Source organism: Monodelphis domestica, chromosome 5, assembly GCF_027887165.1.
Source record: "Monodelphis domestica isolate mMonDom1 chromosome 5, mMonDom1.pri, whole genome shotgun sequence".
Lineage (NCBI taxonomy): Eukaryota > Metazoa > Chordata > Mammalia > Didelphimorphia > Didelphidae > Monodelphis > Monodelphis domestica.
In genome coordinates this window covers 65,021,412-65,093,500 of record NC_077231.1, presented here as the reverse complement: position 1 = coordinate 65,093,500, position 72,089 = coordinate 65,021,412, and positions in this window count along the sequence as shown.

Sequence of the window (72,089 nt, the reverse complement as noted above, 5' to 3'; positions counted from 1 at the left end):
GCTTCTTTGAGAGTTAGTCATGGATATGAATGCAAAAATAGGAATTGGTCCTCTCTGTATCAAAGGTCCTCAATGAAGATGACAATAAGTGACAATGATTATAATGATGATAGTCAAGGCAGGGACTTCACTTTGCATCATTAAACTTTCAGCAAATTAGACCAGAGACTATAGCTCCTGGACTTCTGGTGACTCACACTCAACTATTTTTTTTTTAATTTGCAAAATTGTATTTAATTAATTAACTTAGAATAATTTTCTATGGTTACTTGATTCATGTTCTTTCCCTCCCCTCCTCCCACCCGCCTCTTATAGCCAACTAGCAGTTCCGTTGGGTTTTACATGTGTCATTGATAAAGACCCATTTCCATATTATTAATATTTGCATTAGGATGATCGCTTAGAGTCTACATCCCCAATCATATCCCCATCGACCCATGTGACTCTCAACTTTTTGAACCTTTGAAGATCTGAACTTATGAGGTTATAGCCTTCTCCAATTTTTTTTCACATAAAAACAAAACAGAACAAGCAGAATGAGGTAAAGAACAGGAATGTAAGGTGCCACACATTTAGGAGTTGACAATATTCAAATGATGCCAAGAAGGAAAAATAAAGTAGGAGTTAGCCCTTTTTTAAAAATAGTTAGTACCTTTTGAATGCCAACAATTTTGGTACTCTTTATGTTCTAAATAGCTTTTCTCCTCCATGAAGTTAGTGAACAAAACCAATTTAGAGCCTGTTTCAAAATTCACATGGAGATTGCATCTTTTGATCCTACAGTGTAACTATGGTTCTAGAGCATTCCTATAATGCCACTGAGTATGATGCCAAAGTTTTACTCCATGCTTCCTGCTTTTAGACTACAGAGTAGTTCACTTCTTAATCAGTGCTTCAGGGTCTTGGAAGATGGAGGAGAAAAGATTCACTACTATCAGTATATCTCACCTGAAAGATCAATGGAAGTAGAAGGACTGCCTGTCCTTGTAAGAGAAATAATCATTCGTGGGAAATTCAAAACTCCTCTCAGGAACTCCAATCTTGGGAGAGAACGAGGAAGTCCTGCTACAAAATCTTTTGCCTCTTTGCTTCCAGGGAAAATGAGATAGTGAACTATTTGGAGAGCAACTACATACAGAGCAGTGGAAGAGTCAGAGGATTCCCAGACATATTCTTCCTCTTCACTCTGAACTTCATTCCCTCTACATTTTATTTCTTTCCCTGGTTATTACCCCTATATCTACTCTCTCCCTACTCTTCACTACTTGATGAAGTAACTCATTTCTATTCTCCAATTCCTTGCTCCCTTGTTCTATCTCAGTTCACATGTTACCAAATCCCAAACCCAGTTCCTCCCAACAACTCCTTTTCCATGTTACTGCACAAATTGCAAGATATATGAAATTTTGCTGACTGTCTATTAAATATGTTGCCTGATCTTAAATGAATCATCACTGTAGCCAGGTAAATAGCCTATTCCTCCTCAACTGATTTGTTTTAACAATGTCCATAGAAATAAATTAAAATATTCTTTCTGCCCATCAATATTCCATATGTATACCTCCTCTTCCCTTCCCACGAATGAAGATTTATATGTTCTAGCTTTCCAAAAAAAGAAAAAGAAAACTATTGAAGTCATTCTCTGAGAACTCTTTTCCCCTCTTCCTCAACAACTTTTCCTACTTCGTTCAGACATTTTCTTCTTCTTTCATCTGTTCTTGAATGAAGGGATAGCCCTTCTTTTTTTCCAAGTCTAACTTTTAATGTACTCTTAATCTCAAAGCCTGTCTTTTCAAATAGATTTTCAAAGTGCCACCCCTATTCACTGTCTTGTCTGCAAACCGAACTGAATATTGACTCCTCTTCCTGCTCCCTATGAAAATGATTTTGTCTCTCCCATCCTCCCAAAATAAAAACAAAACAAAAACTTTTCACATAATTCTAACATGCCTGCAAACTATCATCCCATTTCTATCTATTCATCCATCCATCCATCTATCATCTACCTACCTACCTATCTATCTATCTATCTATCTATCTATCTATCTATCTATCTATCTATCTATCTGTCTGTCTGTCTATGTATCCATCTTTTTATCTGTTTGTCTGTCTATCTATTGTAGCTATATGAAAATTTCTATTATATTGGCTATATGCATGTACCACTGGAACGCATCAAAAGCTGTACTAGTGGAAAAAATAACAAAACAAACAACAAAAAAAGCAAAAGCCAAGAAAACATTATGTCCTAGACGAGTTTTTACTAACTACTATACTAGACTGGAAAATTTGAATACCTTCATAAAAAAACATATTTCTAATTACAGGGTGGTGTTTTGAAATAAATATTTCACCAACATGCATATTTCTTTCTCACAGTAATCATTTCCAGGCTCCACAATTATTCCTCTATTGAATGAATGGATTCATTTTTCCCTCTTAAATGTCAAGTTGAAATTTTTACAATACTCATGATGTGCATTACAAACAAAGGCAGATGCCTGAGAAAGATGTCTAGGGAATACCTTCTAGAGCTTGAACTGGTATTTCTTTCCCATACATTGTTCCCAATTCCACTTTACACAATTATAACATTATGACCTTCCTGTCTGTACCATTCAGAAAGGATTTCATGACACTTACCACAGAAATGGAAAGAGGGCCAGAATTCTTGTTTACACAATTCCACAGTATTCTTTCCCTGTTGGATTTGAATAATTATTTCTGACTTCTTAGGTGTCATTCCCCCTTTCCCATATTTCTGCATTCTATTTTCCCTTGTCTCATCTTTATTTGTGCTTGCATTTGTTTCTCTCAATATCATAATCAATGATGCTTGCTCTTTTATTTAGAAATTCTCTAAAATATGAAGCTGTATTCTAATAGGAACTTCTGGATGAATCTTCACTCTAAGAGGTCTTGTTGACTTTTCCCTGGCTAACCTTCCTTAGATGAGTTACATGTAGATACACCTCATTCTGAATCCTGCTGCGAAGTGTCTGGTTCTAGAGTCAGGTTGACTTGAGTTTAAAAAATTTCATCTTGCTTAGGTCATGTTAACATTAAGTGGGATGTCACTAAGACTAGATTGCAGTGAAGATGATAATTAGCTTTTACAGATTTAATAAGAATGTGTGTATGTGTGTATTGTAAGGGGGGGAAGGGAGTTAACTATATAAAAGGCTTGGACTGTATTATATTTAAAATAGAATCACCAGGAATTTAATTTGTTCCAAAGAGATTTATTTACAATTTATTTACAAAATATAGAAAGAGTGAAATAAGAAAATCAGTGAGAGGATAGAATAAGATATCTAGCCTAAGCACTAAATAATTTACTCCCAGTCTCTGGCTCAATCTGGGCAAGGAGAGTTAGTCCTTAGTCAGAGAGACCTTGGCAAAGCCAAGGACCTGTGGACCAAGGACCTCTCTCAAAAGGATAGGTCTCTCCTGAGGCTAGTCTCTTCAGAAAATCCAGGAAAGGAGTCAGCCTATTCACTCACCACATGTGAGTCCAAAGGAAGAGATTTAAGAACAACCTCACCAGGAACAGGGTCTCAGATCCAGTCAGCAGATTCTTCTCCAGTCTCAACTCCAAAGAATGAAAAACTGACTCTCAGAGGAAGTTGTAATTCCATTTAAAGACACTTCCTTTTGCATCACTTCCTGTGCCTTCCTTGACTTTTTATGTGGACAAATCATAGTCTAAAACCTTGCTTAGGACTGCCTAGGAGGCAGTCACTTGATTCTGATTCACCACCCACTATTGCACATGTGGGTCACAGAGCTCCCACTTAATGATTGAGTGGGATGTTTATACTTTTGGTGATTAAATCTAAAAATGGGCAGGGGAGTTATTTTAATTTTCACAATCAGGGGAGAGTTAATTAATTTCATTTTCACTATCAGGGAGAGTTAAATTTAATCTTCACAGTGTATATGTAAACATATATACCTTTGAAATAATTAACATGCAATAAGCAAATAAATGCATTTATTCTGTGTCCTCTCCCATATCTGGTGCAGGATAAAGATATATATATATATATATTTTTTTTATGAATGTTTTTTATATACATACATAAACATAAATACACAGATGCAAATATACTCTATGCTTATGAATGTATACATATATATATATATATATATATATATATGTATTTACATACTTTTCTTTCCCTGCCTCTCTCTAACTCTCTCTGGCTCTCTGTACTTCTATATCCCTCTCCATCTTTCTCTCTAGTCAGAATTCATATATTCACCTACACATAGTTATACCTTACAAGTTATATATATATATATATATATATATATATATATATATATATATTTCACATTTATGTGTATAGTTGTATTTGTGGATATGTGTGCATATGTTTGTCTTATTAAATGTTATGTTCATATTTAATTATAGAACATATTCATTGATGTCTATAACATACTCTAGGGTATGGAGATTCTCTTTACTAATCAGGTTAATGCCTGGTCTGATAGAGCCTTTTTTTTAATAATGACCTTCCATCTTAGAATCAAGAGTCTGCATTGGTTCTTAGGCAGTAGAGAGGTAAGGGCTATGGAGGTAAAGTGACTTCGCCAAAGTTACACACATAAGTAGTATCTAGGGCCACATTTGAAACCAGGACCTCTTGGCTCTGGGCCTGGCTTTCTATCCGCTGAACCACCTAACTATCCTCGATGATAGTCTTAAAAACTTATGAAGCTGTATTAAACTCTAATTGAAACAAACAGCTCTTTGGGACTGCACACTGATTAGAAAACCACAAATTAACATTATCTTTGTTGTCTTCCATTTTTATTTTGTTAAATATTTCACAATTTTATTTTAGGCTTCTTTGTCACTCATTTATTTGGATTTTGAGACCTCTGACCTAGAGCAATAAGAATTGATTTTTCTATGGTTACGTAGCCAAGATGTGTCAGAGGTGGGGCTTAACCCAGATCTTTCCTTCCCCCAAGGCAAAAAGCTCTACCCACAATTCCACACTGAGTATCTGTAATAGGATATTTCCTAATTAACTATCTTAAATTAGGAAATATCCTATTATAAATCAGACAAAAAGATAAAGCCACGTTTTCAAATATATAATTAGAAAAACTGGATAAGAAAGTTTAGAATATTCTTTTGCCCTAGACAATATTTTTAAAAAACCCCGTTAGTTAACTTGATAGCAGAAGGAAATGCATATACAAGTAATACTTCCCAAATAAAAAAGTAAAACACATGAGAGGGCACTGCACTGTGTTAGATCTATGTGGCTGCAGCCCCACAGCCAGGACCAATGAGCTGATTCAATTTTATTTTATTTGACATCAAGATTATACAGGATTTGACAATTTTTTAATATTGGAAAATTGAATATTGTATAACAGTGAAATACATTATCCTTGTGCAATAGCTAGGAAATAGCCTCCAAATAGGCTATAATCATGAAAAACTTTCCATTGTTGATTTTATGTTGCAATGTTTTATGTTGTATGTTATGAAGCAAACTGGGGTAGTGGAGAGAGTGTTAAAGCTGGAGTCAGAAAGGTTTGAATTTGTATGTTTCCTCAGACATTAACTGTGTGACCCAGGACAAATCACTTAAAGTATAAACCTCAATTTCTTCATGTATAAAATAAAGATAAAATATGAAATAATGAAAGCGTCTACCTCGCAGAGGAGTGGGGAAGGTAAAATAAGATAATAATGAAAAAGTGCTTCACAAACCTTAAAGCTCTATATAGGTATAAATAGTATCAACACTATTTTATTAAAGCTTTAATTTTACTTGGGTGTGCTGGTCTCTCACTTTAAGAGAATTAACATTTTGTATATTAATCATTGTTGTAACTTGGAGTGATTTATAACCTTTACTTTCACTTCATAATCTTGATCAAAACCCAGAGAAATCTGAGGATTAATTATCCTAGAGCCCTCTGTGAATTAGAGAATGGAATTAGAAAACTTTAAATTTATGTCCCCCATCCTTTTTGGGGGGAATCTCAGGAACCTGGCAAAATTAATCTTTCACAAAGAGCAACAGGATCAAAGAATACTCTATACCTTTATACTATCTAAGAAAAATTCCAGTGATTTCTTTATTACCTTTCTCTTTCTTAGTAAGTTTTCATCCTAAAGAGCTAATATTATCAATAGCAATAACAACAAAATAGGTATTGCTTGTAGTAAGTCACAATACTGCTCAAATCTGACATGTTCTGCCCAGCCAACTAGTCTTCTTCCCAGGATTCTGACTTCACTGATCACTCCAACTAGGCTTCCAAATACGTTATTAAACTGAAATAAAGAAATACATTGAGATGGAAGCGGGGTGGGGGGGTCAACTCATTTTTGGCACAAGCATCAGGACAGATGCTTTTAACCAGTAACTACTATTTCTATTTTTGTATTTTTAGATCAGACTCTACTATATTTAGAGATGGCATTTAATGCTTGAATTCACAATATTTTCTCTGGCAGGACTTTTCTGTCCTTGATATGATAAGGAAACAGAAACACATTACTCTCCTCCTCCTCAGACAATTCCCTCTCCAGGCTTTATTTACAATGGAATGATATTGCATCCAAAATTGTTCTCTCTCTCTCTCTCTCTCTCTGTCTCTCTGTCTCTCTCTCTCTCTCTCTCTCTCTCTCTCTCTCTCTCTCTCTCTCTCTCTCTCTCTTCTCTCTGTCTCCCTTTTTTTTCTCTCTGCCTCTCTCTGTCTCTGTTCCTGTCTCTCTGTCTCTGTCTCTGTGTGTGTCTCTACATTTTGAGAATTTTTTAAAATTCCAGCTTAATTTAAGGGTTCATCACTTACTTCCTTTTATCTTTATTTTTCTCTGTTCATTGTTCTTTCCTTCTATCCTTTCCTGCTTTCTTTCGTTTCTTTCCCATTGGAAGAATAAAATATACATTATAAGTTCTGTTCTCATTGAAATCCTCATTGAATATGGATTTACTCATGTCATTTAAAAGATGGGTGTGTTATCTATCTGTCTGTCTATCTATCCATCCATCTATCTGTCTTTCTATCTATGTATCCATCTATCTATCTGACTATTTCTGTATGTCTGTTTAACTATAATGTATGTGTGTGTGCTCACATATATAATATATATATACATACATATTTCTGTGTGCATCCCCATATTTCAAATAATCTTACCTTTGAAGGGGTTTAATAGTTGTTATTTTCAATTTTCTGAATACAGCTCAAGTTGATCTCAAATTCAAAGGAAAAGGAGGATGGAAATATAATAACATAACTAGGGTACTAAAAATCTGAAGTTTAAAACATAATATTGAATTCAGCAATAATGTATTAAATACCCATTCTGCACTAGGCTCTGAGTATAGGGGAAAGATAATGATGTAAATATAGCTGCTGAATCTGTGTTTTGACACAAAAGGGTTTATGTATTATCTGACAGGTGATAGGGTTAAAGGTCACTGACTTCTTGAGCAATATGTGACATTGTCAAATTTATCTTTTTATTGAGGCAAATGTGATATTAATGTTTACATCAGATGAAATTGGTGGGAATAAGGCTAAAGGAAGGCATTATATCTACATCTCCCCAAGCATTTGTATAAAATTTCACAGTGTGGGAATGCAAAAAATTCTGCCAACCCTCATTGGGTATGGGTAAGGTATGGGTTATACTCTTTGGGGGGCATACAGTTAAGGAAAGGAGAGAAGGGATGAGGAAGGGGAACACAGTAGACATAGATTTTGTGCTTCCACCCCCAAAATTATTTTAATTATATATTTTTTCTTTAAACCAAATTGTAAGAGGCTTAGAATTGCTTTCCTCTTTGAGGTCAATGTAAGTTTCAAGGATCTTACAAATTGCTGAAAGTATTTGGTTTATATGAAATTAGTTTAATATTTTGATGACTTTTATGCTTATTTCTTGGAAGGCTTTTTGATTACTGCTTTCTGGCACTCTATCCTGGTATTTAATAGATACTTTAACTTCAAAAATAAGTCTTTTTGATGAAAACTATGGGTAGTATTTCTGTTCTTTAAATATACATATATATGTATATAAATAAATATTAATAGGTTGTAAAACTTGGATTCCATAGTTATTATTATAAAATTTTCTTAAGAGTCAGGTATGATTAAAGAGGTTTAGGGTTATGTTTATTATAAGGTCAATGAGAAGATAATATCCTTTTTCATTTTGATGAAGTTGTACTCTCTCTACCTTGCAGAGTAGTCATTGATAGTGGGTAAGACATCTCCAGGGAAGTAACCCAGGGATTTGCTCTCGACTTTGTGATATTCATTCTTTCAATTTATAGATTAAACACAGATAGACGTGTTCTTTACAGATATGAAAATACCACATTCTTGGAGAGATAAGTAACAACCTGAGTGGAAGAGTCAGGTCCCAAAAAAATTTTGGGAAGCTAAAACATTGAACTGAATAGAATATAACATCTTTTCACAGGGATAAATATAGAATCTTACACTTCAGTAAACACGCACGCAGAGTATAACATGCACACAGCAACTCAACTGATAAGGGGATTTTAGTGGATTCTGAGCTTAGATTTAATCATATTCTATGCTACTCATGAAAACTAATGAAGTCTTAGCCAAATTCAAGAAATACATATGACTAGTAAGAACATAGTTAATTTTTTTCTACTTTGTCCTGGTCAAACCATATTTTTGTGGATTGTTTTCAGTTCTTGGTGCCACATTTATGAACAAATATCAATAACGTGGAGAACATGCAGAAGAAAGAAATTAGAAAGGCATTGAGGTGATGAGAAACAAGTGAAAAAAAAAACCTAGAAATATTTAATTGGAAAAAAAGAAGATTTAAGGCAGATATAATAGATATTGAAGTTTTTTCAAAGGTTGTCATGTAGGAGAGGGAAAAGATTTGTTGTTTTTTCACACCAGAGGACCTACCTTGGTAACTCATTCTTCTTGGGGAGAAAACAAACAAACAAGCAAACAACAACAACAAAAACCAAGAAACATAAAGACAAAACAAAATAGTATACATTCAAAGCTTGGATCCTTTGGTTCCCACTATACCAGTTTCAAGATATTTGTGGTAGTGAATACATAAAATTTTATGAATAATTCCCCACTGATGTGTTTCCCTTGACTCTAAAGGCAATGTAGTATAACAAATATAAAGCTAGCCTAGGGGGCAGCTGGGCAGCTCAGTGGATTGAGAGCCAGGCCTAGATATGGGAGGTCCTAGGTTCAAATCTGGCCTCAGACACTTCCCAGCTGTGTGACCCTGGGCAAGTCACTTAACCCCCATTGCCTAACCCTTACCTCTCTTCTGCCTTGGAGCCAATACACAGTATTGACTCCAGGATGGAAAGTAAGGATTTAAAAAAAAAAGTAAAGCTAGCCTAAGAATCAAGAAGTCCTTTCTGAGTTAAAGTAATGTTTCTGACATTTTTTAGCCTGGTAAAGGGCAAGCCATTTAATCACTCTGATTCTTAGTTTCTTTATTTGCAGAAACAAGAAGTTAGATTATTTCTAAATCTATAAACATGTGAACTAGGAACAATTCATTAAAATTTAGAAGAGGCTAGATTAAACTTCATGGAAGAAAATAACTTTGTATAATTAAAATTATTTAAAAATTAATTTAGGCAGCTAATTAGGGAAGAGTTGGAGAGATGATTGACCTGGAGCCAGGAAGGTTCATCTTCCTGAGTTCAAATCTGGCCTCAGAGATTTACTAACTGGACAAGACAATATTTTTTTTTGCCTCAGTTTCCTCATCTATAAAATGAGCTAGGGAAGTAAATGGCAAACCACTTCAGTATTTGTGCCAAGAAAACCCCAAGAGGTAGCAGAGTCAGACATGACTGAACAACAAAAACAATGCAGAGAACATTTTTAGGAGTACATTGAAGGTTATTGGTTTCCCCACACTAGATATCTTCACAAAAGATGAATCACTGCTTTCAAAAATGGTATAATTACTTGCTTGACATGAAATAGAAAGAATACTTTTTCATATATAGGTTGGGCTTAATCACGTTGATCTGTTTTCTCTCTCTCAGGATCCATGTTTTAAAGTTTCTGTCAAGAAAATATGGAAAAAGTACATGGATTTAACTGACCAATTATTCTAATATAATAATTTCTTAATTACAGTTTTATATGGAGATAAACTATAATTCAAGCAACTCTTCCAAAATTTTAGGCCAGACACAAGCAGACACTTCCCTTTATAAACAAACCAAACTTTGTATTTGAGACTAAAGAAAAGAAAAGGGGAAAAAAAGGAAGCTTTTTCCTTGGAAGTCTAAAATGTGCTCAAATTATTCATGCACAAAGAATTGTGATACTATATATTTTAAATGTGAGCTACTAGAAATTAGCTGGATTGAAAATTGGAAGACAAAAATGAATGGAAAAAACTCATGTAAATTAATATTATTCAAACACAATCAGTGTTAAGCTTGCCTCATATCAGTTTTATCTTTGATCTTAAAGTCTAAAGAATGAAAACTAGGGAAATTAAGTTTATAAAGCAGGATAGAATATTTAAGTACTGTCTTTCAGGGATAATAAGATAAAAAACAGGAATAAAATATAAATTTAATGCCCAGAAAAATTTTTATTGCCCATTGCATTTTGTGAGCTTAAAATTTCAATTAATTTTCAGTGCAATTCTTCCTGATTAATGTAATCTGTTTACATATTTATAATTACAATAATGAGATTTCATTTTCTTACCAATATTCATCTCAGAAGGGTTTTTTTTGGGGGGGGGTTAGGGAAATAATAGGACAAATAAATGACCATTCAATCAACCAGGAAGATTGATCATATTATTATGTAATTACTAAAAACATTCTAGTAGAAGAAAACCCAATTAGGAATACATATATTTTAATAGAATGTAATAGATTATATTGTGAAACTTACTTTCATGTTATACTCCTGATATTTGCGAAAGGTTCTGATGTGGAAAGGGGCAACCACAGGGTGCTGTATGTATGAGTATGAAATTTCCTACAAAGTCCACATAGAAAAAGGAGATATGCCTTTATCTATACAGCTATATCTATCTATATCTATGTCTAAGCTCTATTGTTATTTCTCTGTCATCTATATACACAACCTGGTAATTACAATGATAATAAAATCCACCAGCTTTGGTCTATCTTAAACCTTTTTGTTGTTCAGTTTTTTTCAGTCATGTCTGACTCTTTGTGACCCCTGTGGGGTTTTCTTATAAAAAAATATAAAAAATATTGTTGTTGTTTGCCATTTCCTTCTCTAGTTTATTTTACATGTGAGGAAACTGAGGAAAACAGGATCAAATGACTTGCCCATGGTCACACAGCTAGGAAGTATCTGAGGCCATATTGGAATTCAAATCTTTTTTATTCCAGACTTGGCACTCTATCCACTGAGCCACCTTGCTACCTTCATGATGTCCTGCCTGCAGACAAAGAATGTTAGATCTTGAAAAAGGAAGAATAGAATAAAGGAAGTGTCCCTTATGACTAAAATCATAGTGACCAAGTCAGTAATTATTCTGTTCTGTCTAAGCATACTTAATGTCTTTCTTTTTATTAAAACCCTCTTAGAGTCAATACTAAATATTGGTTCCATGGCAGAAGGGTGCGAAAGGCTAGGCAATCTAGGTTAAAGTGACTTGTTTATAGTCATATAATTAGGAAGTATCTGAGTTCAGATGTGAACTGGAAGAATTGTTATATTTCTGCCATAAAAACTTGCATAAGGGACATATTGATTATCCTGCCCATGTTAGCAGAAAATTGGTCCTGGAATGTCTTCACACAAGTGAGGCAGGGTTTGAATTCATATCTTCTTCACTCTAAGTCAAGTATTTTATCCATTGCACCACTTAGCTGCCTCATTCAAAGGTGATTGTGTGAAGATTTTCAAAACTTAGCAGTGATCCCCAAAACATGACAAGCTAGCTAAATTTCATTTCTTTTTTCTCCTTTTTTTTTTAATTAATATATTTTATTTGATCATTTCCAAGCATTATTCGTTAAAGACATAGATCATTTTCTTTTCCTCCCCCCCACCCCCCATAGCCGACGCGTAAGTCCACTGGGCATTAGATGTTTTCTTGATTTGAACCCATTGCTTTGTTGATAGTATTTGCATTAGAGTGTTCATTTAAAGTCTATCCTCTGTCATGTCCCCTCAACCTCTGTATTCAGGCAGTTGCTTTTTCTCGGTGTTTCCACTCCCATAGTTTATCCTTTGCTTATGAATGGTGTTTTTTTTCTCCTGGATCCCTGAAAGTTGTTCAGGGACATTACACCGCCCCTAATGTAGAAGTCCATTACGTTCGATTATACCACAGTGTATTAGTCTCTGTGTACAATGTTCTCCTGGTTCTGCTCCTCTCGCTCTGCATCACTTCCTGGAGGTTGTTCCAGTCTCCATGGAACTTCTCCACTTTATTATTCCTTTGAGCACAATAGTATTCCATCACCAACATATACCACAGTTTGTTCAGCCATTCCCCAATTGATGGGCATCCCCTCGTTTTCCAGTTTTGGGCCACCACAAAGAGCGCAGCTATGAATATTTTTGTACAAGTCTTTGTGTCCATTATCTCTTTGGGGTACAGACCCAGCAGTGCTATGGCTGGGTCAAAGGGTAGATATTCTTTTGTCGCCCTTTGGGCATAGTTCCAAATTGCCCTCCAGAATGGTTGGATCAGTTCACAGCTCCACCAGCAATGAATTAATGTCCCTACTTTGCCACATCCCCTCCAGCATTCATTACTTTCCTTTGCTGTTATGTTAGCCAATCTGCTAGGTGTGAGGTGATACCTCAGAGTTGTTTTGATTTGCATCTCTCTGATTATAAGAGATGTAGAACACTTCTTCATGTGCTTGTTAATAGTTTTGATTTCTTTATCTGAGACCTGCCTATCCATTTCCCTTGCCCATTTATCAATTGGAGAATGGCTTGATTTTTTGTACAATTGATTTAGCTCATTATAAATATGAGTAATTAAACCTTTGTCAGAGGTTTCTATGAAGATTTTTTCCCAATTTGTTGTTTCCCTTCTGATTTTAGTTATATTGGTTTTGTTTGTACAAAAGCTTTTTAGTTTGATGTAGTCAAAATTATTTATTTTACATTTTGTGATTCTTTCTATATCTTGCTTGGTTTTAAAGCCTTTCCCCTCCCAAAGGTCTGACATGTATACTATTCTGTGTTTACCCAATTTACTTATGGTTTCCTTCTTTATGTTTAAGTCACTCACCCATTTTGAATTTATCTTGGTGTAGGGTGTGAGGTGTTGATCTATTCCTAGTCTCTCCCACACTGTCTTCCAATTTTCCCAGCAGTTTTTATCGAATAGTGGATTTTTGTCCCAAAAGCTGGGATCTTTGGGTTTATCGTATACTGTCTTGCTGAGGTCGTTTTCCCCCAGTCTATTCCACTGATCTTCCTTTCTGTTTCTTAGCCAGTACCAAATTGTTTTGATGACTGCTGCTTTGTAATATAGTTTGAGGTCTGGGACTGCAAGGCCCCCATCATATGTGTTTTTTTTTCATTATTTCCCTGGATATCCTTGATCTTTTGTTCTTCCAAATGAACTTTGTTATGGTTTTTTCTAAATCAGTGAAGAAGTATTTTGGTAGTTCAATGGGTATGGCACTAAATAGATAAATAAGTTTGGGTAGGATGGTCATTTTTATTATATTGGCTCGTCCTATCCATGAGCAGTTAATGTTTTTCCAATTGTTCAAGTCTAGTTTTAGTTGTGTGGCGAGTGTTTTGTAGTTGTGTTCATATAGTTCCTGTGTTTGTCTTGGGAGATAGATTCCTAGGTATTTTATTTTGTCTAAGGTGATTTTGAATGGGATTTCTCTTTCTAGTTCTTGCTGCTGAGCTGTGTTGGAGATATATAGAAAAGCTGATGATTTATGTGGGTTTATTTTGTATCCTGCAACTTTGCTAAAGTTGTTGATTATTTCAATTAGCTTTTTGGTTGAGTCTCTAGGATTCTTTAAGTAGACCATCATGTCATCCGCAAAGAGTGATAGCTTGGTCTCCTCCTTGCCTATTCTGATGCCTTCAATTTCTTTATCTTCTCTAATTGCTACTGCTAGTGTTTCTAGTACAATGTCAAATAGTAGAGGTGATAATGGGCATCCTTGTTTCACTCCTGATCTTATTGGGAATGCATCTAGTTTATCCCCATTGCAGATGATATTAGCTGTTGGTTTTAGATATATACTGTTTATTATTTTTAGGAATGACCCTTCTATTCCTATGCTTTCTAGTGTTTTTAATAGGAATGGGTGTTGTATTTTATCAAAGGCTTTTTTTGCATCTATTGAAATAATCATGTGGTTCTTGCTAGTTTGCTTGTTGATGTGGTCAATTATGTGGATGGTTTTCCTAATGTTGAACCAGCCCTGCATCCCTGGTATGAATCCTACTTGATCATGGTGAATGATCCTTCTGATCACTTGCTGGAGTCTTTTTGCTAGTATCCTATTTAAAATTTTTGCATCTATATTCATTAGGGAGATTGGTCTATAGTTTTCTTTCTCTGTTTTTGACCTGCCTGGTTTTGGAATCAGTACCATGTTTGTGTCGTAAAAGGAGTTTGGTAGAACTCCCTCTTTGCTTATTATGTCAAATAGTTTGTATAGTATTGGGGTTAACTGTTCTCTGAATGTTTGATAGAATTCACAGGTGAATCCATCAGGCCCTGGGGATTTTTTCTTAGGAAGTTCTTTGATGGCTTGATGGATTTCAATTTCTGATATGGGATTATTTAAGAATTCTATTTCCTCTTCTGTTAGTCTAGGCAGTTTGTATTTTTGTATATATTCATCCATTTCTCCTAAATTGGTGTATTTATTGCCATATAATTGGGCAAAGTAATTTCTAATGATTGCCTTAATTTCCTCCTCATTGGAGGTGCTGTCCCCCTTTTCATCTTTAATGCTGTGAATTTGCTTTTCTTCCTTCCTTTTTTTAATTAGATTGACCAGTACTTTGTCTATTTTGTTTGTTTTTTCAAAGTACCAGCTTCTTGTCTTATTTATTAAATCAATAGTTCTATCACTTTCGATTTTATTAATTTCTCCCTTAATTTTTAGGATTTCTAATTTGGTTTTCTGCTGGGGGTTTTTAATTTGATCGCATTCGAGTTTTTTCAATTGCATTTCCAATTGATTGATCTCTGCTCTCCCTTGTTTGTTAATATGAGCTTTCAGGGATATGAATTTGCCTCTGATTACCGCTTTGGCTGCATCCCAAAAGGTTTGAAAGGATGTTTCGCCATTGTCATTTTCCTTGATGAAATTATTAATTGTTTCTATGATTTCTTCTTTAGCTAAACGGTTTTGGAGTATCATATTGTTTAATTTCCAATTGGTTTTAGATTTGGTTTTCCATGTACCATTACTAATCATTATTTTTATTGCCTTGTGATCTGAGAAGGCTGCATTCATTATTTCTGCTTTTTTGCATTTGTGTGCTATGTTTCTGTGACCTAATGTATGGTCAATTTTTGTGAATGTGCCATGTGGTGCTGAGAAGAAGGTGTATTCCTTTTTATCCCTATTTATTTTTCTCCATATGTCTATTAATTCTAATTTTTCTAAGATTTCATTCACTTCTTTTACCTCTTTCTTATTTATTTTTTGATTTGATTTATCTAAATTTGATAATGGTTGGTTTAAGTCTCCCACTAGTATGGTTTTATTGTCTATTTCTTCCTTCAATTCTCCTAGTTTCTCCATTAGAAATTTGGGTGCTATATTATTTGGTGCATACATGTTGATTAATGATATTTCCTCATTGTCTCGAGTCCCTTTTAACAAAATATAATTACCTTCCCTATCCCTTTTGATCAGGTCTATTTTTGCGTTGGCTTTATCAGATATCATGATTACCACTCCTGCCTTCTTTCTATCAGTTGAGGCCCAGAAGGTCTTACTCCATCCTTTAATTCTGACCTTGTGGGTGTCAACCCGCCTCATGTGTGTTTCTTGAAGACAACATATGGTAGGGTTTTGGATTCTAATCCATTCTGCTATTCGTCTACGTTTTATGGGTGAGTTCATCCCATTCACATTCAAAGTTATGATTGTCATTTGTGGACTCCCTGGCATTTTGATTGCCTTCCCTAATTCTAACCTTTTCTTCTTAGGCTCTACCTTTTAGTCCAGTGATTTACTTTGAATCAGTCCCCCTTGTCCCCTCCCTTGATGTTTCCCTTTTTAGTCCCTCCCTTTTTGTTCCCTCCCCCTCCCCCCTCTCTTTCCCTCCCTTTTTGTTCTCCCTCTCCCCCTCCCCCCTTTGGTTTTCCCTTCTCCTTACCCTTGTTGGGTAAGATAGAATTCAAGATCCCAATGGATCTGGATGTTTTTCCCTCTCAGAGTTGATTTCCCTGAGATTGAGGTTTAAGTAACCCCCCCCCCCCTCTCTTCCTCTCCTTCTTATAGGAGTTTTCTTCCCCTCCCCTTCCCCTGTGAATCTTTGTGTGAGAACCATTATTCTATTTGGTCTTTCTTTACCCCCTATTTATACATTACATTTTCCCCACATATTAGTATACATAGGTTGATATAAATGTAGTCCTTATAGAAGAGAGTTTGAGTAAAAGAAGATAACATTTTTCCCCTTTCCTTAATATTTACCTTTTCAGGTATTCCTTGCTCTTTGATTTTCGGTATCAAACTTTCCACAGAGCTCTGGTCTTTTCTTTGCAAAAAGTTGGAAGTCTTCTATTTTGTTGAATGCCCATACTTTCCCTTGGAAGTATATAGTCAGTTTTGCTGGGTAGCTGATTCTTGGTTGGAGACCCAGCTCTCTTGCCTTTCTGAAGATCATGTTCCATGCCTTACGATCATTCAGCGTAGAACTTGCAAGGTCTTGTGTGACCCTGATTGGCATTCCTTTATATCTAAATTGTCTTTTTCTGGCTTCCTGTAGGATTTTTTCTTTTGTTTGATAGCTTTGGAATTTGGCAATTACATTCCTGGGAGTTGTCTTTTGGGGGTTTAGTGTAGAAGGTGTTCTGTGAGCTCTGTCAGTGGATGTATTGCCCCCTTGTTCTAGAATCTCTGGGCAATTTTCTTTGATTATATCTTGTATCACCATGTCCAGTTTGGTGTTTATTTCTGGTTTTTCTGGGAGTCCAATTATTCTTAAATTTTCTCTTCTCCCCCTGTTTTCCAGATCTATCACCTTGTCGGTGAGATATTTTATGTTCTCTTCTAATTTCTTGGTGTTTTGGCTTTGCTTTATTAGTTCTTGCTTTAAAGCCTGGTTTTCTTTTACAGTTTGGTCAAACTGGTTTTGTAGATGCGTGAATTTCTTTTGCATCATTTCCCACTTTTCCTCCCAGAGGGCTTCCATCTTTTTGGTCCTTTCTGATTCAAATTCTTCATGGGTTTGTGGAGAGTTTCTATTTCCTTTGGAAGATTTTGGAGAATTTTCTTGTATATCTTCTTCTATCTGCTCTGTATTTTGTATTTTGGCTCCATAGAATGTGTCCAGAGTTGCCCCTTTCTTCTTATTTTTCTTGGTATTTTGGGGCTTCTGTGCTTCTGTGGAGTTTGTCATCTCTGAACGTGGAGGATTGGCTTTTCTTGTCTTTGTCTGGTGATCAGAGGCTTTACTCCTGGGCAGATGTTGGTTCTATGGTTAAACTGAATATGCCTCACTGGAACTGGAATGGAAGGGTCGGACCACGAGGCCACACTCTCCCCCTGGCTCGATTTCCGGAAGTTGCCTTCAGAATCCCTGGCCGTGAGGCTGTTTCGTCGGCCTGCGGGGGGATGGGCTGCCGCTTCCCCAAGCTCCGAGAGCACAGACTTTCACTGAGACTTGGATAGCAGGATCCAGCCCGTGAGGCTGTCTTGCCCGCCCTGAGGGTTGCTGTTGTTTTGACCAGCTCTCTGCAGCGGAGGCCCCAGGCAGTAACTTTCACCCGGACCGACTGGCTCTTTGACCGACAGGCTCTTTGCAGCGGAAGCCCCAGGCAGTAACTTTCACCCGGACTGGGACTTGGGTAGAAGACCCTGAGGGTTGTTGTTCCTCAGACCCTGCTCTCTGAGCCCAGCTTCCGGGAGCCTTGGACTCTGCGCTCCTACCCCTGAGGTCCGAGGGATCTCGGGTTCTGGCTTTTAAGGGGAGCCGTACCTTTTGAACCGGGTCCAGGTCCAGGAGGAGGGTTCCCAGGGTCTGTGCTGTTGATCGTTTTGAATTTCGGCGCCTTAGGAGCTTCTAGTTTGAGATCGGTTGGGAAGGGTTTTCCGGAGATCTGAACTTCAGCTTTCTCTAAGCCGCCATCTTAACCGGAAGTCCCAAAAGATTCTTTTTTCTCCTTTTTAAAGCAAAAATAGTTAGGAGATTTGTATTTTAAGGGAATATAAGAGGTATAATAAGACTCAACATTAGCAAAGCATTTGGCCAAATCACTAGTGATATCTTTGTGGACAGAAGCAGCTAAGTGATCTTTGAGGATAGTCAATTAGGTACATTTGTAGTCATTAAATTACAGATTATGAAAGCTAGTTATTAATACTCATGTCAATTTGGAAGAAAGTTAACTAATGGAATGCCCAAAGAATCTGCCCTTAGCCCTAATTTAAATAGTTGGTTTTTTAATTAATGACTTCCATAAAAGCATAGATGGCATGGAGCTGAGATAGTTGATCCATAAGAAGGCCAGAGATAGGAGGAAAAAAGAGATTGACTTTTGGGAATTATAAGCTGAATTTAAGGAACTGACATTGAATAGAGAAAAATAAAACTCTACAATTGAATTCCAAACATCAAGGGTAAAAATAATAGATTGAGGGAAGGAGATATAGAAACAATAGCAACCACAAGATGAAATTTAGAATTTCTGGGTAAAGAAAATGAAATGAATAATAAAATAAATTGTGCATTGTGGTGGTGGTTGGGTTCCCTAACCTTAGTCCTGTGGGCGAAAAATCCAGGACACTACCATGTTGTAGAGGAGGCAAAAATATAGTTTACCATAAGACCATTGTTAGTGATATTGTATCTGCAGAGGAATGAATACTGAATCAAGGAAGAATGCTTTTTTGGTGGGAGAAGGTAGGGAAAAAGGGTTCTAAATTATATCTTCCTAATATAAAATGATATTTTCTCATCAAAGATTTTTTTTCTCTCTCCAGAAGGATTAAAACTCTGTTAAAATGTGAAGATAATAGATTGATATGTTTTGTAGTATATAAAAAATCTTCATGTTACATAAAGGCTGTAGAGAGAAAATTATCTCAGAAGCCAGGAAGACCCATGTTCAAACCCCAACTATGACACATGCTGGCTGTGTAACATTGGGAAAATCACTTAGTCTCTAGACATTATTCTAAAATGATAAGTTTCAAAGTGTGCATTGATAGATGGAGTTCCTTCATAAGGGAGTTTCCCACAAATTAAATAGCATGCCCTTTCTCTATTTCTAATTATTGTAATCATTTTATTTGGAGCTGATGTGTATTGCCCAAGTAGAACAATCTTGTTTCACAGGTGATTGAAAATGTGATCTTAGAAATATCGTCTTCCTAATAGCTGACCTCTCTGTATTATGTGTATGTGTGCCCATTGCTACACTGATATGTGTGGCATACCAGAGAATTCACAGGTCCATTCTCCAGGCGTTGGCTTACATTATGGTGTCCTCTAAAGTTCATTGACCATGAACATATCTCTTATGTACCCTGGCTTAGTTATGACAATGGAGAAAGCAATTCCTTTTATAAAAGAATCTGCTTGTTTTAGTACACTGAAGATTCAAGATATCAGTGTGACATGACAGCAAATTTTAGCTTAGTTTCCATAATGGTAGAATTAATCTCCACTGGTTAGACATTCTTTCAAGTATTGTATTCATTTATGGGAAGAACATTTTTCAAAGAAATTATTTACATTTGGTTATTCTTGATGATATCACAAGATTTAAGTGAGGCAAAGTTGCACAAAGTCAACAACCTCACTCTCTCTTCCAGAGTCCTTCATTTCCAGGGGCAAGGCAAAAATCAGGACAACTAGTTCTGGAAGCAGTGGTTGACCTTGGCATCTTTGATGTCTGAACAAGCTCTAAGCACTCTGCACAGCCTGTTTAAGCCATTTTCATGTTCATTGGAATAAGTTGTTCCCATCCTCCCATTCTGCCAGGGCATTTTCTCTTCCCATGCTTGTAAGGCAGGTAACCCACCTACAGTTTTGATTCTTGGTTTGGCCTATCTGCAGACAGTTTTATTGGAATCTGTCTGCTGGGCATGCTCTAGCTACTTGGAGCCAGAGGTGAGATTTGGGTGAAAGGTGCATACCAAAGCTACATGAGTAGCCTTGAAAATGGCTCAGCAAGCCCACACAACCAGAGGTGTTAATCCTCCCTGAATATCTCATATAATCCTGTGTATTCCAATTTGCTTCAAAGAATCCATGATTTCATCCTCTTCAATCCTTGATTAGAATAGCATCTGTCTATTGTGAATTATCTTTGGTAATGTGTATAGCTCCACATATAGATACTAGGCTATCCATGAATATTTTTATAGGGATGTGAGGGAGTCAACATAAAACTGAAAAACAAACAAGTCATATTTTCAGTGTGAGCATTTATAGCTCAGAAATTATTTAACAAATTCATCAAAAATAGATTTTCTCAGTAGATGCAGAGAAAGTCTTTGATAAAATACAACACTCATTCCTATTGAAAACATTAGGAAGTATAGGACTAGAAGGGCCTTTCCTAAAAATAATAAACAGCATATATCTAAAACAATCAGCAAACATCATTTGCAATGGGGATAAACTAGAAGCATTCCCAATAAGATCAAGAGTGAAACAAGGATGCCCATTATCACCTCTATTATTTAACATTATACTAGAAACACTAGCAGTCGCAATTAGAGAAGAGAAAGAAATCAAAGGTATTAGAACTGGTAATGAGGAGACCAAGCTATCACTCTTTGCGGATGATAGGATGATTTACTTAAAGAATCCTAGAGAATCAACCAAAAAGCTAGTGGAAACAATCAACAATTTTAGCAAAGTTGAAGGATACAAAATAAGCCCACATAAGTCACCAACATTTCTATATATCTCCAATCCATTTCAGCAGCAAGAATTAGAAAGAGAAATTCCATTTAAAGTCACCCAAAACAAAATAAAATGCTTAAGAATCTATCTGCCAAGACAAACACAGGAACTATATGAACACAGCTACAAAACACTCTCCACACAACTAAAACTAGATATAAACAATTGGAAAAAAATTGATTGCTAATGGATGGGATGAGCTAACATAATAAAAATGACCATCCTACCCAAATTAATCTACTTATTTAGTGCCATATCCATTGAACTACCAAAAAACTTTTTTACTGAATTAGAAAAAAACTATAACAAAGTTCATTTAGAAGAACAAAAGATCAAGGATATCCAGGGAAATCATGAAAAAAATGCAAAGGAAGGAGGACTTGCAGTCCCAGATCTCAAACTATGCTATAAAGCAGTGGTCATAAAAACAATTTCATACTGGCTAAGAGACAGAAAGGAAGATCAGTGGAATAGACTTGGGGTAAATGACCTCAGCAAGACAGTCTATGATAACCCCAAAGATGCCAGTTTTGGGGACCAAAACCCACTTTTTGATAAAAACTGCTTGGAAAATTGGAAGACAATATGGGAGAGATTAGGTTTTGATCAACACCTCACATCCTACACCAAGATAAATTCAAAATGGGTGAATGACCTGAATATAAAGAAGGAAACTATAAGCAAATTAGGCGAACACAGAATAGTATACTTGTCAGATCTTTGGGAAAGGAAGACTTTAAAACCAAGCAAGAGCTAGAAAAAACCACAACATGTAAAATCAATAATTTTGATTACATCAGATTAAAAAGTTTTTATACAAACACAACTAATGCATTCAAAATTAGAAGGGAAGCAACAGATTGGAAAACAATCTTCATTACATAAACCTATGACAAAGGTCTAATTATTCAAATTTTAAAGAGCTAAACCAATTATACAAAAAATCAAGCCATTCTCCAATTGAAAAATAGGCAAGGGAATGAACAGGCAGTTCTCAGTCAAAGAAATCAAAACTATTAATAAGCACATGAAAAAGTGCTCTACATCTCTTATAATTAGAGAAATGCAAATCAAAACAACTCTGAAGTATCACCTCACACCTAGCAGATTGGCTAACATGACAGAAAAGGAAAGTAATGAATGCTGGAGGGGGTGTGGCAAAGTTGGCACATTAATGCATTGCTGGTGGAGTTGTGAATTGATCCAACCATTCTGGAGGGCAATTTGGAACTATGCCCAAAGGGCGATAAAAGACTGTCTGCCCTTTGACCCAGCCATAGCACTGCTGGGTTTGTACCCCAAAGAGATAATAAGGAAAAAAAAACATGTACAAGAATATTCATAGCTGCACTCTTTGTGGTGGCAAAAAATTGGAAAATGAGGGGATTCCCTTCAATTGGGGAATGGCTGAACAAATTGTGATATATGTTGGTGATGGAATACTATTGTGCTCAAAGGAATAATAAAGAGGAGGAATTCCATGGGAACTGGAACAACCTCTAGGAATTGATGCAGAGTGAGAAGAGCAGAACCAGGAAAACTTTGTACACAGAGACTGATACACTGTGGTACAATCGAATGTAATGGACTTCTCCATTAGTGTCAGTGTAGAGATCCTGAACAACTTGGAGGAATCTATGAGAAAGAACACTATCCACATTCAGAGGAAAAACTGTGGGAGTAAAAACACCAAAGAAAAACAACTGCTTGAATATATGGGTTGAAGGGATATGGTTGGGGATGTAGACTCTGAATGAATATCCTAGGGCAAACAACAACATGGAAATAGGTTCTGATCAAGGACACAAGTAATAATACCCAATGAAATTGTGTGTTGGCTGTGGGAAGAGTATGTGGAGGGGAAGGAGGGAAATTATGTGATTATTGTAACCAAGGAATAATGTTCTAAATTGACTAAATAAACTTATTCAAATGGAAAAAATTCATCAAAAATAAGAATTGAATTATTATTTTGTTGATTAAATAGAAAAATTATTGAAGATTAAAATTAAAACTGTGTACATTTTTCCATGAGAGGCAGGTTTTAAACATTTATTTGTATAGGTGGGTGACATATACTTTGAATCCTGAGATTATAGTATTCCCTGAGAAGGAGACAGAGATGACCTTGAAGGACGATTTTATTTTCAAATAGTTGGTATTGAAAAGATCTATCTATAGGGACAGAGTATATGTGGGTGGATGGCAGATTTTTGATGAACATATGCAACATTTGGGTCACAATCATAAATTTGTTTTGAATTTTCCCAAAATAGAAACACATATTTCAAGATTCCTAAGGTGACTTTGTTTGTAAAAGAACCATGGTAAGTGTGACAATAAAAATCAAAACACTAAAAGATATTATCTTTTAAAAAAGATTTTCTTCATAGTTCTAAGTCAAACATATATGTATCATCATTAAATGTTTTCAAACTTCTGTGTAAAAATAATTAACTCTGAGAAATAGGAAAAATAATTTTCCTCATAAAACAGCTTATTGCAAATATTTTATGTTCAGTGTAATTTTAATGACTCCTCTGAGTATATTCCCTAACTCTTAAAACCTAAATTTTTGTTCTTTCTTTTACAAGATAGTGTGTGAATGGATTGAATGGAGATCATATTAATGGAAGATACATTTCACTTGCATTCTATCACTTCTCCTAAATTTAAAGATGAAAATACTTCTGGGTTCAAATTTTCTCTCTCACATTTACTAGCATTGTTACGTGGGCTAAGTTTCTTTATCACTTGAATTTCAGTTTCACTGTTTATAGAATGAGAATGTTGAATTATATATTTTCTATTTTTTATTTAAACCCTTACCTTCCCTCTTAGAATCAATACTAGGTATTGGTTCTAAGACAGAAGAGTGTAAGGGCTAAGCAATGAGAGTTAGTGACTTGCCCAGGGTTGTGCAGCTAGGAAATGTCTGAGAACAGATTTGAACTCAGGAAACCCCATCTCCAAGTCTGGCTCTCTATCCACTGAGCCACCTAGCTGCCCTAAAAGCAATTTGTAACTTTTAAAAAGGAAAAAATAGTGAAAATGTATGACAGGAAATAGGCTTACTTCTTTGTGGAAGAGCAAGGGCAATGAGACTGGATCATTGTTTAAATGGAGGACAGTAGAGGGTAAGAAGAATGAAAAAAGTGCTAAGAGGAATAAGTTATGAAGGTCTTTAAAAGCCAGAGAATTATCTATTTGATTCTGCATGTAATATGGAGCTCCTGGCTTTTACTGAATAATGAGGTAAATGGGGTGAAGCAGGTGTTGTCAAATCTGTGCTTTTAACACCCAAATGGAGATTGGAAAGAAGATGGGAGAGATTTGAAGTAGGGAGAAAAAGTAGAAGTTATTTACAAGAATCCCAGAGCAAAGTGATAATTGCTTATACCATGGGGGCACTGGTGTTAGAAGAGAAAAGGGGACTATACATGAATAGATAGGATTTGACATCATTAGATATGAGGAATGAGAGAGAATGAGGAATAGAAAAGTAAAGGATATCAACTAAGATGTCAGCCCAGGTAATTGGGAGCATGATGGTACTTAGCAAGAAGGAAGTTAAGAAGATAGGAATATTTTTGAGGAATGATAATGAATTCCATTTGAGGTATATTGAATTTAAGATATCTATTGGGTTTCCAGTTCAAGATGTCCAAGAGGTAGTTTGTGATTTGGGACTAGGAGTCAGGAAAGAGTTTTAGATTGAATAATTAAAGGTGAGACTCATAGAGAGGAGAGTGTCAAGGAGAAGAGGGTGCTCAGCAGTATCTAAGGCAATGGAAATGTCAAGAAAGAGGACTGACAAAAGACCACTGATCTGGAAATTAAGAGGTCATTGGCAAATTTGGAGAGAGCAGTTTTACTTAAATGATGACTGGAAGCAAGACTATAGAGAGTTGAGGAAAGAAAGAGAGAAGTGGAAGGTTACCATATTTAACATAAGTATATTAATCTTACCATTTAAATGTTTCATGTCTTAGAGAAGCTAGTCAATACACCTAATGTTTTCAATATTTGGCATCAACTGAAGCGCAAGCAATGAACTTTACTGATTGGACAGAGATCCTGAATGTTCATATTAGTAATGAAAGCTTTTTGCTAGGCTAGGATCCAGGGTAGTGACTTCAGATAGATAAGTATGTGTTGTATGTAGCCAAGGGCCAAAGGAAGATTTGGAAATGATCTGGTCATTTTGATTAATGCAAAAATCATGCCAAAAAATTCTTGCAAAAACATCTACTAGGGAACTGGGATTTTCCAATTTGACTGTCTATGTAAAATTGAACTACCCAGCCAAAGGCCAATTCTTCACTTCCTTTTGTTCTATGTAGACATTTTCTTAGTTACTTGGTTTGGATATATTTCTAAAATCATATCCCTCCTTACCCCCTAGGACAGCTTCTGGCTTTCACTGACTGCTTCTGGGATTTCATGGCTCTCTGCAGCAAAAGCTCAACATTCCTCAACTATTTGGGCTAACTTTTTGAATATAGTACTATGCATACTAATGCCAATTCTCTTTGGAGACTTGTTCATCATTTTACCTCTTCTTAAAACTGCTCAATATTCTTTGATTTTTCTTCTGTGTTTATCTTTTGTTTATCTTTGTACAATATATTTAGTGCTCAATTTATTTCTCTAACATAATTCTTTCTGGCTTAAGAAAACACATAGTTCAATCTCTGAAAACCTCAAGGCAAATGATTCTCTTCCAGGTCATATTTGGCTTCCTTCTTCTTCCAGGGAATTTCCCAATTCACTGTTCAATGTGCTTCCCATATTTATGTTCTAGAAGCAAGCAAAATAAAGCTTATAATCCACTCAGAGTTATCCATGCTATTCTAGTAATTATTTTGATGATACTTAATAGTGCTGGTACTTATAGGCCAGGACAAATCAACCTGTAACAGATGTAAAGGATTCAGTCAATTTCCATTGATGATCTGAAACTTATTGGTACAGTTTAACCCCTAACATTACCCCTATTCCCCATCTAAGGAAACAAAAGAAGTTACATAGGGATAATTAATATCACATGGTGGATGGAAACTAAATTATATTTATATTCTATGTTAGTCTGAATGAACCAACAAGCTTCTCTTAAGTATAGCATATCAGTCCATAAGGAATCAACAAGAAAATTCTATTCTGGATCTCATTCTGACTAACATGAAAAAACTGGTTTCTATGATGGAAATGATAGAAATTAATTTGGGGAAAGTAATTACTCCTTCCTAGAGTTTTTAATAAAAAAGAAACTGAATATAATCTATCATGAACCCTAGATTTTAGGATTCAGAGAAAAGTTATGTAGGATATGATAAAACTTTAATTTTATGGAACAAGTCTGAGAATGAGGAGAAAATCTCAACAATGAAATTTCATAAATACAAACAAACACACATAGACAGACATATCAGTCATCAAACTTTATAGAAAATGTTTGAAATATATGTAGGAACATATATTTAGTAAATATATAAAATAAATTCAAATTAATCAAAGGTATGTATATTATTATAACAGATCTAATTTGATAGTAATTGTAAAGTGCTCTCAGATCAGTGCTATATATAAATTTTAATGAAGATGATGACAATGAAGAACAAGACACGTATCCCTCCCAGAATCATTAAAAGTCATGATATAGGAGAATTAGTCACCTTCTAAGGAATTAATCTTAAAAAAAAGAGTGATTTCAGAATCAGATAGAAATCTTGAAGCTCTAGATCTGAGTGATTTTAGCAAGCATACATAGCCTTCGACACAGTGAACAGGGACGCATTGTGGGTGATCCTCAGCAAGCTCCGTTGCCCAGCAAAATGCTTCAACATCTCCAATGGCGTGAAACAAGGCTGTGTCCTCATTCTGGTACTATTCAACCTATTTTTCACCCAAGTATTACAACATGCTGTGATGGATCTAGACCTGGGCATCTACATCAAATACAGACTGGATGGCTCACTATTCGACCTTTGCCGCCTGACTGCAAAAACAAAGACAACAGAGAGACTCATCCTGGAAGCTCTCTTTGCAGATGATGGTGCTCTCCTGGCCCACCAAGAAAATCATCTCCAAACCATTGTGGACAGGTTCTCCACCACAACAAAACTGTTTGGCCTGACTATCAGCCTCAGCAAAACAGAGGTGCTGTTCCAACCTGCACCAGGGAGGCCAAAGAACCAGCCGTGCATTACAATTGATGGCATGCAGCTTTCTAACGCCAACACTTTCAAGTACCTGGGCAGCACCATCGCCAACGACAGGTCCCTAGACCACGAGATTAATGGCAGGATCCAAAAGGCCAGCCAGGCACTCGGGCGGCTGCGCTCCAAAGTCCTCCAACACAGCGGTGTAAGCACTGCGACGAAGCTCAAAGTGTACAACGCAGCGGTCCTCAGCTCGCTCCTGTACGGTTGCGAGACATGGACACTGTACCAGAAGCACATGAAGCAGCTGGAGCAATTCCACCAACGCTCTCTCCGGTCAATCATGAGGATCCGATGGCAGGACCGAATCACCCACCAGGAAGTCCTCGACAGAGCCAACTCCACCAGCATCGAAGTCCTGGTCCTCAACACCCAGCTACGATGGTCTGGACACGTCATCCGCATGGACCCACAGCGAATACCAAGACAGGTATTCTACGATGAACTGTCAGCTGGACTCAGGAAACAAGGCCGACCAAAGAAAAGATTCAAGGATCAGCTAAAGTCAAACTTGAAGTGGGCTGGCATGACACCAAAGCAACTAGAACTCGCTGCCTCTGTCAGAAGCACCTGGCGAACCCACATTCACCATGTCGCCACCACCTTTGAAGATGAGCAACGTCGACGTCTTGCCGCTGCGCGTGAACGCCGACACCAGGCCACAGCTGCACCTCCCGTAACAACTGGCGTCCCAGGCCCCATGTGCCACAGACTCTGCGCCTCAGCCTTTGGACTCCAAAGCCACATGAGGGTACACCGTAGGTGAAACTGCACAAAGACAATAGTCATTCTCGATCACCGAGAGACTACCACTACATAGCCTTCCAGGACATTTTAAGGATCCAAAGCAGGAATGGACTGTGACAGATAAGGGGAGAGCAAGGATAGTCATTGGTTCTCCATATGTGCTACAGAAGACCTGACAAAAGGGAAAGCCTGTAAAAAATTCAAAGAGCTTTTGCCAACATCCTTTTCCAGTTCTCTATAATATAATGTGTTATTTCACAATCCATTGCTTCTAGGAAGCTGGATATTGCTTCACTCAAAATGAGGCTAGGAAATAATTAGGAAAAGAAATAAATTTAAGGTAGAAAGAGTCCAACATATGCCCACATATTAAGATTTTCCTTACTGGAGGCTCAGAGTGATTGTTACTAATTTCAAATTTTGTCATTAAAAAAAGAAATTTCTTCAAGTTAGAGGAAGTAATCACATAGACTAGAGACTATTATGTAATTTTCAAGGAACAAAATAAGATAATTCTGCTAAAAGGCTAGCATATTAAAAAACCAGTTTCTGTGGGGAGGCAATTTAAAAATTGTCTGAATATGTAAAAATGGATATGTAGGCAACGTATTGTCTTTCTTGTCTTTGTTTCTTCCTTTTTGCTATAATTCATGAAAATAGTAGCTCAAGGGCATTGTATACCTATAGTATAGCTATAGTATTCTCTCTCTCTCTATATATATATTTTATAGTATATCATAAAGTATCACTATAGTATTTTTTACTATATATTTTTGCTATATAGCTTTTACTATAATTTGCTATCATATTTTTACTATATATATTTTACTATAGTATATAGCTAAGCATAGTAATATTTTTATGATATTATTATGGAAGGATAAATATGAGCTAGATAATCCTACAATTAGGTTTATTCATAACTGGTTAAATGATTGCACTCAAAGAATTTCAATTACATGCTCATGTCAACTCTCCAGGAAGTGTCAGATGGAGTAACATAAGAGATTGGTTTTAATCCTTTGTTATTTAATATTTTTTTTATCATTAGCTTGAATTAGATGGCATGCTCATCAAATTTTCATAGGACACAAAGCTGGCAGGGATAAGTAGGACATCATATTAAAAAATCAGAATTTAAAAGATCCTTGCTAGGCTAAAAAAATGGGATGAATCTAGTACTATGCAAATCAAAATGGCAAATAAAGTGTTAAATATGGTGGAAAAAATCTATGTCAAAATATAATATGATGAAGATTTGGCTAATTATTCATCTGTATAGTATCTAGAGATATTGGTAGACCCTCAAAGAGTCTACAGTGTTTTATTGACTGAAAAATATAATGTGGATTTGATGTTTCATTAAGAAAGTTTTGTATTTTAAAATAAGGAAGGCATAACTCTCTAACCTTCTGCCCTAGTCAGACATGTTATAAATGTAGTGGGTTTTTTTTTTCAGTTTCTAGCACCACATTTAAAAACTAATAATGATATGTTAGAGAATGTCCAGATGATGCAACCAGAAAAACAAACTTTTCTCGAGTCCAACAGATAAAATGATTATTTAAATGAATTAGAAATATTTAAGTTAGACAAACTATTTTTCAAGAGGTACACCAAAAACCTTGGCATTACATTGAAAAGACTACCATGTATACATTAATTTAACTTATTCCGCTTCTTCCCAGAAGAAAAAAAAAATTTGTAGCATGATATAGTGAAAACTATATATTCTCTGGCATTTATAATCAGAGAGGTGTCAGGGCACTAAGGGTTAAATGAGTTTTACAAAATTACAGAGATAATATTTGTAGAGATTAAGATTTGAGATCAGGTATTCATGACTCTGAGGAAATTTCTTCATACCACACTGCCTCTGCCAAGAATGGAGAGAAAGAAACAAAACTATATTAAAAAGACTTTGAGATTTATAGGGTGGTTGCTTAGGAGTTGGAGCTGAGGGTTGTTGACTAAGTGGCTAGTAATAATGATATGGCAATTAAATAAAATTTTGAAAGTGTTCCTAGGTCAATCAGACTTATAAAGACTAGGTTCTCTACATTCTCCTGCTTTTGGGATTTATTTTTAAATATTACTGAGCAAATTCACATTTTTGCAAATAAATTCCCCCAGAATGAAAAACCATAGTTCAACAGGAATTTTATTAAAAAATATACCAATAGGAGGTATTTTTGTAGGTCTTTTGAAAAGTAGTTTACTGATATGGTTAAGTGAATTAGTGGAGAGAATGATGAAATCCTAGCATATATCTGGTGTGTCCATTATTTTAATGAAGTTGAACTATGGAGGTAAGAGGAAGTGGGTACCTATTCATGTCAAAATTTACCTTCAATTGGGACCACATATAAATTATTCCAGGTAAATGATTCTCTCTTCTTAAGAGGAAGCTAATGGACATAATGGATTCAGGGAGACCAGAGTTCAGATATAGTTTCAGATACTTGCCAACTGTGTGACCTTGAACAAGTCATTTAACCTCTGTTTGCCTCAGTTTCTTCTTCTGTAAAATAATACAAGAGCACATATCTCAGAATTATTTTGACGGTAACAAAGTATTATTTGTAAAGCACCTTATGAATATTAATATATTATTATATTGTATATAAAAATAAACTAATAATTATCATTATATTAATTAACTGATACTCAACAACCCTACAATGTAGATATTAGCATTATCCCTATTTTACAAATGAGAAAACTGGAAGTGAGAAGAAGTAAGTGTTACTTACGATTACAATGCTAGTAAATGTCTGAGGTAAGATTTGAACATCTATCTTCCTTATTCCATTTCTAGAGCATTATCCACGTGGACAGCAAGCTATAAAGCATTGACTATTTTCAATAAAAGGCCATAAACACTGTTATCTGCATGGGGAAAAGTGAGAAAGAGAAACAAGGTTTCAAGTTGCTTATATTCCCTTGAAGAGTGTTGGAGGTGTGTGTGGAAGATCCTATATACAAAGAGAAGAAAATGAAAAATAACATGTACAAAGAATTTGTTTTTGGAGGAGTTACTGTTAATAACTTAGTAAAGATCTTATATAAGAGGTGGCATCTTATTAGATATTTGAAAATACTTTAAGATTCAAAATAGACAGATGAGGAAGAACATTCATGCGGAGGACAACCAATAGAAATGTCTGGTTAGTGGTTGGAATGTTGATTTGTACAGGAAAGAGGAAGCAAACAAGTTTATTTAAAATATAGCATATATGAGTGCAATTAATGTGAAGTGATAAAAGAAATATATGTGAGCCAGAATGTAATTTATTTCATGTACCAATCAGAGATGTTTGCATTTCATCCTGGAAGCCAAAGGAAGCCCAACACATTTTGTACTGCTTGATAAGTATTTTTTTTTGTCTTATGTGAAAACTCTTCTTCTTCAAATAGCTCCTCATTGGATATGATTCTCCTCTCCTAGAACTCAACAATAAAATTCAATTCCTAATAAAACTAATTTCCTATTAATCGAAGCAATATATTTTATTGCCGGGATGACATCCCACTGAATCTACTTTGCTTTGTCAACTATGACCCATCTCTCTAACTGAAAATCATATATTTTCATTTCAGGTGTCATTATCTGTCATCATCCTAGTCATCCTTCTTTGGATATATTCCACCTTGTCAGTGTCTCCACCCCAACCCTACATATGACAACCAGAAGAGGACTGAATACTCCCAATGTCTGAAAAGGTAAGAATATAATGGACCTATCACTTCATTAAATATAGTTCCAATAAATTGAACTATCTTCCTCTGAATCTAAGCCTAGATTTCCCATGTCGATGGCTTGTCTTATGCCACTCACTCTGGTACATCTTTTCCTTGATATTTCTTTTTTTATATATTGCCATTTATCCATACAATTCTTAAATGCTACCTCCTACAATTTGGATATTAGTTCTTTTACCAAACTCTCATTTCACAATGTTTTGGAAATATCTCCCTTAAAAGATTATAAAATCTTAAAGCAAAAGTGGATTTCTGTTTCTGTCTCTCTGTCTCTATCTAGTATTTATCATCCTAACTGATCATTATAATTTCTTAAATTGAATGAGGATGTTTAAGAGAACTTCATTTAACCTCTACATGAACTTGAATATTTCACAGAATTAGGCATTTCTCTATTTGTCCATTAGTTACAATTTTTACTAGAGTAGTTAGGGGGCATAGTGGATAGAATGCTGAACCTAGAGTCCGGAAGATGAGTTCAAATTTGTCTTTAGACATTTAGTAGCTATATGACTCTGGGCAATTCACTTTTTTTTTTTGTCTCAGTTTCCTCATCTAAAAATGAGCTGTTGAAGGAAATAGAAAACTAGTATCTTTGACAAGAAAACCTGAAACAGGGTCACAATGAGTTGGGCATCACTGACAACAAACAAAAGCAAAAGGAGTGCATAACATTGTTCAATTTGTGGAAATTATCTTTTGGTAATTATTTGGTAATACTTTTTATATAATAGCATATATGCATATATTTATATATGGTATTAATAAAAAAAGAAATCCGTTAATTGGGGAATGGCTTAGTTGCTGCCCAATAAGAAAGTATTAATATGATGAACTGGAAAACCATGGGGAAACATATTAACTGATGCAAAAAATGTATAGTAAATCAGGAAAATTATATGCATAATAATTGTGCCAATGCAAATGGGCACAACAATAACACAGTCAAAATAAACATTGTGAAATTATAATTACCAATCTTGGCCCCAAGTAGTGACATAGACATCTTCCTTCTCTTATTTTCAGATGAAAAGCATACCTTAACCTGATTAATGTCTTGGTAAGTTTTCCTTTATTTTTTTCCTATTTAAAAATATTTTGATTATTATTTTCTTGAAGTGAATGGGGCAAAATATATTTGAAAATGTATATGGTTTAAAAATATACTGATGTTTTAAGAAACTGTTTTATTTGAAACTGGAGCATTATTCCAACATGTGCAAAGATAGCAATTATTGTGTTTATTTCTTTAATTGTCACTAGATAATATTAAAAAAATCCGGATACAAAGAAATTTTTGTCTAAAGAATGGACAAGAATCTCACACTATCCATAAGGGTTATATCAAGTACTTGTTATATAGAAAGGACTGTGCTTTCCATTGAATATACCAAGATAAAATACAAAACAGCTCCTAATCTCAAAGAATTTACATTCCACTGACCTAAAAGAAATGTTGAATAGAGCTGAAAACTAGTTGAAAGAAGCAACATGAATCACTTCTGGCCTCCAATGCAAATACTGATCTGAGTCTTTTGTACTTAGTGTTATTCTCTCCTGAGGCACAATCTCAAATGGAGAAGTGTTGTAAAAGCTTTTGAATTCATGACTTATTTAGTTAGAGGTGTATGTAATAAGTTGACTCAGATTTTAAAGAAAATGGACTGTTAATTTTATAGGGCAATGATTCTGTTGTCTTCATGAATCCCAGGAAATATGAGAGAAAAAGTAAAGAATTGGACCCATGGATATTTTGAAATTTTACTTCTCTCTTCACCTTAGTGTTAGTGAATAACTTGTTGATTTCCAGATACAAACATGTCTGATGTAAGGGTTCTGGGAAACAAATGTTCATCTTGATATTACCAATTCAAGTCAAAGTATAATGAAGACACTGACAGAGATCTTAAAGAATAGCTTTTAAACTTGATAAAATACATAATAAAATGTAATGGAAGCTCTTTTATTTGAATCCAGGTAAATATTTCATTTATCTTTATGTAAGGTTATTGATAAAACATTAAGTATGCTTTGATTTTATTATCCCTAAAATAGGATGCAGAGATTACAATTCCCTTTTCATGTGTTTCATATTTAGAGAAAGAACATATATCACAGATGAACTTTTTTTACTCAGAAGTCCACTAGATGGCATTAAAAACTGTGCTGTTTTACATAATTCCTTGATTAGACACTTAATAAAATATATAGAATAGGGTTCTTGTTCATAATTTCTTTCCATTAACTTGCAGGTTTTATCTATATTTTTTGAAATAAAAGACACATCTAATTGGGGATCATTGAACATTTTAAAATGTATAATTTTGAACTTTTATTCATATCTAGTGCATTATGACTGTTTTGTCTAAAAGACAGGAAAGAGAGGAAATATTGTGTAATGGATGGAGGATAAACCCTATGGTCAGGAAGATATCATTTCTAGTCCCGTTCCAGCATAGGAATAGTGCAACTATGGAAAAGACACTTAAGTTCTCATGCCTTAGGAAACTTTCTAAGAATATGCATTACAGAGCTGCTTGAGATCTGCATTACTGGAAGGAGTTTCCAAATTCCTTTATCTTACTCCCCTCACAAATGTAAAACATTGAGAATTTATTGAAATTCTTATGAGTATTTTGATTATTCTATACTTCTATTTTTTGGATGTATGTGTTTTCATATCACCTATATTTTTGGCATCCCTTATAAGAAAATATGAATGCAGAAAGAGGAGAGATAGAGACAGAGATGGGCAACTGACAGGATGGAGAAGAGTATGGGAGTGGAATATCTTAGGGGTAAGAGAAAAAAAAATCTATAATTAGGGGGATTATAGCTCCACTACTTACTTCTAAGTGACTGAACATGTCAGTTAATTAATTTTGGCTTCAATTTCCCCATTTTTAAAATAGAAGGGTTAGTCAAGATGACCCCTTTCAGTCAGTGAGTTAAAAAACATATTAATGTGCTAGATACTGTGCTAAAATACTGGTTATAAAGAAAGGTAAAAGACAATCCTTCCTCTCAATAAACTCAAAATATAAAGGAAAAGACAACATGTAAATAAGAATGTACAATCAGTAAAAAACACAAAATGATCATAATCAACCCAAGGAAGGCACTAGGATTTATACAGATTGCAGAAGGCTTCCTGTGGAAAGTGGGATCTTAAGGGATTTGTAGGAAGATAAGGACGTCAGGGAGCAGAGATGAGAAGTGAAAGCATTATATATATATATATATATATATATATATATATATATATATATATATATATATATGTGTGTGTGTGTGTGTGTGTGTGTATATGTATATATACATATATATAGTCATATACATATGGCATTCAATGCAAATGCCTGAAGTTGGGAAATGGACTGTCTTATTTAAAGAATAGCAATAAGATCAGTGTCTTAGACTAGTCAACTGTGGTCACATGATTTTTTTCTGGGAATGCATCACTTCAAAATGAGGACCTCCCAAAGGTAGGGATAGTTGTCTATCCACTGAACCACCTAAGTGCCCCAAGACTCAATATTTCTGCATCAAGTAATGATTGGAAAGCTTCTGGTACCTGTGACATTGAGAAGTAGCACATCAAAAAAAAATGATGTGACAAACTGGTCCTCCCCTCTACTGAGGTAGACAATTAATAATAGATCAAACAGTGGAATGAGCATCATGTTTCTTCATTTCCAGAAGGGTTCTTTCCAAATGAAATTTAAGGCCTTATTTTCTTAACCTCAGTTTTGGATTTGAGTTCTGATTAAGCTAAGATGTTTTTCTCATGTCAGTTAACCATATAGCAAAAGGGAAAATTCTGATGTTATGTCTTTCTTGATGATAATACCACACCTTTATAATTTTCAATAGTTTCATGGATTCAAACTGGGTATGTCATTTTAGTTTTCTAGACCCAGATTTTCTTAACTCTAAAATAAGGAATTTCAGCCAAGGTAATTTCTAATGTTATCCCTCCAGCTCTAGGCATGTTATCCTATGATCTTTACTAAAATTCTATTACAAAAATTTGGTAGTTTTCCCATCTTATAAAGGAGTAATTTGAGACTCGGTTGAGCTTGTTTAAAGTCATAAAGCTACCAAATGACAAGAACCAAGACTAAAACCTTGTTTTTCTGATAGACCATTGACCATCTTTCCAATGTAACTACATAATATTTACTTAGTATTTTAGCACATTACAGAGGTTGGCAGACTATGTCCTGTGGATCAAATGTAGCACAATGCCAATTATTATTTATCTATCCTTAGTTCTCAGGCCATCCAAAAATAGTCAGTGGCTGGATTTGGCTCACAAAATGTAGTTTGCTGCCCTCTGGCATATGCCATGAGAAAACAACATTTGGTTTAATAGAAATACTTACTTTAGCCACAGAGTTGCTAGACTTGGATCTAGGGAACTCTCTTCCTGGTAAGCTGTAAGATCAATTAATCAACAAGCATTTATAGAGTGTTATATTCTAGGCAATGTGAAAATAAAGCCAATATATGAAACAACTCAAGTATTTTAGTAGATTATATTTTATCAGGCAACAATATATGTGTTTGTATATGCAAAATATGCATAAAACAAGTCCATTGTGGGTAGGATTGACAGTAATAACTCTGGATTTTAGGGGGAAAAGCCTTATGCTGAATGTCATTTGATTTGACTTCTGAAGGGAGTCAGGGACTCTAAAAGGAAAAGATGAAGAAGAAATTAATTGAAGGCAGAAAGTATACAAATATAGAAATGGGAGATACAGTATAATGTGAAAGATATCAAAAAGGCTTGTTGAGCTGGATTATAAAGTGCACAAAAAAGAATGATGGTAAATCTAGGCAAGATAAGTAGTAGTTTGGAGATAAAATGTCAAGGACTTATAAAAAATGTTTATATTCTTTTCTAGAGGCTTCAGGGAGAAATTTGACCAACAGGAGTTTTAGCTTCTAATTTACAAAATGAAAGTTTTAAAAATAGATAAGACTTTAGGTTTCTTCTGGTATTAAAACCATTTGTTGCTCAGTTTTGTTTGTTTGTTTGTTTTACTTTTTGTGATCTGATTGGGGGGTTTATGGGTATTTCCTTCTTCAGCTCATTTTGTAGATGATAAAACAGAGTCAGACAGTGTTAAGTGACTTGCCCAAGGTCACACAGCAAATACATATCTGAAGTCAGTTTTAAACTCTGTTCTTCACTACTCCAGACTGGTGCTTTTATCTGCTTCACCACTGAGCTTCCCTATTAAAACCTATAGCTCTATAATTATTTAAGAGACCAAAAATAAAGTCTAGATAGGATCTACTATGAGAATATATATTTTTTAAATACCATTTTATCTATGAGGGTTTCTTTATTAATCCTTGAAAGAAAAGAAGAAAAGTGCTTCCATACCTTCTCCTGTCCCAAAATGTGGTTAGATCACATGGATTTTCTGTGCTGAACTTCTATACCAAGGTCAGATCTTCTTACTTTGGAGTATGACTCAAGGAAGGAAAAAAAAAAGCTCTGTAAGCAAAAATAAGGATGGTATTTAACATGATGCCTTTCATTACACAAAGTAAGATATAATATACCCAGATTTGAAAGAGACCTCAGAGTCCAACCAATCCAACTCTCTAATTTAATAGAAGAGGAAACTAGGGCACAATGAAATTCCAAGCCTGGTTAAGTTTACACAGGTAGTAAGTATTAGAAGCAGGAATTGAAATTGGATCTTTGGAAGTCAGACAGGTAGCTCTCCAGTACTTGCTCAATAACCACTTCACTTATGTATATCTATAGACTAAAAATCTGTCTAAATAGATAAATATAGTTTATACATATATATAAAAATTTGTACCAATGTATGTATATAAACATACATAAATAATATATTTACATATATCAATATAAATAAGATGAATAAGACATATTTTGGAAAAATTTTATTTAGCACTCCTTGGTTCAGCTAGTCTCAAGATCCAAAGTTTAAAAAAAAAAGGACAACAGCATGTTATTAATATTTTCTAATCACTTGCATATACATGAGTGCAACATTAAGAGCTAATTCTATCCCTTCAGAAAATTCAGATGTGTTCCCTCCCCTTTTACCTGAAGAGGTACGTTTTATACACTTACATGAGTTAAAAAAAGATGATTGGACTCCTAGAAATATAGCAAGTCATGCTAAATTTCCAAAGACATTTATATTATTCTTTTTTCCCCTGGAAAATAAACAATAGAGAAAAAAAACTTTTTTCACATACTGGTCAAAATCATAGGACAATAGGTGGATATATTAGCATGAAACTTGATATTTAGAAAATGGATTCTTAATGTATTCCCTATTGTAGGAAAGACATTAACAGGACCAGGGGCAGATTCTCCACATATGTTTACAATAATCAGTTATCAACACATCTGTGTTGAATCTTTCTTTAATCTAAATCAGTCATTCATAAGCAGCAGATACCATAAGAAGTTGTACTAAAAATAGGAAATTCAGGTATTTCTTATGGCACTTTCCTCTATAAAAATGAAAAATAAGAAGTAAAAAGAGAAAAAATTAAGTTATAATAGTCTTTTAAATTTCATTTTTCTTTTCTATTAATGTTTATTTTTCTTTGTATTGAATTAAGCTTTAAAGTTTTAACATTTTCACATATAAAGTAGGTGAAAAGAAGATTATACATGAAACCATGAATCTTCATCATGAAAAGGTCATACCTTTAAAATATATTGGATTCAAAATAAGGGCATTTAGATCCCTCTTGAAATTTTACTCTATTCTACATTTTTTAAATTTTTTCATTGATAATCTTTTAGTCATTAAGGTATTGAAATCAGTACCCATGATCTATCATGTTTAGAACCACCCTCAAGAAATACAAAAGCTTCTTATTTGAATAAGATGCTGTCAGTCAGCTAGAGACCACAGCTGGTAAAGTTCTGTTTGCAGTGGCAGAATTTCTTGGAATAGGGGACTGATTAGAACACCTGAGGTCAATCACAAATTGAGATTTGAGTTGAGGGGAACAGGTACTATATTTGACCATGGATTATAGACATGAAAAGAACTGAATTCTAGGGGTGGAGCCAAGATGATAGGGTAATCCTCAGCAGCTCTGTGCCACCATGAGAATCCTCCCCAAACAAAATTATAATATCACCACAAAACAAAGGGAAAGAACCAATGAGGTATGTAAAACAACTTTCAAGTAAAGAAAAACCTAAAAGGTAGACAACAAACATCTGGGCCACTGGGGTGAGAGGAGAGCAGACCCAGCAAGAAGCTGTAGCAAGGAGGGAAGAGCAATCCAAGAGTGAACCACACCCCCACTCCACCTCACAACTGCTATTTGAGATTTGGGAACCTATCCCCAAGCCAACATTCAGATCCTGAGACTCTGACTTAGCAAATAGGGGTACAAGCCAACTCATACCCCTTGAAATTTCAAATCTGTGATCTGTGAGAAGTCAGGAGCCCCAGCCTGGAGAGTTATAGGCTAGGCTTAATTCTAGGACAAGGACTTAATTCACATTTTTAGGTTGATGATAGTACTAACTACTAAGTACTAAGTACTAATCTTTTTGCTTAAAGTTCAGAACTAAGCTCCAAGAAAGGACTATCAAGGGTATGCCTGATTGGATCAAGAATACAATGAGACCAAAAACTTGATACTAAGCCTGAAGTTATAATTTGACCAGCCCCTTGACCTGATCAAGATCAGAGTGAGATCAAAAGCTGATGCCTAAGTCTGAGGCAAGTTTTTAAGCTATCATCATCTCAAGGGTCAATTGAATCAGCAGTGGGAGGGGGCTCTCAGACCTCTCAGCCTTCATACCATCACATCATCCCCCTAAGTCAACCTATGATTAGATAGGAAAAATGAACAAACAACAATAAAAGTACCCAACTCTTCTATTTTAATAAAAATCCAAGATTTTGAAATTTTGTTGAAGAAAAGATCTTCAAGGAAAGAAGCTTGTTAACTCCTAAATACAGAGAATTAACTATTGCAGAAAAAAACCAGAAAACCTACACTACATCAAAAAGATCCAGAACAACTTTGGATGTGGTTGATTGAACTGAAGTTTGATTGAACATTTATTTGAATGTATACTCTTATGCCAAAAGGAGACTGCCCCCTAACTGTTTTTTGTCAATGTGCCCAGCAAACATTGGTTTTGCTGTCAACCTTTCTTCTATTTCCTTCTTCTATCTAACTATTGTAATTTCCTCTTAGAAGGTGAAATTATATATGCACCTGCAGTTAGAAAATTTGGAGGTGCAGGATGGTTATGTTTAGTGATCAATTGGGGAGTCTCCCAATCATCACCAGGGGGGATTGTGAACTTTAGATTACTCCACCCTACTTAGTCTAACAAAAACAAGAATGTCTAAACCCATACATAAGGATTAAGTATTTAGGAGGATCACCTATGACAGACATGTGCTAGCAAATGACAAATCAGAAACAACTGACAGACCCCTTGGCTGACCTAAGTCAAGCTTAAGCTAACATTGGTATATGTGAGATGCAGGAAAGTGATGTAAAAACCATCTATATATTTTGCATCACTTCCTCTCTCCGGGCTCTTTCCATGGAGAGGTGGCTCTGGAGGCAGCTTGCTGAGCATTTCAGCATCTTGCCATTGTGACAGCTATTGTCTGAGTTTGGCGATGAGTTTTCCTTGATACTATACTGGGAGAAGCTTAGTAGCCTAGTTCAGGTGAGGCATCTTCACTGAGCTCCTTTAGACTTTAGGCTGATTCTTTTCTCCTTTACCTTCCAAACATTATCCTCTTAGAAAAGCCTCTAATCTTCTTCTAAAACCTCGTGATGGAGGTTTTTGAACTCTCCCTGGCACAAGAAGGTGGGAGAAATCCTATACCCACTTTCTCTCTCTTCTCCTTAAATCCTTCCCTCTATATTATTTAAAATCACCATAAATTTCCAAACTGACTTGGATTTTTTATTTGGGATTTTCTCTGGCGACCAAATTAACTTAGATTAGGTCACAACCCTAAAACTATCCTGACCTTCTAAAGAATTTTTATAGAGACAAAGAGCATGGTACAGACACAGAAGGGGACAGTAAAAGCAAAGGAAACACACCCAAATTGCCCCCCCCCCCAAAATATTGATTGGTCACAGGTTCTGGAAGAAATCAAAATGCACTTCAAAAACCAATTAAGAAAGGTAGAGGAAAAATGGGAAAGAGACTTGAAAGTGAACAAAGAGGAAAGGAAAGTGATGGAAGAAGTACTGGGCTAATTGAAAAAGGAGAACCAAAACTGATAGAGGAAAATGAGGTTTTAAAAATCAGAATTGACCTTCTAGAAACTCATGATTTCATTAGAAATCAAGAAACAATAAAACAGAACTGAAAGAATGAAAAAAATAGAGAAAAACATGAAATAATATCATTAAAAAATAGCTGACCTAGAAAACAGACCAAGGAGAGATAGTTTGAGAATTATTGGGCTACCTGAAAGCCATAATCAAGAAAAAAACTAGGATATCATATTTCAAAAAATTATCAAAGAGAAGGAAAGCATAAAATTGTGAAAAACATTATAGTTATTTTTTTCAGATAGAAGTCTCATATATGAAATATATACAAGTTTTATCAAATTGTTATGAGGAGCCATCCCTAAATTGATAAATGATTAAAATTGATGAAAAAAATGAAAGCCATATATAGTCAAAAATAAAAATTCTCTAAATTACTACTGTTTAGAGAAATATGAATCAAAATAATTCTGAAATAGCATCTCACACCTGTCATATTGGCTAAAGTGATAAAAGGGCAAAATAACAAATGTTGGAAAGCATGGAGAAAAGTGGGTCTACTAATAAACTGTGTGGTAACTGGTAACCTGATGCAATCGTTTTGGAGAATAATTTGGAATTATGCCCAGAGTGTTATAAAACTGTGTATGTTTTATGTATATGTATGCATGTACTCCTAGACCCAAGAATTGTATTTTTTCCAAGGAGATCTGAAAGAAAGGAAAATAGCATATATGTTTCAAAATATTTATAGCAGCTATATTTGTGATAGCAAAGAATTAGAAAATGAGGTGTCCATCAATTAGGGAACAAATTGTGGGATATGATTGTGATGGAATATTACTATGTCATTAGAAATAATGATCAAGGTAATTAAAAAAGAAGACCTCTCTGAAATAATGAAATGTTAAATGACTGTAAATAATATTATATACAGCCACAGAGTTAACATTTGAAGAATAACTTTTAAATATACACCTACTATGAATGAACTTATAAATGGAAACATGAAAGAAATAATTGGTATATACATATATTTTTGTCAGGTAATAACTTCTATGGTGTGGGGCATTTAGGGAGGAGGTCAGACCCCTGGGAATACATTGTATTAAGTAAGATAAAATAAATCAAAGAAACTTTAAAATATATTATGCAAGCAGCCTACCATTCTACTGGCACTTTCACCTCCTATGGTTCAGAGGATATAATAACTTCCCATAGACTGAGGCATGCATGTATTACATGATCTTGCCTTCCTACACAGTGACTTGTGGACCTGCTTTTTTACTTTTATGTCGCTCGGTTAAGAGATGGCTTGTACTCTTACTGACTTCAGACACCATATAATGGAACTTGAATTGACTTCTTACTTCTTATACACTGACACACTTCTGATCATCTGTACATATTCTTTTGGACTAGGAAAGTGAACTTTTTGGTTTTCTAGTTAGCCTCAATTATCATTGTTATATTAGAGAGGTTGAGGTAGAGCTGATTTCCTTTAAAATGTTGCTGGTCACCATTTTACTTGTAAGTTCTACATTGTATATACTTAAATATTTACTGCAAAATCAATATCAATTATGTTAACATAGTAATGTTACTGTTGCTCATTCATTCAGTCACCTTTGTGACTTCATGGAACACAGCACACCAATATTGTCCTTAGGGTTTTCTTGGCAAAGCTACTGGAATAATTTGCCATTTCCTTCTCCAGTAAATTAAGGCAAACAGATTAAGTGTCTTGTCCTAGGTCACATAGCTCATAAGTGTTTGAGGTCTTCCTGAGTCCAGGCCTTGCAGTCTGTCCATTGAGCCACTTACCTTCTTCATGATGTCAGTAATCACAAAAAAATGGTTCTAGAATGAGACAACTTCTTTTCATATCAAACTGTGCCACTAATTATCTGTATGGCCTTAGTTCCATAATTTGCCCACTCTGTTCTTTTTTCCCCCTGATCTGTGAAATAAATGTGTTTTATCAAATAACCATTAACATCCCGTCAATCTTTAAAACTATGATTTATTTTATCTAAAACAATCTCATATATATTAACATTTATTTTCATTCCTTTACAAAAATTACATGATTTCTTCTTTTCTCTTATTCTCAAAGTAGAGTAATTATATCCGCTATTTTTATAATCCTGTAGGAAAAATAAGCTTTCTCAAAGACATGTTCCAAGTAGGAATCATAACTAGCATTAGTTATCATTTAGACAAGATGAATTTGGCAGACTGAAGGATCCATGCCTGTGTATTAGTTACTTACATTGTTTATAGCTAAAGAATCAAGGAAAACTTTTGATGATCCACAGGAGCTTCCATCCATGAAACTGATTACAGTATTATTATGTTTAGACTTCATACTTTTTTATTTGAATTTTATTCTCACTTTATCACAAATTTTATACATTTCTCCCATTAATCCAGATAGAATATAAGAATTGCTTAGAGGAATAATGTCCAGTATTGAGAATGAATTAGTATATATAATCCTAGTTATTTGGTTTTCTTCTCTCTTTTAAAAATTAACCAATTGTTTATTGAATTTATTGTGTTGTTTTTATTCATAAAACCAACTCAGTTTTATTTACCAGTTCAATGGCTTTTTTTAGTCATTTTGGTTAATCTCACCTTTAGTTTTTAGGATTACTAATTTAGTATTTAATTAGGGATTTTTTCTATTATTCTTTTTCTATTCTTTATTCTTTTTCTTTTAAAATTATACCAAATTAATCTACTCTTTCCCAATTTTTGATATGAAAATTTAGAGATTCAATTTTTCCTCTAATTACTGTTTTTGTCTTATCTCATACATGTTAGTATGTCTCATGTTGTCATTAAGAAATGAAATGACTTATTGTTACATGACTTCTTTAGCTCATCAATTCTTTATGATTATTATTTTGTGACCAATTAATTTTTATTCTATTATTCCATATTTCTTTATAAATGTAAATTTCATTTTATTATGGCCTAAAATGGTGCATTTAATATTTTTCTATGTATTTATTTCTATAATTTTTGTTTTAATATATGGACTATTTTTATAAAAGTGCCATACACCACTGAGAAAAAAGATATTCTTTTCTATTCCCAGACTGTTATCTCCATCTATCTATCATATCTAGTTTATTTGTAATTTAATTTTTATCAACTTAATTTATTTTTTATTTATTTTTGTGTTAGATTTGTCCAATTTTGAGAGAAGGTTTCAATACACAACTATAATAGCTTTGTTATCTATTTTTTACCTGTGACTCCTTGAGCTTTTTCTTTTAAAATACTCTGTATGGCATAACATTTGGAGGATGTGTATTTACTATTGTTAAAGTTACATTATCTGTGGTATATTTTATTATAATATAGTCTCCTTGTTTATCTCTACTAATTAGATCTATTATAGGTTTAAACTTGTATGAGATTATGATTGCTACTCCTGCTTTTATTTGACACCTGAAGCATAAAATATTCTACTTCATTCCTTTATTTTTACTCTATGCGTGACTCTCATCTTTAAATGTTTTTGCTGTTATTGTTGTTTTTGGTAAACAAATATATTATACAGTTTTGTTTTTTAATCCAATCTGCTATCAATTTCAGTTGTATGGGTGAATTCACCCCATTCCAATACAAAGTTATAATTATTAGTGGTGTATTTCTCTCTATTCTATTTTTTCTTTAGTGTTTTTACTTCTTTGTCTCTCCTCATCAGAAAGGTAATTTTCTTTTAACCATTACCTCCCTAATCCCCAACTATTCTTTAGTTTCACTTTAATTTTCCTCTTTCCCCCTTTTAATTTCTCTCTCTTTTCTTGCCCCCTCACCCCTTTACTCTATGAGTTTTTAAACTATTTAACCTTCCAGGGATACCTCCCTTATCCTTCTCTTTACTTCTTATTTTTTAATATAAATGACCACTATATTTCCCATGCTTGTCTTATCCCCTTGACCTCTTCTTTCTTAATCTATGAGCCCTTCCAAGATTCCCTCTTTTAATCATTATTCCTCAAACTCTTTTTTTATTTTCAGTTAAGAAAAATTTTTACCCTTCTTTTTTTTTCCAATTTAAACATTATTTTATTTGCTCATTTTCAAACAATATTCCTTGGAAACAAAGATCCTTTTCATTTCCTTTACCCTTCCCAAAAACCCTCCCCTAGCCAGTACAAGATTCCACTGGGTATCACATGTATCCTTGATGCGAACCCATTTCCATGTTGTTGGTATTTGAATTAGGGGTTCATTTAGAGTCTCTCCTCATTCATATCCCTTCCACCCCTATAGCCAAGCAGTTGCTTATCTTCGGTGTTCTTATTCCCACCATTGGTCCTTTGCTTGTGGATAGTGCTTTTGTTTTTCTCCTGGATTCCTGCAGAATGTTCAGGGACTTTGTATTGCCACTAATGGAGAAGTCCATCACGTTCTCTTGTACCACAGTGTATCAGTCTCTGTGTACAATGGTTCTTCTCTCATTCTGCATCACTTCCTGGAGGTTGTTCCAGTCTACATGGAATTCCTCCACTTTATTATTCCTTTTAGCACAATAGTATTCCATCACCAACATGCCACAATTTGTTCATCCATTCTCCAATTGAAGGGCATCCCCTCATTTTCCAATTTTTGGCCACCACAAAGAGCTCAGCTATGAATATTCTTGTACAAATCTTTTTCCTTATTATCTCTTTGGGGTACAAGCCCAGCAGTGCAATTGCTGGATCATAGGGCAGATATTCTTTTATCGCCCTTTGGGCATAGTTCCAAATTGCCCTCCAGAATGGTTGGATCAATTCACAATTCCACCAGCAATGAATTAAAGTTCCAACTTTGCCACATCCCCTCCAGCATTCATTACTTTCCTTTGCTGTCATATTAGCCAATCTGGTAGGTGTGAGGTGATACCTCAGAGTTGTTTTGATTTGCATCTCTCAGATTATAACAGATTTAGAGCACTTTTTCATGTGCATATTAATAATATTGATTTCTTTGGCTGAAAACTGCCTGTTCATGTCCCTTGCCCATTTATCAATTGGAGAATGGTTTGATTTTTTGTACAATTTATTTAGCTCTTTATAGATTTGAGTAATTAGACCTTTGTCAGAGGATTTTGTTATGAAAATTGTTTCCCAATTTGTTGCTTCCCTTCTCAATTTGGTTACATTGGTTTTGGTTTATGTCTTGCTTGGTTTTAAAGTCTTTCCCTTCCCACAGGTCTGACATGTATACTATTCTGTGTTTACCTAATTTACTTATAGTTTCCTTCCTTATATTCAACTCATTCAACCATTCTGAGTTTATCTTGGTGTAGGGTGTGAGGTGTTGATCCAAACCTAATCACTCCCACACTGTCTTCCAGTTTTCCCAGCAGTTTTTGTCAAATAGTGGGTTTTTGTCCCAGAATCTGGGCTCTTTGAGTTTGTCATATAGTGTCTTACTGGGGTCACATACCCCAAGTCTATTCCACTGATCTTCCTTTCTGTTTCTTAGCCAGTACCAAATTGTTTTGATGACTGCTGCTTTGTAATATAGTTTTAGGTCAGGGACTGCAAGGCCCCCATCATATGTGTTTTTTTTCATTATTTCCCTGGATATCCTTGACCATTTGTTCTTCCATATGAACTTTGTTATGGTTTTTTCTAAGTCAATAAAAATTTTTTTTGGAAGTTCAATGGGTATAGCACTAAATAGATAAATAAGCTTGAGTAGGATGTTCATTTTTATTATATTGGCTTGTCCTGCCCATGAGCAGTTAATATTTTTCTAATTGCTCAACTCTAGTTTTAGTTGTGTGGAGAGTGTTTTGTAGTTGTGTTCATATAGTTCTTGTGTTTGTCTTGGGAGATAGATTCCTAAGTATTTTATTTTGTCTAAAGTGATTTTGAATGTGATTTCTCTTTATAATTCTTGCAGGTGAGTTGTGTTGGAAATATATAGAAATGCTGATGACTTATGAGGGTTTATTTTATAACCTGCAACTTTACTAAAGTTGTTGATTATTTGGACTTGCTTTTTTGTCAATTCTCTAGGATTCTTTAAGTAGACCATCATGTCATCCGCAAAGAGTGATAACTTGGTCTCCTCCTTGCCTATTTTGATGCCTTCAATTTCTTTTTCTTATCTAATTGCTACTGCTAGTGTTTTTAGTACAATGTTAAATAATAGAGGTGATAATGGGCATCCTTGTTTCACTCCTCATCTTTTTGGGAATGCATCTAGTTTATCCCCATTGCAGATGATGTTAGTTGATGGTTGTAGATATATACTGTTTATTATTTTTAGGAAAGACCCTTCTATTCCTATGCTTTCTAATGTTTTTAATAGGAATGGGTGCTTCATTTTATCAAAGGCTTTTTCTGCAGCTATTGAGATAATCATGTGATTTTTGTCTGTTTGTTGATATGGTCAATTATGTTAATGGTTTTCCTAATATTGAACCAGTCCTGCATTCCTAGTATAAATCCTACTTTATCATATCCCTATCATATCTAAATTGTCTTTTTTCTGGCTTCTTGTAAGATTTTTCTTTTGCTTGGAAACTTTGGCATTTGGCAGTTATATTCCTGGGAGTGGTCTTTTGGGAATTTAGTGTAGAGGGTGTTCTTTGAAATCTTTCAATGCCTGTATTGTCCCCTTGTTCTAGAACCCTCTGTTCTAGAACAGTTTTCTTTGATGATATCTTGTATTATGATTTCGAGATTACTATTTATTTTTGGCTTTTCTCGAAGGCCAATAATTCTCAGATTGTCTCTCCTTCCTCTATTTTCCAGGTCTGGCAACTTGTCAGTGAGATATTTTGTTATCTTCTAATTTCTTAGTCTTTTGGCTTTGCTTTATTAATTCTTGCTCGTTTGCAAGATCATTGTCTTCCACTTGCCTGATCTGAACTTTAAAGCCTGGTTTTCCTTTTCAGATTGGTCTATCCTGCTATTTGAGGCTTCAAACTATTTCTGTAGTTGTGTTTTTCCATGCTTCATATTGCTGAGTTCCTTTTTCATTATTTCCCATTTTTCCTGCCAGAAGGCTTCCATCTTTTTGATAACTTCCAATTTACATTCTTCAAGATCTTGTGGACAATTTCCATTTCTTTTGGAAGGGTTTAGAGCATTTGTTTGTGCTTCTTCTTCTGCTTTTTCCTCTGTGTTTTGTGTTTTCCCTCCATAAAATGTATCCAAAGTCACCCCCTTCTTCTTGCTTTTCTTAGTGTTGGGGTTTTGGGGTCCTTGGGTACAGTTTGCCATCTCTGTGTTTTGTTTGTTTGTTTTCTTCCTCCCCTTTCCAGTCAGAAATCTGAATGAGTAGCATTTGCTCTCAATATAAGGGTCTAATGGTCAAGGCTTTAGTTTCAGGTAATTCTAGGTTCTCTGCAGCTGAGCTGTCTTCCTGGGAAGCCCAGAGACTACCCTCCCCTGCCTGCTGGCATTTTGGGAGTTAGTGCTCTCAGGTGAAAGTCTTTGGTGGTCTTAGCTAACTCCCAAGATCTGTAGGTGCCACTTGCTCATGTCCGGAGATCCCTTTGCACACTTGGTGATTATAGTGCCCAAGATCTGAGCTTCCCTAGCCCGCCTGCCGGGGTTTTGGGTGTTAGTACTCTCAGGAGAAGGACCTTATCTTTTTCAGGTCTCCAGACCTGGGGCTGCCCATTGTTCAGTCCTGGCGTGCTCCTCCCTCACTTGTTGATTCTGGCCAGTGCTGACTTTAGCTCTGGCTCTGGCTGTTTGGTCGGGGAGGGGAGGGTGGGTCAGCTTTCTTTCCTTTATATTGTGGAGATGCAGGAATCCCACCTACCTTCAGAGCTTCTCCTTGTTCTGGGGTCTTTTTGTTCTTATGAGGATGGTTGTTTTTTTTTTATTTTGGAAGGGTCTTTTGAGGTCGTCTGTGTCGTTGGGTCTGAGGAGAGGAAGCAAGCCACGTCTACTCTGCAGCCATGCTTTCCTGAAAGTCCAATTTATCCTTCTATAGATATATTATTTCCTTCTTTACACAGATCCAATGAGTATAATTGCTAGCATTATCATTGCTCCATCCCATCCTTCCCTTTATTATTATATTTCTTTCATTTTGGGCCTCTTTTATATGAGATGATTATTGCAATTTATCCCTCTCTGTATAATTTTATTTTATTTTAAACTCATTCTGTTTAATTAAATTCTACCTTGATGGTTCTATTTATGCTCCTTCAAACCATCATAGTGTTTTAAATTTTGTAATGTACTCACTCAAAAAGAACTCTGTGAAGTAATCTGAAAGTATCATTAAGACCATTTTGAGAATTACAGAATTGGAGGTTATCAGAGTTAGAAGCACACTCAGGCCATCTTCTCCAATCCATGTGTGCAGGAAAAAAGAGATTTTTTTTCTATAACAGTGGTGTCATAAACAAATTATGATTGGGCCACTAGTTTCTTTTTTAAGAATAACCATAGACTGCATATTTACTGTTTAAAAATGAAATATTATTTGTGTTTTATTGCATTTTTACTTATTTTCTCAAATAGTTTCCAGTTACATTTTCAACTGCCTTTGGCCACATGTAGGACCACATGATGCCTTATTCAGCAAGTCAATAAGACCAGAGCAATTTTGAAGATATAAAAGGGAATTTGGGAAGGGCATGGAGATAGATAGGACATGATAGTCAATAGTGTCAAATGCTGTTGTATAGTCAAGAAGGATATGAGAACAGAGAAAAGGACACCTAATCTGCCACTTCAGAAATTGCTGGTAGACCTGGAGAGAGCAGTAAGTGACCAGTCAGAATGCAAAATGTTTGGGATTGAGTGAGAAGTGAGAAAATAGAAAGCAGTATAACAAAGGCATTAAAGAATCCTCACTATTATGGAGTTCAATTTAATAATTTTACATGTGAGTAAAGGGACCCTCAGAAAGATTAATTGAGTTGTCTAGAATAGTTACACTTACAATATTTGGCAGGCTAGACTTTAGTTTCCTGATTCCCAGACTTGTGTTAAGATTATATGAAAATTTACCAAATATTTATTATATGTATGTCTCTTTGATTGGTCTGTTGGAGTTAAAACTTAACAATTTGGTTCTTAAACAAACAAAATGTTCCTTCCATCAATGAACTTATATTTTAACATAGTTGAATATGAAAGTACAAATTCATACATTAAAAAATAAAGAGTAATGGAGAAGGCACTAGAAGGTATGATTTCCCAATAATTTGAGTTAAAGATAATAAATGAAGCTACATTAGAGTGAATAATGACTCTGGAGACAAAAGAATTGGGTTCAAATTGTTCTAATGATGCTTATTGACTGTGTGACTTTGGAGAACTGATTTTATTTCTCTTGGTGTTTGTCTTATCATTTATTAAATTTTTGGGTTAGATGACCATTTATATCCCTTCTAATTATAGTTCTCTGATCAGAAGTGTTATGATAGCTTATGTTTGTAAATGAGAATCAGAAAATGAAAAGAGCATATTTATGAGCATGTACAAAGTGTTCTGCATATTGAGATTCTTCCACATTAACTTTAGAGCACATGTAAATCTCTTATTTTCTGTCTGCTTGGTTCAAGGCAAACAATGAATAGGTTTTTAAATCAGAACTGAGCCCCAAATCTCAGAGCTAAAAAATACTTCTATATGGTCTCCTTCCTTCCTGCTTTCATTCTGATGTGGAGACAATAACTTGTGTAAGCCTACAGATGGTAAGAGTACCAGTGATTTACTCTTTCTGTCCAGGTTTAGATGAAACCATGAGGACAATATTCTTTTTATTGCTTTTGTTCCTGTTGAATATATAATTTTGTGCTTTTGGAGGATTGAAGCAAGAACAGACTAGCTTAGAAAAGCCCAGAAAATACTAAGAGGCCAGGAATTATAGACTTCAAGCCCACTGAAAACCAAAATCCTGAGCAATATATTTGACCCAGCTACCTGAGAATACCAAGATTGCAGTCTCTTTAAACAAGGATGTAAATTCTTCTACCGGTTATACTGATTCTGGAAGTAGCCTTGGTTAGAGAAACATTTTGCAACAACTGCTATAAGTTTGAATTTGTTCTGCCCAGGAATTAAGAGAAAATGGGGGAAAATATGCCACAATTTAGAGCATTAATATTTTTCTTCTTGTTTTATCTTCTCTGGAAATATTAACTGTAAAAAATAAAGTTAATATAAATTAGATAAATTATTCTGGGATTCTAGTTACTAGAGCAACTACATCTATCTATTGTGAAAGAGAAATTGGGAAAGCATGCACAAGGAAGAAGCAGTGACTGAGTGGTGACCTGTCAATCAAACAAAGGTTCCATTTGGAATGTTACCAGGAAAGGCAGTTTGGATCCAAACTATCTGCGGGCTGAATTGTGGTTACCGGACTGAGGCTGCTTGTCTTATACCAAGGAGGAAGGAGCTGATTTCTCTCTTGGACTTTGGAAATCGAGCTGGAGGTGGCCTGATGACTTTGAAGGCAGAAGAAGGAGAAGCACAATAGTCCAAACATGTCTCTGACTTGCTCTGTTTGGGATAGTGACTGAACTGCCAGACCTATCAATCATTCCCCTCAATTTGAACTCTATCCCAATAGTCTCCAATCTGAGGCTTACTGTAGAGTTAAGGAAATCCTCATCCCTCTTTCCTCCATTCTCTACCCTTTCCTGTATTCCCCAAATAAACCCCCTTTTTAAGATAAAGAAGAGGAAGACTATTTCATTTGAATATCATAGCTCACCCTGAGTGATTTAGAAAGAGTCAGAAGAAAGGGGGAGGGGAAGGTGAAGAGGCTAAAGAAGAGGAAGGCTGAAGAGAGAGGAAATGGGAAGAAGGGACATATAGAGGGAGGAGGGAAAGACAGAAGAAATAAGATAACTGCTTGATCTATTAGTTATCATTAACAACCAAATATACCCCCTCATTCTTAACTATTACACTATTTATCTACCTTTGCATTATGAAATGTCACTGGCCTTGGATATTATCAATAAAGCCCCTGAATGTAGACTTTTGTTAATAGACTTAGATAGTCCCTCAGGTTTACCTATAAAACTCTAAAGGGAAAATGTAATCAGAAGGACCTTTAGGTTTTATAATCATTTCTAGCCCAGTAGCCAAAAGAAAATATTTACTTATATAAGATGAGAGGAAAGAATCAGACAATTATGTACATATTTTGATATCTACAGAAGGAATTGCATCCATCTGAAAACATTACATATGCCCTTTAAATTGGGGTTTCATTGACCAGATATTTATTTACATAGATGTTTTGGTCTTAAAATGTTGTCAGATATATTATTGCCTTTATAAGAAAATTATACATTTCTAGTGAGTCATTAAAAAGTGAGTTTCACCTTAAAGAATGAATATTAACTGAATTGACAAAAGAACATATTCCAAATGGTGAACCTAGTGTAATAGATGATAATTTGAGGGTGTATTTTGATGGATACTAGATAACTAATGGATCAGATAGTTATCTCCTTCTGCCTAACCTCTTCCCTTTGTACCTCCCTCTTCAGAAGCCTTTCAGCCCCCCTACTCCCTTCTCCATCTTCTTCAAGTCACTCAGTGTGAGCTGTGAGGTTTCAATGAAATAGCTCTTAATCTTCTTTGTCAAACAAGGGGTTTATTTGGGGAAAACAGGACAAGGGTGGAGGATAAGGTAAGAGGAGTGGGATTTCCCTATTATCTACAATGAGTGTTAGGAGGATATTGAGGGAAATGGCAATTCTGTCACAAGCATGAAATAGAGTCAGTCAAAGAGATATTTAAGGACTTTAGTCCTTCTTCTTTCTTCTTCCTTCCAGTCAGCCAAGTCACCTCCAACTTGATTAGCTCAAGTCCCAGAGACACAACTAGCTTCTTTCTCCACATCATCCAGAAGCCAAAAGCCCCTCAGCTCAGTCCAGCAGTTGGCTTGGTTCCAACTGCTTTTCCCAGTAACATTCCAAATGGAATTTTCATTTGACTGACAGATGATCCATCCCTAGTATCTGTCTTGCATGCATGCCCCCTCCACACTAGAAACTTTCATTATTTATGATAATATGTAAATACACCAAGAATTAAGCTCTACTGAGGTTCACATTTTGATGTGACAAATAGGTTAAGAGAATATACATATACTTATATTTAATTATATGTCAAGTACAAGGCTAAGTTTTTTGGGATGCAAATATAAAAAAGAAAGTCTTTTCTTTCAAAGAACTTATAATTTAATGTGGGAAGGCAACAAACAAAAAGAAGCAAAAAAGAGGGAGGTAAGTGACAGTGAAATCAGAGAAGTACCAATGTACTACAGCCAAATGAGAAATGAAATTACTGACCTAATGTCCCTCAATAAAACAATTATTTATTAAGTATCTACTAAGTACCAGGCACTGTGCTCATTATTAGGAATGTAAATGCAATAAGTAAAGCAGTGCCTATCCACAGGTTGCTTACCAGATTCAGAGTTCAAATAAGCATGTGATTCTTAAATTGCCAGGCAGTAAGTATAAGGTTTTATATTAGAAACAAAGCAAAAGTCTATTCCTACTGAAGCTTTCGTTCCAAAACACAGTGCATAAGTAGGCTACAAAGGTGAGAATAAGCAAAATATGACCTTAAGAATGGGCAGACAAGTTATGAGAAGACTGATGTGGAATGAAATTGAAAAGATAGAGGAGAGAGTCCTGAGGGCCAATTTGAGGAATTTTGATTTTGTCTACTTTCTTTTTAAATTTTTATTATTTTAGAACATTATTCCTTGATTACAAGAATAGAATTATTTCCCTCCCTCCCAACCCCCATCCTTCCCGTAGCTGACACACAATTTTACTGGGTATTACATGTGTCCTTGATCAAAACCTATTTCCATGTTATTGGTGTTTGCACTAGGATGTTCATTTAGAGTCTACATCCCCAACCATATCCCCCTTGACCCATGTATTCAAGCAGTTGTTTTCTTCTGTGTTTCTACTCCCACAGATTTTCCTCTGAATGTGGATAGTGTTTTTTCTTGTAGATCCCTCCAAGTTGTTCCAGATCACTGCATTGCCACTAACAGAGAAGTCCATTACATTCAATTGCCAACAGTGTATCAGTCTCTGGTGTACAATGTTCTCCTGGTTCTGCTCCTCTCACTCTGCATCACTTCCTGGAGGTTGTTCCAGTTCCCATGGAATTCCTCCACTTTATTATTCTTTTGAGCACAATAGTATTCCATCGCCAACATATACCACAATTTGTTCAGCCATTCTCCAATTGAAGGGCATCCCCTCATTTTCCAATTTTTGTCTACCACAAAGAGCTCAGCTATGAATATTCTTGTACAAATCTTTTTCCTTATTATCTCTTTAGGGTACAAGCCTAGCAGTGCTATGACTGGATCATAGGGCAGACATTCTTTTATCGCCCTTTGGGCATAGTTCCAAATTGCCCTCCAGAATGGTTGGATCAATTCACAACTCCACCAGCAATGCATTAATGTCCCAACTTTGCCACATCCCCACCAGCATTCATTACTTTCCCTTGCTGTCATGTTAGCCAAACTTCTAGGTGTGAGGTGATACCTCAGAGTTGTTTTAATTTGCATCTCTGATTATATGAGATTTGGAACACTTTTTCATGTCTTTATTAATAGTTTTGATTTCTTTATCTGAAAATTGCCTATTCATGTCCCTTGCCCATTTATCAGTTGGGGAATGGCTTAATTTTTTGTACAATTGATTTAGTTCCTAATATATTTGAGTAATTAGACCTTTCTCAGAGTTTTTTGTTGTAAAGACTGTCTCCCAATTTGTTGCTTCCCTTCTAATTTTGGTTGCATTGGTTTTATTTGTACAAAATCTTTTTAATTTAATGTAATCAAAATTATTGATTTTACATTTTTTAATTTTTTTTAATTCTTGCTTGGTTTTAAAGCATTTCCTTTCTCAAAGATCTGACAAGTATAATATTCTGTTGTAAACCTCAAAATTCCTTAGACTTATAAATGTTGGAAATTTCACCATTGGGATATTTCATACTTGGAAAATTTCTTACTGATAGTCTATTGGAATGGGAACCCCATTGGCATGGGAAGTTCCTTCTCTTCCCTTCTTAAGATTACTTTAGGACAGAAACCTTTTGCTGAACAATGGAAAGGACTTTGACCTATGCTTAAGCATAGAACAGGAATTTCTTTGAGTCTTGATTGATTTTAGAATTGATACAATGGAGATACTCCACCCTATTCAGTCCTAATAGGATTGAGTAAGGGCTGCAGCCTAGATCAAAATTTAATTATTCCAATCTCTACCATACTCAAGTTAACAGGATTTAGAAAGGGCTGTAGCAAAGGAGTAAAGATTTAATCATTTGAAAATATGACCTTCAACAGACATGTGCAAAAGCCAGAAACCTCTGGGCGGTCCTGGGTTAAGCTAGAGCCTCCATTGACAGGGAAATTGATGAACAGTGATTGGTAGATGTGAGAATCAGAGGGGAGGCAACTTGGAGGGTTTCCTTAAAGATAGAGGGTCTGAAGCTGGAGGTGGTGGTTGAGTTTTTTGGTCGGTGTGGTTCCTGGGCTCTGAGAAGGCTTGCTCTGAAGGAAGCTGAAGGTGGGGGCCTCTGAGACTGTTTCTCCATTTTGGACACGTGAGTGAAAGGGACTGGTCTTTTTTTCTTTGCCCCAGCTATCTAAGGGCTTGGGCCTTTTGGCCCAGCCTAAACAGAAGGGGTATTTAAGCCCTATTCCCTTCTCCCCCTTTTTTTTCCTCTCTCTATCTCTAATTCTTTTCTTACTCCTATTGTAATTAAACTCCAAAAAAGGCTGACGGCTGACTTGAGTTTTTCATTTAGGAATTACATAGCTGATTCCTTGGCGACCTTAAATTAATATATATCAGTCTTTTAAAGTGATTCCCTTGTTACACTGTGTTCAACTAATTTGTTTATAATTTCCTTCATTATATAAGTAATTCACCCATTCTGAGTTCATCTTGGTGTAGAGTATGAGATGTTGATTCAAACCTAATATCTCCCATACTGTCTTCCAATTTTTATTAGCGGGTTTTATCAAATAGTGGATTTTGGTCCCCAAAACTGGGATCTTTGGGCTTATCATAGACTGTCTTGCTGAGGTCACTTACCCCAAGTCTATTCCACTGATACACCTTTCTGTCTCTTAGCCAGTATGAAATTGTTTTTATGACCACTGCTTTATAGTATAGCTTGAGATCTGGGACTGCAAGGCCTTCTTCCTTCGCATTTTTTCCCATGATTTCCCTGGATATCCTTGATCTTTTGTTCTTCCAAATGAACTTTGCTATGGTTTTTTCTAATTAAGTAAAAAAAAAAGTTTTTTGGTAGTTCAATGGGTATGGCTCTAAATAAGTAAATTAATTTGGGTAGGATTGTCATTTTTATTATGTTAGCTCATCCTACCCATGATCAGTAAATGTTTTCCCAATTGTTTAGATCTAGTTTTAATTGTGTGGAGTGAGATTTGTAGTTGTGTTCATATAGTTCCTGTGTTTGTCTCGGCAGATAGATTCTTAAGTATTTTATATTGTCTAGGGTGATTTTGAATGGGATTTCTCTTTCTAATTCTTGCCAGTAAGCTGTGTTGGAAATATATAGAAATATTAATGACTTATGCGGGTTTATAACCTGCAACTTTGCTAAAGTTGTTGATTATTTCAACTAGCTTTTTGGTTGATTCTCTAGTATTCTTTAAGTAGACCATCATATCATCTGCAAATAGTGATAGCTTGGTCTCCTCATTGCCTATTTTAATACCTTCAATTTCTTTTTCTTCTCTAATTGCTACTGTTAGTGTTTCTAGTACAATGTTAAATAATAGAGGTGATAATGGGCATCCTTGTTTCACTCCCGATCTTATTGGGAAGGCTTCTAGTTTATCCCCATTGCAGATGATGTTTGCTGATGGATTTAAGATATATAATTTTCATTACTATTATGAAAGACCCTTCTATTTCTATGCTTTATAATGTTGTCAATAGGACTGGGTGTTGTATTTTATCAAAGGCTTTTTCTGCATCTATTGAGATAATCATGTGATTTTGGTCGGTTTACTTTTAATATGGTCAATTATGTGGATTGTTTCCCTAATATTGAATCTTCCTTTCATTTCTGGTATGAATCTTACTGGTCATAGTGAATAACCCTCGTGATAACTTGCTGGAGTCTTTTTGCTAGTATCCTATTTAAGATTTTTGCATGTATATTCATTGAGGAAATTGGTCTATAGTTTTCTTTCTCTGTTTTTGACCTGCCTGGCTTTGTGATCAGTACCATATTTGTTTCATAAAAAGAATTTGGTAGAACTCCTTCTTTGCTTATTCTGTCAAATAGTTTGTATAATATTGGAATTATTTGTTCGTTGAATATTTGATAGAATTCATTTGTGAATTCATTTGAACCTGGGGATTTTTTTAGGGAGTTCTTTGATGGCTTCTTCAATTTCTTCTTCTGATATGGGGTTGTTTAGGTAGTCTATTTCTTCCTCTGTTAGTCTAGGCAATTCATATTTTCATAAATATTCATCCATATCACCTAGATTGCCATATTTATTGCCATATTAATAGTTTTTAATGATTGCCTTAATTTCCTCTTCATTAGAGGTGAGGTCTCCCTTTTCATCTATGATACTGTGAATTTGTTTTTTTCTTTCCTTTTTTAAATTAGATTGACCAGTACTTTGTCTATTTTATTTGTTTTTTTAATGTACCAGTTTCTAGTATTATTTATTAAATCAAATAGTTCTTTGCCTTTCAATTTTATTAATTTCTCCTTTGATTTTTACAATCTCTAGTCTTCATCTAAGGAGTTTTAATTTGTTTACTTTCTAATTTTTTAATTTGCATGCCCAATTCATTGACCTCTGCCCTCTCTAATTTCTTAATATATGAATTCAAGGACATGCAAATGTTTCTTTCAGTATCTAATTGAGGAAAAATCATGTCTGATATGACCTGAAGTCATTCAGGAAAAAGAAAAAAAGCAAAACAGAATCAGCATAGGAAATTAGAATGTATATTTTGGTCCATTTCTTAAGTGTGAAGAGAATATTGAAGAATCAGATTCTTTTAACTAGGCCATATTTGGTGCACTGAGAGAATTAAAAAGAATTAAAGGAATTATAGTGAATCGAGAATAATACAAAATCTGAAACTGTAGAAAATCAAATTATTTTCTGATTCGTATCCCAGTGTTGCTGCTTACTACATATGTGACCATGGAATACTCATTTAAACTTTGTAGATCTCAGTGTTGACATCTATTGGATCATATGAGATTGGATTAGCTGACATCAGAGGTCCCTTGCCATTCTAAATTTATAATGGCTATGATTCAATCAACTTTGCATCCAAACTTTATTGAGAGTTATTCACTTTCAGATCCTATCCTAGTCTTGCCTTTGGAATAAATCCATGAAAGGAGCATTCAACAAAGTCCATTTAACCATGGAATGCCTCATCTTCTCTAAAATCAGATTTTATCAGGGCAGCAGAGAGTCACATAGTACAGAGCACTTATTTAATGACATCATAACCACAGGATATGAGAAAGACGGTAGAGAGGACTTAGAAAGGAGTAATGTAATTTTTATGGACTTATATGAATAGAACAAAGCATAAATAATAAGAAGGATACTGGGAAGATAAATTCAGTACTTTCAATACCCTATATGGACCTGGCTTCCTGCCAGTTCAACTGTTGTTTTATGCTATTTCAATCTTTTTTCTCCCACATATCCAGGATACATCTTAGCCTCTCATTCTCTGTGAGACCACTATTCAGAGGTCAAGCCTTTCACATGTTCCAATTCTCTGTGTGTGTCTCTTTCTCTGTCCCTCAATTTCATGCATCTGCCTCTGTGTCTGTCAGTCTCTCTCTCCTTCCTCTCCTGCCTCCCATTTTATTTACTATTTGAAGCTCTTGAGTTGCCCTTAGTTGATGAAGAGGGCTCAAGGAAAGATGCTGATTTTTTTTTTTTGTTATCCAATTCCTGCCTATCTACTGGGGTGACTTTTCCTTTTACTTTCATCTGAAAAATTATTATTAATCACATTCTCAACTTATAGAATTGTTTGACAGACATTCCTGTTTTGTGTTAATCTATGGGTCCTTAAATTTCTTGTGTGTGTCATAGGCCCCTCTGAGGATCTCTTAAAATAGTGTTTTCAAATAAATAAAATACATAAGATTACAAAGGAAGGCAATTATGCTAATTTGCTGCTATCTAAACTTCTCTCATCTATCTAAAAATTCATTCATTTCACAGTCTTTGAAACTATTAAAAGTGTTCATAGTCCCCAAATTAAGAATCTTTGAGCTACATATTTCTCTTCAATGTATATTCTGTCTTCTGTTATGTATATTCTGTCTTCTATTTAATTAATTAATTTGGAATATTTTTCCATGTTTACATGATTCGTGTTCTTTCCCTCCACCCCACTCCCACCCCATCCCATAGCCAACGCGGAATTCCACTGGGTTTTACATGTGTCATTGAAAAAGACCTATTTCCATATTATTGATATTTGCAGAAGGGTGATCTTTTAGAGTCTACATCCCCAATCATATCCCCCTTGACTCATGTGATCTAGCAGTTCTTTTTCTTCTGTGTTTCTATTCCCACAGTTCTTTTTCTGGAATTATTTTGAATATATTAATTTGCCTAAGAGACTCAAGGAATTGATCATTAGCTAGGCTAATCCTAGGGTCTGAGTCCTTGAATTTACTGAGTAAGGAACTAATATAAGTAATAATTACTCTCTATCAGAGGTGTCTAAACATAGGTGACATGTATATTTACTGGGATGTGAGTTAGATGGATTTATTGTTCAGGTATGGCTTAGAGTAAATGGCTTCTGTGGCCCTGTAATTTGCTGATATTCAAAAGACACAGGAGTAGAGGAGTTCAGTCTTGTTTATGGACATATTTTGGAAAATGTTACATTTGCATTTCAAATGGGCCTTGTGTTCATTGAATACTTTAATTATTCTAGAAAGTTTCTATATGATTATAGCCAGAATTGTTGAGGGAAACGCTAAACACTTGTTTAACAATTAATCAGTGAATATGATGACCATGAAAAATAACAACAACCAATATTAGAAGGGAAACAACAAATTTGGGAAAAAATTCATTACAAAAACCTATGACAAAGGTCTAATTATTCAAATTTTAAAGAGCTAAACCAGTTATACAAAAAAAATCAAGCCATTCTCCAATTGATAAATAGGCAAGGGACATGAATAGGCAGTTTGCAGCCAAAGAAATCAAAACTATTAATAAGCACATGAAAAAGTGTTCTAAATCTCTGATAATCAGAGAGATGCAAATCAAAACAACTCTGAGGTATCTTCTCACGCCAAGTAGATTGGCTAACATGATAGCAAAGGAAAGTAATGAATGCTGGAGGGGATGTGGCAAAGTAGGGACACTAATTCATTGCTGGTGGAGTTGTGAATTGATCCAACCGTTCTGGAGGGCAGTTTGGAACTTTGCCCAAAGGGCACTAAAAAACTGTCTGCCTTTCAATCCATGCATAGCACTGCTGGGTTTATACCCCAAAGAAATAATAAGGAAAAAGACTTGTACAAGAATATTCATAGCTGCGCTCTTTGTGGTGGCAAAAAAATTGGAAAATGAGGGGATACCCTTCAATTGGCTGAACAAACTGTGGTATATGTGGGTGATGGAATACTATTGTGCTCAAAGGAATAATGAACTGGAGGAATTCCATGTGAACTGGACCTCCAGGAAGTGATGCAGAGTGAGAGGAGCAGAAGCAGGAGAACATTGTACACAGAGATTGATACACTGTGGTACAATCACATGTAATGGACTTCACCATTACTGGCAATGCAATGATCCAGGACAATTCGGAAGGACTTACAAGAAAGAACACTATCCACATTCAGAGGAAAAACTGTGGCATTAGAGACACCAAAGAAAAACAACTCCTTGATTACATGGGTCAAGGGGGATATGATTGGGGATATAGATTCTAAATGAACATCCCAGTGCAAACATCAACAACATGGAAATAAGTTCTGATCAAGGACACATATTAAAAAAACCCAGTGGAATTGTGCATCAACTATAGGAAGGGGTAGGGGAGGGGAGGGAAAGAATATGATTCTTGTAACCAGGCAATAATATTCTAAATTGACTAATTAAATAAAATTTTAAAATATAACAACAAAAAAGAAAATTCCTTTAAAAAGATAAGCTAGTTAAATATTTACCTTCTTATGTGACATAATTACTTCTACTGAAAGTACTTGATGCACTGTTCTTATGAATAAGCAAAACTGTAGTATTTACTAAAATAACTGTTTTACTTTGGAATCATTTTATTATAAGAACATTTTGAAAATATTGACTTCTTACACTAATAATACTTATTAGTTTTTCCTTTTTTTGACTCACAACCATATTTTGAGTTAGGTAATTATATTATTATTCCTATTTTTAATAAAGAAACTGAGGTTGACAGATTTTTATGACTTGCCCCTGTTCTTACTTTAAAAATTCAGATTTGGACTTTGAACCCAACTAACTTGAAAGCCAGATTATATTATTTATAATAAAAAACTCTAAGAAACTGAAATATACACATATACGTGGAGATATAAGTAATTATGTATGTATGCATATATAGGTAAAGACATAGGTGGATATACATATATATACATAGAAGATATGTATATGCATGATCTATTTATCTGTCTATCCATCTATCTGAAACCATCTCAGCAGATAAGCTAAACAAAGTTAAGAATAACCAATAGTTCTCAAACCTATCAGTTAATTAGAGGGATGCCTACTTCAAGCCTGTGAAGAGTATTTTAGAGGAAAAGGCAGAAGAAAAGAAGGCTTTTGTTCCAAAAGCCATTAAAGTCACTAAAACAGACATTGTACAAGACTTAGAGCTTGGTTAGTTATCAAAGATGCCAAAGTCATATACTGCACTATGGTCCATCTTCAGTCATCCAGACTTTTGTGTTATCACTGAACTTTGATGACTCTGGAAGACAACGTAAGACTGATGACTTTGTGCATCTCTACTTCACTTAAATCCAATTTACTTACAAGTCAAAGTATCTTATGATATTATTGGTTCTTTTTGAAGATGAAGGATGGACAACATCTAACTATATATCTTGTCTTTCTTAATCTCTGTATTTCTGACTTCTTTTATATATATATATATATATATATATATATATATATATATATGAGATTATCTTCTATCAATTTATACAGGAGAATTAGGTCATGTTTCAGTGAGACAAATATTTTATAATTGATTCAAATCTTGTGGAAATAGTCTTTTCTATATGCAATATTATTTACTTTTACTTATTTAGATAATGAAATAGGCCATATTCAGGGTCACTACTAATAAATCAGAGCCCAGAAATAATTTTCAGTGGCATCTAAATAAAATCCTGCAGATATCTATGCTCAAGCCTAGAGTTTAGGTCTTTTGGATCTCATTCAGTAATCTGCACAGTATGCTCCTAGGTTAGGCCACCCACCAAAATTCTTTCCAGGGCCAGTAAAAGATGGATAGTTAGATGTTGATGTTTTGTTGTTGATGATGATGATGTTGAAGTTGATGGTGTTGTTGATATAAAGATATAAAGTTGATGATAAAGATATTGATGTTGATATTGATGAGGCTGAAGATATTGTTGTTGTGGATGGTTATGTTGCTGATGAAGATGTTGAAGATGTTGTTGATGTTGTTGATGATGCTGATGAGGTTGTTGTTGATGATTAAGATGTTGTTTTTGATAACATTGGTGAGGATGTTGATGATGATGTCATTGATGATGTTGATGATGAACACATTGATGTTGATGACATTGATGACAGTGTTGATGATGTTGTTTTTGATATTTGTTTATGACTTGTTACAAATCTTAAAGGTATGTGTTTTAATATATAGATGAATAAATATGTGAATATGAATATATACATATTCATATTTTGCATAATTGCCATGATTCCATGTATTTATGTAGTGATTACCTGTTGTGTGTCTATTTAGTTTATACAGGCAGCTAGGTGGTACATTGATACATGCTATTTGTTTGTCTTTATCTAAATCTTTTAATTTTTGTTTCCTTTGGTTTCCACAGATATAAAATGGGGATGATAATAATAACTATATCTAATGACTGTTAAGAAGAAAATATAAGATAATATTTTTAAAACCATTAGTTTAATGCCTAATACAAAATAAACATTACATAAAACCTCATAATTATTATTAAAGTATAATAATTCATATAATGATATATGTAATGATATACAATATGTATAATATATACATGTATATTTCACATGTGTACATAGTATTTTTACAAATGTGATATGTGTGTAATGTAGCACATCATCTATTATAAGACTTCTATGAAATAAGTATACTGAATGCATAGCTATGAGGTCTAAAACCAATGACATTAATTCTCTGACTACAAATGTTACTGATATGAGAACAATATAAAGTTATTTTTATATAAATGCTTTCATAAACTAATGAGGTGGAGCTTTTCTTATTCAGCAAAAAGGAGAGAAATCACCTAATCCACTAATAATCCACTTTGCAAGTTTTTGTCCATAATATGATCTTGGGCAAATCATTTAATTTTATTTTATTTTGGGATGCCCTTCTCCACAAAAAAGTGCATGGAACATGAAAATAATAAACCACATGTCCCCTTTATAAATGTTCCAATTTTAGAAGCATTTTAATGGACTCCACAGATTTGTGTTTTCTTTTAAAATTAAAAAAAAGATTTTTGTCAAACTTCTCATAGTATTCAAAAACATTTATTATTAAGGTGGGGATTTGAAGAAACAATACCTTCATGGAATTGGATTTTTATAACTGTTAAAAATCAAACTGGTGTGTTCTAGCAAACGCATCTGTTTCCACTAACTTCATAACCGGATGAAACTAAAAAATGGCCAAAATATTCAATTCCAAATAGATGGAAACCTGCAAAATAAGGTCCCTAATGTTTACTATGTCTGACCACTTGAGTGACCTTCTCCAAACTCTTGGAGGGTATTTTGTAACTGTCTTAAAATACAGTTGTGAAAGAAAAATTAGAAAACCAGCCAAGGGGAACCTAATAAAACATATTAATGTAAAGTATGACATTTTCTTCAAGTGCAGAGGATTTGTTACTTAGAACAGGAGGCAGGGAGCGAAAGGGAGTCAGAAGAGATGGAGAGGTGTTTTCTTTTACACAGGAAAATTTAAAATTAGAGAAAAAATTTCCTGTGCTATGATCACCTGAGTGCGTTCTGTGGGAAGGTGTGAATTAATAGCTGTTAAGAATTACCTTAAATTTCTCTTAAAGAAAATGCTTAAAGACAGAGAGACATTGAATTGGGCATTGAAATTTATCACTGCTCTAAATATAAAATATGAATGAAATAATTGAATGATTTTCTTTTTGAACAGTAATGACTAAGTAACTCCTTATTGACTAAAGAAGATATCCAAATGAAATATTTGCCTATTTGTTGATGTATTCTTTTCTCTTTCCAAAATGAGGTTTTAACAGAAAACAAATGCAAAGAACATCTTACAAAGTAAAAGATTACACTAATCCTTTCCCTATTTTTTGAGTGAAATGGGCTTTGGTGTTTGGGATTTTCAGTGTCATAACTTTGCTTCACGGTTTTAACTTTCACAAATCATATCTCTCTAGCATTCATTTTTCCCCCCTTGGTAGAAGAACAAGGGACTATGTGATAGTAAGCAGATTAAGGAACAAAAGACTTGTTTCTCCTCTTTGTTCTCTCTTCCATCTGCTTTAGGACACAAGGAACTTATTTGTCAGTAGTGGGAGGATTTTTTTTTGGCTGCATTCCAAGAAGACAGTTGAGAGAGAGAAAAATCAGAAAATCCTCTGGTTCTCTTGGTTTTCATTAGTCATCACTGACATTTATTTAGTGCTTTATGTTTTCCAAATTACTAATAATTCTCATAGCATCTTGCTCATATAAATAATACTCATCTTATCTTCATTTTGCATAATAGGAAATTGATACTCAATAAAAGTACGTGACTTGACCAAAATCTACATCAATAGCTGGTGACTGTGAGAAGGAGATTCAAGAAACTGGAGTAAAGACTGAGACTCATCTGAGCTCTCCCAAATTTCTCTTCATACAATTGTAAAATAATACCTCACAATAAATTCTGGAGTGGCGCAACCAACAAAAGGGGAAGAGTGAAATGATTTTCCACCCAAGACAACTTAGAAAGTCTACAGCAAATGTAGGTCTCACTGTGGTGAAAACGTAATACATTTCAACACAGACATGACCCCATGAAGCAGAAGAAGGCTGGGCCCTAACAAGCCAGCACTAGCCTTGAGGATAATTGATCTAGAGGCAGTGGCTTTTGGAGTTTTCAACTCCCCCCACCCCTCCCCAATAATAAAGGACCAGACAACTGGTCAGAGAAAAATGAGAACACTTTGCTGACAAAATTGTCAGAAGAAAATTACTAGAGTCTTTTTTCTGGCACTGGGTGGAAAACTCTGTTACAATTCTCATATGGAGGTCTGGGTCATAGTCATAGGATGAGGACGAGCACTTGCCAATAGAGGTTACAGCCACATGGGACCAGGGACCATGGTCACAGTTCCAGGGAAGAAAATAGTGTTTATAGTTGCTTACAGAAGAGAGGACATTCCAGGAGACCAATAAGCAAACCTCTTCTTAGATTGTAACACATTAGAACACATTAGAAATTACACACATTAGAAACATTAGAAACACATTAGAAATATGATAGATTTGCAGTACTCCAGAATTACCTTCAAAAAGAGAAGCATGAAAAATCCAAAGTTTAGGACTGTAATCTCTTCGCCTTGGGAACAGAATCCAACTTTAACATAAAGTTAAAAGTGTTTCTTCTCTGTGAGATAATTTACCACATCCTTCCTCTTCCTTCCTTCTCTCTCAGTACACACTCTTCCTCACCCCTTATTTTATTAAATATTATTCTATTATATTCAACTTACACCCATACTCCCCATCTACATATAAGACTTCTTACTGACCAAATAAAGAGAAGTTCTTTAGAGATACAAATGTCATCTTCCATTGTAGGAATGAAAACCATGTCAGCATTGTTAAATCACTTGTTACTTCTCTTTCCTGTTTATCATGTTATGCTTGGATCTTACATTTGAGAATCATATTTTCTTTTCAGTTTTGGTCTTTTCATTACAAATTCTTTAGTGTTCTCTATTTCATTGAATATCCATTTTTCTCCTGAAGGATTATATTCAGTTTTTTTTCTGGTAGACACTGTTTGATTGTAATCCTAGCTCCTTTGCCCTCTTGAATATCAGAATCCAGGACCTCTCATCTTTTGAGGTAGAAGTTGTTAATTTTTTGTTATCCTATCTTTGGTTCCATGATAAATGAATTGTTTCCTTTTGTCTATTTGCAATATTTTATCCCTTGACCTGGGAGCTCTGGAATTTGGCTGAAATATCACTGATAGTTTTCATTTGGGGATTACTTATGGAGGTAATCATTGGATTCAGAACTACTTGAAGGGACAAATTCTGAAAAAGGCTATCCACTGTTAAAAAAGGGACAAATGGAATCCAAATGAATATTGAAGCATACCTTTCTTCCCTTTATTTTTCCCATGAATTTTTCTCTATTATCATAGTATAAGAATTATATCTTCCTTCACAACATGGTGAACATGGAAACATGTATTATGTGATAAATATATATGTAACCTATCTCATATTACATACATTCTTAGGGAAGGGGAGTGGTAAGGAGGGAACAAAAAAGTTTGCAAATTGTCAAAAATAGTAAAAAATATTACATCAATAAGTAATCTCAAAAACGATTAAAATTAGTAAATATAACTTAATTAGCAGAAAATGACTCCATGAGATATATTAAGAAAAAAAACCTAAGTCAAAGAAATAAAAAAAATAGCAGAAGAAAATGTGAACTATCCCACTGATAAAACAACTGACCTAAAAATAGAGGAAAGATAAATTTAAATAAATGAAACCAAACCAAACTTATCCCTTCTTTTTTAGAATCATTATTAAGTATTAGTTCTAAGGCTGAAGAGCACAAAAGGTTAGACAATTAGGATAAAGTGACTTGCCTAGAGTCACACAGCTAGGAATTTTCTGAGGCCCAATTTGAACCAAGGACCCATCTTCTACTCTGACTCTTGTGAAGATAGAATTATCTCTCTTTGTCTATTTTAATGAAATCAATCAGAAACCTTTAACTCAATCAATCAAGAATTCAAAGCACCCCTACTTAACACTTAAGTAAGAGAGTTCACAAGTCAAAAACTCTCACCTCCAAAGGGGACCACCCAGCCCTGAGTAGGACTAAGCAAATTGAAAGACTACAATTGGTTTCTGTGAAGAAAGGGAAAGATAGGAAATGATGTGGAAAAGGATCATGAAAGAAGAGAGGAGGATGACCTTCTACACTACCATTTTGGGAAATTGTTTCTGGTGATTGCTGCCTTGGCTTTGGAAGAGCCTCTTACCCTGGACACTGTGTGGGTGAGTGAAGCTACTTTCTTTTCCTTGGAGTCATTCTGTATTGGTGGAATTCTGACTGAAAACACTACCAGGAGTTCTGGCTGAGGATTATCTGGAAATCCATGTGGAGATCAGGACTGGTGGATTTGTTAAGGCTCTGTCTCTTTTCTTTCTTTTTCTGTTTTTTAGGAAAGTGCTACTTTGTTTTTATTTTATTGTAATCATTAGTAGTACTAATTCATTCTGGAGTTCCCATTCCATTGTGAAAAAATTTCACACCACTCTACTCCCTTCTCTCACACTGATTTCCTCTATCTACCAGCCCCACTGAGATCTGACTCTGACAACCCCTCCAGACAACATATCCCTGTCCATCCTCTTTGGCCTGGACTATGCCTTCACTCCTCCCTTGTTCTAGAGGGGAAGTTGGAATATTCTTTGCTTTCTATTACCACTTCCTTTTATCACCATCATTCAGCAATTTCTCTTCCTTTGAAGTTCACTCAATTAAAATGTTTCACTCAATCCAGATCATCATGGTGATTGGTTACCTACCCAAGGTCATTCTCCATCCTTTCTTATTCTTCTGGCTTATACTCTTCCTCTCTACCCCTATTTATACCCTCATAAAAGGAATTCAACATCCATACTGATGTTCCATAAACTCCCACATTCTCAAATATTTCATAATTTGTAAGGAGGTCTAATGACCTCCTCCTTCACTCTTCATAGAAATGGTCACACTTTGGATCTCACCCTAACCTGAAATTTCCCAACTCCCTATGTCTTACACCTCCTAAATTTCTTTTTCATTTTCAGCATGGCCTATAATTTTTCTATTCCTCCATCTTTTCTTGGGCCATTACTCTTACTCAAACTTCACTGTTCTCTATTTCTATCTTGACCTGACAGTTCTCCAATTTAATTCTACATAGAGCTCTATTCTTGAACCCTTTATCCCCTCATCAAATTGCCAGTTGTCCCTTGACAAACTTCAGCCCTGTATCATTCTCACCATCCTCCACCTCTCTCCCTACTGATTTGCTGCTGAATGGAGCTGGAGTAAAACATAAAACACTAAATAGTCTATATAAATTCATATTATCCAATTTCAACTGAGCCATTACAACAGCAAATTAATCCATTAATTCCATTCTACATTATTCGTGACAAAATCTATTTCAAATTATTTTCACTCCTAAAATTTCTAATATCCCTCATTCCTCACCCGTTCTCATCTGAGGGCCTTGTCTCAGATTTGTTTTATTTTTTTTAATTAAATTTAATTGAATTTGTTTGTTTGTTTTTTAATTTAATTTATTTAGTCAATTTAGAACATTATTCATTGGTTACAAGAGTTACATTATTTGCCTCCCTCCCCTCGCCATACCCTTCCCATAGCTGATGTGCAATTTCACTGGGTATTACATGTGTCCTTGATCAAAACCTATTTCCATGTTTGCATTAGGATGTTCATTTAGAGTCTACATCCCCAACCATATCCCCTTGACCCATGTATTCAAGCAGTTGTTTTTCTTCTGTATTTCTAATTCCACAGTTTTTCCTCTGAATGTGGATAGAGTTTTTTTCTCACAGATCACTCCAAGTAGTTCAGGATCACTGCATTGCCACTAATGGAGAAGTTCATTACATTCAATTGCCAACAGTGTATCAGTCTCTGTGTACAATGTTCTCCTGGTTCTGCTCCTCTTGCTCTGCATCACTTCCTGGAGGTTGTTCCAGTCTCCATGGAATTCCTCCCTTTTTTATTCTTTTTATCACAATAGTATTCCATCACCAACATATACCACAATTTGTTCAGCCATTCCCCAATTGATGGGCATCCCCTCGTTTTCCAATTTTTGACCACCACAAAGAGCGCAGCTATGAATATTCTTGTACAAGTCTTTTTCTGCATTATCTCTTTGGGGTACAAGCCCAGCAGTGCTATGGCTGGATCAAAGGGTAGACATTCTTTAATCGCCCTTTGGGCAACTTTCCAAATTGCCCTCCAGAATGGTTGGATCAATTCACAACTCCACCAGCAATGCATTAATGTCCTGACTTTGCCACATCCCCTTCAGCTTTCATTCCTTTCCTTTGCTAGGTGTGAGGTGATATCTCAGTTGTTTTGTTTTGCATCTTGTGCTTATTAACAGTTTTGGTTTTTTTTTTACTGAAAATACCCTTTTCATGTCCATAGCCCATTTATCAATTGGAGAATGACTTGATTTTTTTTACCCAACAAGGGTAAGGAGATGGGTACAATTGTTTTAGTTCTTTATGAATTTGAGTAATTAGACCTCTGTTAGAGGTTTGTGTTAAGAATATTGTTTCCCAATTTGTCACTTCCCTTCTAATTTTAGTTGCATTGGTTTTGTTTGTATGAAACCTTTTGAATTTGATTTAATAAAAATCATTGATTTTACATTTGTTAATTTTTTTTCTAGCTCTTGCTTGGTTTTAAAGTCTGTCCTTTCCCAAAGATCTGACAAGTATACTATTCTGTGTTCACCTAATTTGCTTATGATTTCCTTCATTATATAAGTAATTCACCCATTATGAATTTATCTTGGTGTAGGGTATGAGATGTTGATCCAATCCTAATCTCTCCCATACTGTCTTCCAATTTTCCCAGCAGTTTTTATCAAATAGTGGATTTTGGTCCCAAAAGCGGGGATCTTTGGGCTTATCATAGACTGTCTTGCTGAGGTCACTTACACCAAGTCTATTCCACTGATCCTCCTTTCTGTCTCTTAGCCAGTACTAAATTGTTTTGGTGACCACTGCTTTATAGTATAGTGTGAAATCAGGTACTGCAAGGACTCCTTCCTTCGCATTTTCTTCATGATTTCCCTGGATATCCTTGATTTTTGTTCTTCCAAATGAACGTTGTTTTGTTTTTTTTCTAATTCAGTAAAAAAGTGTTTTGGTTGTACGATGGGTATGGCAATAAATAAGTAAATTAATTTGGGTAGGATTGTCATTTTTATTATGTTATCTCTTCCTACCCATGAGCAATCAATGTTTTTCCAATTATTTAGATCTAGTTTTAATTGTATTGAGAGTGATTTGTAGTTGTGTTCATATAGTTCCTGTGTTTGTCTCAGCAGATAGATTCCTAAGTATTTTATATTATCTAGGGTGATTTTAAATGGACTTTCTCATTCTAATTCTTGCTGCTAATATGTGTAGGAGATATACAGAATTGCTGATCAATTATGTGAGTTTATTTTGTATACTGCAACTTTGCTAAAGTTGATTATTTTGACTAGCGTTTTGGTTGATTCTCTGGGGTTCTTTAAGTAGACCATCATATCATCTGCAAAGAATGATAGCTTGGTCTCCTCATTGCCTATTTTAATACCTTCAATTTCTTTTTTTCTCTAATTATTATAGCTAGTGTTTCTAATACAATGTTAAATAATAGAGGTGATAATGGGGATCCTTGTTTGACTCCTGATGCTACTGGGAATGCATCTAGTTTATCCCCATTGCAGATGATGTTTGCTGATAGTTTTAGATAGATACTGTTTATTATTATTAGGAAAGGACCTTCTACCCATATACTTTCAATGTTTGCAAAAGGAATAAGTGTTGTATTTTTTCAAAGGCTTTTTCTGCCCCTATTAAGATAATCATGAAATTTTTGTCAGTTTGCATGTTAATATGGTCAATTATGTGGGTGGTTTTCTTAATATTGAACTATCCTTGCATTCCTGGTATGAATCCTACCTGGTCATATTGGATAACCTTCATGATCACTTGCTGGAGTCTTTTTGCTAGTATCCTATTTAAGATTTTGCATCTATATTCATTAAGGAAATTTGTCTATAGTTTTCTTTCTCTGTTTTTGACATTCCTGGCTTTGAAAAAAATACCATTTTTGTGTTGTGAAAGGAATTTGGTAGAACTCCTTCTTTGCTTATTGTGTCAAATAGTTTGTATAATATTGGGATTATTTGTTCTTTGAATGTTTGATAGAATTCATTTGTGAATCCATCTGGACCTGAGGATTTTTTCTTAGGGAGTTCTTTAATGGCTTGTACAATTTCTTCATCTGATATGGGGTTGTTTAGGTAATCTATTTCTTCCTCCATTCCTCTAGATATTTCATATTTTTGTAAATATTTATCCATATCACCTAGATTGCCTTATTTGTTGCCTTATAATTAGGCATAATAGTTTTTAATGATTGCCTTAATTTCCTCTTCATTAGAAGTGAGGTTTCCCTTTTCATCTTGGATACTGTCAATTTGGTTTTCTTCTTTCCTTTTTTTAATTAGATTGACCAGTACTTTGATTATTTTTTTCCAAAGTACCACCTACTAGTCTTCCAGTAGATCAAAGAATTGGGCATACAAAAGATAAATAAGAATATATATAAGGCAAATTGACCTATGGGGATCTATCTGATTTCTACCAAATTATC